This window comes from Cheilinus undulatus, linkage group 24 (assembly GCF_018320785.1).
Source record: "Cheilinus undulatus linkage group 24, ASM1832078v1, whole genome shotgun sequence".
NCBI classification, from domain to species: Eukaryota; Metazoa; Chordata; class Actinopteri; order Labriformes; family Labridae; genus Cheilinus; species Cheilinus undulatus.
This window is the reverse complement of record NC_054888.1, coordinates 6,203,180-6,267,263: the sequence shown is the minus strand read 5'-3', so window position 1 is coordinate 6,267,263 and position 64,084 is coordinate 6,203,180. Positions and strand designations below refer to the sequence as shown.

General features: G+C 38.7%; 2 protein-coding genes across 2 annotated transcripts; both read left to right on the top strand.

Moving 5' to 3' along the window:
- Nucleotides 1-7,512: 7,512 nt before the first annotated feature.
- On the top strand, nucleotides 7,513-19,769 carry cobll1a (cordon-bleu WH2 repeat protein-like 1a). The gene is made up of 9 exons (XM_041781552.1): nucleotides 7,513-7,909; nucleotides 10,510-10,672; nucleotides 10,933-11,134; nucleotides 11,256-11,517; nucleotides 13,577-13,618; nucleotides 13,701-13,783; nucleotides 13,862-14,044; nucleotides 16,787-16,886; nucleotides 19,156-19,769. Exons 2-9 carry the CDS (start codon nucleotides 10,581-10,583, stop codon nucleotides 19,182-19,184), a joined length of 993 nt encoding a protein of 330 aa, XP_041637486.1. The 5' UTR covers nucleotides 7,513-7,909; nucleotides 10,510-10,580; the 3' UTR covers nucleotides 19,185-19,769.
- A 1,201-nt stretch (nucleotides 19,770-20,970) lies between these two features.
- On the top strand, nucleotides 20,971-32,361 carry LOC121506064 (thioredoxin domain-containing protein 2-like). Its single transcript, XM_041781565.1, has 2 exons — nucleotides 20,971-22,667; nucleotides 30,316-32,361. The coding sequence occupies exons 1-2, from the start codon at nucleotides 21,575-21,577 to the stop codon at nucleotides 30,321-30,323; spliced, it is 1,101 nt and encodes a 366-aa protein (XP_041637499.1). The 5' UTR covers nucleotides 20,971-21,574; the 3' UTR covers nucleotides 30,324-32,361.
- The last annotated feature ends 31,723 nt before the right edge of the window (nucleotides 32,362-64,084 follow it).

The following is a 64,084-nucleotide window of genomic DNA, read 5'->3' as shown; positions in this document are numbered from 1 at the left end:
CAGGTGTAGGCTATCTCTCTCACTGATGTTAGATTTACAATAGCCTACCATGAATGGGTCTGAATGAGTCTGGGCGTGTCCTTGCCAGATGTGTCTATTGCTTGTAATCATTCCACCTACACAGACAGCAACAAAAAATAGAAATAGACCCTTTGTTTTCTCTGTCACCTCGGTGGTTCGCTTTTACAGGCAATGAGCGAACCCCCTCTTTATGTTTTTCCTTCCTACATGACTTATTAAGCATATAAGTGAGACATTTTCACGCTGAAGTGGACAGTAGCTACAGGGGCTTTCCGGCGGTTGCTTACATTCGAGGCATTTTTGTCACGAGCTGGGGTTAATTTCGTCCATTTTAAGCTGTTTTGATGGAAAATGGGAGGAAATTACACTTTGTTTTCAAAGAGCATGCTAATTCACGTCACCTTAAGGGAAATAATCGTCTCTTTAAAGTCTGCACTTAATTTTAGGCAGTTAAAATACTTTCGATGAGGAGAAAACCGTTGAAACAAACCGTTGACATGGAAGGTTTGGGTGTCTCGCGCGCAATTAGCGGAAGAATATCGAAATAATTGTTAAAACACATTCATTCTCCTTTGGACGTTAAACGGTTCTGTTACCTCCACTCATTAAATACGCGAATATTCGTTGACTTCTTAAAAAAAGAAGTGTTGTTTTTAAGCTAGCTCCTCTACAGCTACATCAACCTGTCACGTCAAAAAGGCAGAGACCCTCCTGTAAAGATCTACATACTCACCACCATTACGGTGCCCAGCAGGTGGGGACCCTGAAGGTAGATCCCATCTCCGAGAGAATAATCCTTAATTAAGAGGATAGCTTGTCAAATTCAGATTAAGAAGCACTGTTCTCCGTTTCTTTAAACCGTGAGATGATGGATTATCATTTAATAAGAGCCCCTTTGATTTTTTTTAGCCGCCCCTTGCTTGCCGTGGAGAAATCAATCCGCGCTTCCGGTTGGTTAGGCATCAGAGGATGGGAATGAATGTCCTTAAAGCTGTGACTGTCACAAGATGGCCTATATGTACACTTCGAGAACAATATCGAAGTCACTGGAACAACAACCTGTTGGTTTCTAGTGTAGAAAGACAGCCAAAAATTATAGGAAATTAAATTCAGTTACAGATACACAAAAAACTCGATTAACATTATTGGACTATTTTATTTCATATTTGGCCATTTTGCAGGATTTTTTTTTCGTTTGGCACTTGTTTTTAACGTAAAGGCGCCATAAAAACATTTCAAAGTAGGCTAACAGAATTAAAAACGTGCCTAACATCAAATAGACACTTAATATGGATGCGTTAAGCCGTTTTTTTATCACTGTTAAAAGTGCAAAAAAAAAAAAAAAATAAAAGAAACGTAATAATTTTATTACGGATTTCTTGTATTATTGTACTGCTCTATTATAAATACATTTTGGCCACATGCCAGCCTACTGTAAATGTTAAAGGGTAATTTACCCTTCATTATTAAAACAAATTTATGATCGTTTAGAAATCCTTAATTTTAAACTGTTTTGTTGTATTAGAGGGTTTAAAGTTGCAGTTACAGCTTTATTTTCATATTAAAAGTTTAATTTATTAACTATTCGAGATTCTGCTGAAACTGAGATGGAGACAGAGGTGTCAGAAAGGTGTCTAGCAACCTCACGTGGTACCCACATTGGGGTGCATGTACATTACTTGCAGTGTATTTCTCTTGTAAATTTATGCCACCTGCTGGACTGACACTTGCATTACACCCAAACTTGATTACATAATGTCTTCATAAAGGGCTAAAGTTTGTTTTCCTCTGTAGAGCTTATTATATGACTTGAATGAAATGGAAATGTTTGACACAGGTGGACAAACAGTAGCCTTAAATTAGAGTCTATTGTTGTGTGATTTGAATGGGTAGACTGTGTAAGGAAATGAAAAAGGGAAAACCCATCCCTCTGGGGTCAGTCAGCAGAGGGAGACACACCCTTCAGCTCACAGTGGCATGACAATCACACGTAGGTGCTTGCAGTTTCACTTCAGCATGTAAAAATAACTATTAAACCCTAAAAACAAGATAAAAGAATGTCTGAAGGTAATTTGTGCATTGTTTTTGAATGGGCATGCATCCTTGGTGCCTAAGATTTTACTTTTTCAGGTAGACTTCATCATAAAAACCTCTCTAAACACATTCATCAAGCTCTAAAGTTCCAAAAAAATCTATACAAGAGATTTTTTTAAATGTGCATTCAGTCATGTAATTCCAAAAAAGCTGGGACAGTGTTTAAAATGTGAACAGAATACAACTAAATACAGAAAAATAACAGAATTTGAAGTGGTACAGACATACATTAAAAGTGCAAAATAATAAATAACCATAGTCATGTAATAGTAACATAAAAGCCAGCTGTAAATGAAAAAAATGTGCATAAAATTTAAATATTTGTGTGGATGATGAAATTGTTTTAACCTTTTTATTTGTAAAATGCCCCAAAAAGAAAAAAAAAAACAATTTGATGTAACTGTGTTATTTTAAAAAATATTTTCTAATAATTAGTACATAAATTTATGATCAAATTTTTACATCTGGCCATATTTTGAAAGGTTTTGGTTGGTAAACATGACTAAATAATAAAAAATAAAAATGGAACAAAACATTTTTGTGGAGTAAATTGTCATTTGTAGTCATATAAATATTCAAATTTATTATTATTTTAAAAGTTTCACAAATGTATTATTTTAAGAGTCCACATGGGAATTTTGAAATCTTCCTGGATATTTTAAAAAACATTGCTAAACAGTCATTTTTAGTTGATTTAACATCAAGTCACAAGAAAGACTTTCTTGGATCAATAAGAATTTAAGAGAGGGAGAACAATGGATGCAGAGGGCCACATGCCTGTGTTCACCTAGGGCCCCAGAATTGCTAAATCCACCTCTGCCTGGTACCAGGTCACTCTTTTCCTGCTCTTGTCCCAACTTTTTTGGAACATGCTGCAAGCACCAAATTTGCATTCAATTGGATATAGGTTAAAAAAGATGTGCAAATCACTGTAATTACATTTTATTCAGATTTTAAAGAATGTCCCAACTTTTTTGGAATTGGGGTTTGTAGAGTGATCCTAAGTGAATGGGATGAAAGTAAATAGTGGGTTATTTAGCTTTGAGTGTTTTGTTCCTGGATTCCCTTCTCTGAATGTCTGACATAACTCACATGGTCCTAAAAAAGAATGGACGGACACACCCTTCAGCTGCATTTAGCACGTTCATCTTACACATGGGTGCACGCTTTCACTTCATCATGTGAACATAAAGGACAACTCCTCTAGACACACTTTTTTCATCTTTGTAAGGAAACTATTGCAACAAAGCCTTAAAACAAACTGATTTCAAAAACCAGTGGAATTGAAATCATGCACTCCCAACTATACTGTGAACATATAACTGCATCTGTAGGCAGTAAAAACTCACAGTATTGCAATAAAAACACCTCTTTCCTTTTTTCATAAGCAGAATTCAAAGAAGAAGAAAAACATAGAGAGCCTCTTGTACACAGGGGTTTCCCTGGTGTGAATGATGTTTCCAAAGCAGAGTTCACAGTTGTCACTCTTGGCAGCTCGTCAAGACTTTGCTGCTTGTTTCATTAGAGGCGGAGTGCTGAATGTGGAAGCTCGCATTCAAACAGGGGGATGTCAGGATGAGGTTGTAGCATGTCAACACTTGACTTTGTTGCTTTGTATACCACTCCAATCTAGGGCCCTGTTTTTAGATGATTGAAAAAAAAGAGATGTTTCAAAAAGTTTTTAGTGTGGCTGACATAAATATTAACACTAAAGTCAGTATTATCACATAAAAAGAAGAAGATTTGTCCAGGCCTGCTTCCATTTCACAACATAAGTGGTGATAAAAAAAAAAACAGACTGGATGATGTGGCCAGCAGGCTTTCTGTTCATCCATTAGTCATCAAAAGAAGTTTATTAGCCTAGACAGTCACACAGTGATTTGTTTACTGCAGAGGCCCATTCAGAGTCCACTGAAAGACTTCACAATGAGATTATAAGATTACAGTCCGCAGGGACATGTGTTCCCTCTCTTTAATTTGATTAAAACTCCCACTTAACTGAATGCTAACGCTAACCATTTGTATACAGATTAATCAAGAGCTTTGTATAATATAGCCTACAGCATTATGTGTCATAGCTAACCTAGTAGCTAATTTAGTGCAAGCTAAAGATGTTTGTATTCAGCTTTGTCAAACATGTTACCTTAGCCTTCTTGGGTAAAATAAGTGGAAATCCACTTAAATCCTCAGGGTATTTCAAAATAGTGCACAAGACACTTTATTTAGGCAAGTTAACTGGTGAAATACTTCCTATTTTGATCGAACTAGCTTAGCTGGGTAGTGTACTAATATTCACACAGTGGCACAATACATCAACCTAGCTAAACTAGTTATCATGCTGATATTCCCACAGTGATACATTAAAAGACCTAGCTTAGCTGGCTAGCATGCTAATATTCAAACAGTTAAACAACTAAGTTTTGTTAGCTAGCATACTAATATTCATACTGTAAACAATATTTGAATCTGGCTTAGCTGGCTATCATGCTAATATTCACACAGCAACCAGTATGACAACTAAGTTTAGCTGGCTAGCATACTTACCTTCAAATATCGACACAATATGCCAGCTAAGATTGGCTGGCTAGCATGCTCACAATAACAGTGACAAAATACACCAACTTAGCTTAGCTGGCTAGCCTGTAACGTTCTCACACAGGGACACAATATATCAACTTAGCTTAGCTGGCTAGCATGCTAACATTAACACAGTAACACTATCAACTTAGCATAGCTAGTTATGATGCTAGTATTTACACAGTGATATATACATCAACCTAGCTTTGCTGACTTGCATACTTACATTCAAACAGTGACAGATTAATAAACTTAGCTTAGCTGGCTAGCATGCTAATATTTATACTGTGAAACAATATTTACAATATATAGCCTATAATATTCACACATTCATTCAGAACAACAACTGAGCTTAGCTGGCTAGCATGCTAACATCCTCACACAGAAACACAATGTATCAACTTAGCTTAGCTGGCTAGCATGCCAACATTTACACAGTAACACAATACATCAACTTAGCTTAGCTGCTTATAATGCTAGTATTTACACAGTGGCTTAATACAAAGACCTAGCTTAGCTGGCTAGGATGGTAATATTCACAGTGGCGTATAACATCAACTAAGCCAAGCTGGCTAGCATGTTAGTAGTCACCATTCACAGGGGGCGACTGTGGGTTAGTTGCTAGAGTCGTTTGTCTTGTAATTGGAAGGTTTTGGGTGTGAATAAGTAGGTGTGACCAGTGTGTAAAAGTGCTTTGAGTAGTCAGATGACGAGAAAGTTCAAGACCATTCAAAATATATAAAATTAGTTTAGCTGGTTATCATGCTATATTCACATCTTGACACAAAACATCAACTTAGCTTAGCTGGCCAACATACTAACCTTCTCACACTGACATTGGAAACGTGTTGATGTTTAACAGGCGAAATACATGCCATCATTCATGACACACTTAGCCCAGCAAGTTAGCATGCTATCACTTGCTAGCGAGCAGCTTCCTCAAAATTCAGCTCTAGCAGATGCCACTTGCTAAACCATCAGTAGAGCTTTCAGTTTCACTTTTAAAACCATTAAAGCTTTGAATGTGCTGCTGGAGGTTTGGCAAATTTGATCCCAAAATGGTCACTATTGTTTATGCTGATGACTGTTGTGTATAAGAAGCAGTAGCATGAGAATATAGGCATACGTTTTTTAATTGTATATTGTTGATTTGCCGTTATTATTGTCTTTATCATGCTTTATATGCCCTTTTTGCATTAAAAAAAATTAAACTCCTCCCATCAATATTGTTTTCAGTTGCATCTAGGCCAGTAATTTAGCATGATTACCTGAAAACCTGGACAGCCAAAGACAACTGACATGAACTTGTTTTATTTGGCAGTGTTATGAAAGGAGGCCGAGAGAGAAACAGAGCAGGTGCAGTGGGGTTTTCCATTTCAATTCAGGATTGCTACCATGGAAAATGTACCTCATTTATGTTTTTTGTGTATAGGCCTTTTAACTGGAATAAGAAAAACACTATCAAGCACATTGCATTCTCTTTTTTAGATTAAAGGGTCATACAAAGGCGTGGATTAGATGACTGTATACTGTGGTATATTTTTTAAACACTGAAGTGGTAAGGGAAGAACTGCTTCACAATGTTACCATTTTCTTGCCATTGCATCCAGTATATCCCTCCTTTCACCACCACAACCTCCACCTCCCACAAAGCATACACACTGTTCACACATGCACAAACACAGACATGCAAAGTGTAGTCACATGACTGGGCAGGGCCTGTAGGTGTGGTAGACTAGTCTGCTAAACAGGGATTATTCAGGGGAAGGAACCCTGCTCTCTCTTCCTCAATTTCTCCCCTCCTATTACAATAACCACACACAAGAGAGCTTTGAAAGAGAATGGGAAGAATCTGTGCATGCAGGTAAGTGCAAATGGCAAAGGATGTGTTTATTATCTAAGTGTTTTGATTAAGGTAGCATGGTGAGACATGGCCTTTTAAGAGCACTAATCCCTCTTACAGGGGAAACAGTGTAAGCTTATTTAGAACTCAGTATTACTGCTTGAACAGCATGGCTGAAGTCAGACAGGAGCTGTGTGGATCTTGTGTAGGTTGTTAAGTTACACTATTAATGGATATAGGTTAGATTTTAGTGTGTCATTTCAATTTTAGTGAAAATTTTAAACTTAAAGCTTACATCAGGCCCTGCCTCACAGAAAAACAGAATTAGTATCAGCAGCAGTTGCTTGTGTTTTGCTTTTTTTTTTTTTTGCCAGGAAACAGAAAAAAGAGCAACTAAGGCAGGGTTATGTGCATTGAAAATGTTTTATATATTACTTTAATACTTGCATTTAGCAGAATAAGCTGAAACAAGCATAGAATAATGTTAGGAAATGTTTTCATTTTAAAAACGAGCTAGTGTTGTCAGTCAACAGCTAGCTTAATCAGTTATAATTAATATTTATGCCTGAATACAAGTATGACATAGCAATATTGGCATCTGTCATGATTATAACAGTGTTTATTTTTAAGTATATTTATATTGCACTTCTCTATCTATTTAGCTTATCTTATTTCTTCCTTGAACTCAATAAAGGGAACAAACAGAAAGGCTAAATGCTACTCTAAAAGCCATCTTTCCAATGCTCAGGCTTAACTACAAAAAACATACATTATTATTGCGAAATACCGAGATTTTAAAGTTTTTATTGAAGTGGGAGCACATTACATATGTTCCAAAATCTCCGAAATATGAAAACACTTAATTTTCTCTTGTTTTTTAACGTTAAATTTAGTATTTTGCCGTCTTCAAGCAGTAACCGCTGTGAACGCGCGCTGGTCTGTGCCCGCGCGCTGACTGAAGGGCACAGTGTTGACGCGCGCACGTGTTGATGAACAGATAGACACAGCTGTTTGTTCTGCTAGCACGCTCCGTTGAACTCCTAGCTTAAAAATACAACCAGGGCGTTGACTTTAATCAAACTTTATAAAGAGAGCGTGTTCGTGTGTGGTGGAGAAGAACCAGGCTGGGTCAAAAGCATAGAAAGTGGTTAAATTCCTGGAAAGAGGCGGAGAATAATTTTGAATCAAACTTAACTTCGCCTACAACGTTGGAAGTTGCCACTTAGTTTTTCGAATACGAAACAACGTCGACGTTACTTACCATCACTTCAATTCCAACGCCATTCTGGATACTTCCCGTCTTTTTCTGTTGAGAAACTTCCGTTTTTTTAATTTGGACTTTTATTTTTCTCATTGAAAGAAGAGGCTTTTCAGGTAACCGTTGGTATTTAACAGTTTTTGGGAATTTTAAAGGCTTTGAATATTGATATTCATGATTAAGCTTAGAGAAGTTAAATAGAAGTGCGTATTTGTGACAATATACAGTGCTTAAATTTATGAGACCACCTGTCATATTTGTCTCAGAGACCATCCAGCAGCATGAAGTGCTTTAATGCGGACTCTTTCATGTTCAGTCAGCTCTCCACGTTTTACCATTTTAAACAGGAAAGAGGAATTTCAAACTGAATTCACCCAAATTTTAGCCGGCTCACTGGGCTTCTCTGAGAAGTCAGAAATGAATCAAGCATAACATTCAACCACTAAAACTCATTTTTCTGTTCAGGAATGCAAGTAAATAACTATAATTTGACATATTAATCAAGAAATACTCATGTGCTTTACTATTTTTTCAGTTTTTTTGTAAATCAGTAAATGTGAAAATTCATGGATAACAATAATAATGATATTTTAGCATTAAAAATATAATTTGGGTTAAAGAGCTTCTACATATTGGTGTATTAACCATTGCAGAAACATAAGAAATGATTTTGGTAATCACCAGTGCTGTTAATTTAGGGCAGCTGTGGCATAAACTTTACTTCGGGTGGTGGTCTAATAAATTTGTTAAGCACTGTTTATACAAAAATACCTAAGTTACAGGCCATAGTGGCTCTAGAATAGAAGGTATACATCTCTTTCCACATTATTATGCAAATTATATTTTTCTCTTATTTTCCTAAATATTAATGCAAATGACAGAGTATTTTTCAAGGCATTAGCCGTTAGAGCATAATTCAGATGTTTTTGAACAAACTTTATAATGATAACCATTATTTTTTTTTTTAAATAAAAACCTCAAAATGCACTGTTCCACATTATTAAGCAGGCCACAGATTTCAGCAACATGGGAAAGCAGCATCTCTCTGCTGCTGAAAAGCCTCAAATAGTGTAATGCCTTGGAAAAGGAATGAAAACATTAGATATTCCATGAAAACTTAATCTTGATCATCGTACTGTGAAGAAATTTGTGTCTGATTCAGAGCACAGACGGGTTCGTGCACATAAAGGCATAATGAGGAAGGTTTCTGACGGACAAATTCATCAGATTGAGAGAGCAGATGCTAAAATGTCATTACAAAGCAGCAAACAGGTATTTGAAGCTGCTGGTGCGTCTGGAGTCCCACCAATCTCAAGGTGTAGGATCCTCCAGAGGCTTGCAGTCGTGTCTAAACCTACTATTCAGCCACCCCTAACCAATGCTCACAAGCAGAAATGCATGAAGACTCATTTTCAAACAGTCTTGTTGACTGATGAGTGCCGTGCAACCCTGGATGGTCCAGATGGAGGAGCAGTGGATGGTTGGTGGATGACCACCATGTCCCAACAAGGCTGTGATGTCAGCAAGGTGGTGGCGGAGTCATGTTTTGGGCCGGATTCATGAGGAGAGAGCTGGTAGGCCCCTTTAGGGGCCACTCCACTCCTTACAAAGACATTTTTAAACTTGCAATTAAAAGTGTGACCGTTTTCATGTTTTTCATCATCATGCAGGATTATTATCATTTTAACTATCTATTGGTCAAAACCAGTGCTGTCAGAATATTCGATCAATTCAGATTAATTAATCACAGGAATGAAAGTTCGACTGAAATGTGTGCTGATTAATCACACTTCGTAACTTCAATTGGAACCCAAAAAATCTCTGTGTGTTTAATTTTTATAATTTATGCCTAAAATCCATATTCCAGGGGCTAACAGCAACTTAGTAGGTGCATCAAAAGTGAATAGAAAGTTTTGATACCATTCAGAAGCATGTACTTTGTTTATTTTGCTAATGTTATCATCAAATTTACCAGTAACACAATCTTTCTTGAATTATTGACATATGCAATTAATTGCAATTAATTAATTAATTGATGCACAATTTTAGATTTTTGCTCATATTGACGCCAGTATGTAAATCTTTTTTTTAGACTGGAAAATTCAGTCATCTGAACAGACTTGAAGGTTTGACGATGAACAAAGTGACAAACTTTAATCCTTAAAAAACACTTAAAAGTTTAAAGAATGAGGCTGAATAAAGAAATAGACCTCAACTGACATTCCAGCCTAAAACTCCACTAATTTATTGGTATAAATGGACAAAATTTACAGTCAATATATTCTGATATTTACAGCCAAAATATCTGATGTAAATATTGGCAGAAATATTACATCAGGCCATAATATTGTGCGTCCCTTGTACAAAGCCTGTAATTAATTGACTTACTGCACTAGTCAAAACAAACAGTTTGACTCTTGGTGGAAATTATGTTGGCTATTATAGGATATTATATCAAACAAATAATCTCTCAGTATTACAAATATTCTAAGTTTTAAGATCCCATGGTGTGCTCATGGGAGTTTTCGGCCTTCAAATCATCTTGTAATCAGTATAGAGCAATTGTAAGACTACACACTGGCACTGGCTAGAGGGAAATCCTGTTGCTGTCTTCATTTCTGCTCCTGCTTCAACAACCTGAACTCTCTTTGACATCATCTGAGGTCATCAAGGTTGTGCAAATAATTTATAAACTGACATGTCTCTCGTCCTTCAGGAGGCTTACCTGACGTCAGGAGCAGCGTCAGATCTGGAGAGGCTTTCAAGGTCCATTGATGTTCCTGTGAGATGGAGGAGCAGGTGAATCCGCTTGACAGGGACCACAATCTGTCTGTGGTCCTGCCTGGTGGGCTGGAGAAGGATGCCACAGTGCATGGGAGGTAAGACATTTCAGGAGTCGTCAGTATTGCATGCTCACACCACTTGTTTATGCCCTTGCCATGTACAAAGCATGTGTAGACCTCTAAACTCTTAACTTAAATTGTTATTTTCTGCCAGTTATGGATTGATTTTCTCCTGGAAAGTTGTAGTTTTAGAGTCCACTTGTACCTGCTCAATAAGAACCCTTCAGGCATTACAAGAAGATAAGGAATAGGTCATTTATGGTCATTTGTTTTCTTTAATTCTTCTCTCTCCATAGTAAACCAGTGATGGACTTATTGGTGACCCTTTGTGCAAATTACCACCTGAATCCATCAGACTACACTGTTGAGTTTCTCTCGCCCAACAAGAACAACATCCGCTTCAAACCGAACTCACCTATCGGCTCACTGGAGGCGGAGAAGATTGTGCTGAAGCCTAAAGGGATGGAGGAAAAGATCAGGAGGCCGTACATGCCAGAGGTAGAAAGAAAAACACAAAAAACCTGTTTATACCTGACTTCACTTCTACTAGATTGCTAATTATACAAAGCAAACATGATATAAGTCGATGTAAAATGGGTCTTTGTGTTTCTTTTTCCAGCCATCAGTGCGTCTGCTGATCAACTACAACAAGTCCCACAAAGCAGTGGTGCGTGTGAATCCAAAAGTGCCCCTTGAGTTGCTGATGCCAGTAGTGTGTGGCAAGTGCGAGTTTCAAGTAGAAACGACCATTTTACTGAGAGACTCGCAGTCCAAGGAGCCGCTGGATCTGACTAAGAGCTTAGACGACTACAATTTGAGGGAGGTGTTCGCCAAAGACACAGCTATCGAGCACCAGCATCGAGCCAAGACACCTGAAATAGGTATGTAGGAGGATTCTTGCTCTTATGCCCTGAGGGGTTATTACACTACAACAGGGGTGTCCAAACTATGGCCCGGGGACCAAATGTGGCCCACAGCCCATTTTTGACTGGCCCCCCCAAAAAAATTCTTTAAATTAAATGAAATATGGCCCTCAATAGAGCATTAAGCTTGTACTAGACTGTATTATTCTTAGTTTCAGCACAAGGCAGTGCTACCATACTAGCACTGTAAACAAACATTTTGACAAGTTTTTTTTAAGGATTAAATTGGACAAAACTATAAACAATAAACATTGGCAACCAAAATAATTAAGATATCTTGATTTATAACCCCCTAATTGATTACAGCAGCAAATAGCCGTACCAATGATGTTTTCCAGGGGCGGAGCGAGTGGTAGCCAGAGCCAACCAGGGCCCTCTGAAATCTGATTGGCCTCCCCAAAATCATATTAAGCATATTTTAACCTACATTACATTGGTTTTACTTACTTTAATGTCAAAGTAAATTGTATGAAAGTGGCCTCACATCCTTATATATTTCTGTATGTGGCCTCAACGGAAAAAAGTTTTGGCACCCCGGCACTACAATAAGGTTATAATAAGTGAACTCTGAGATATGCATCGAAAATATGACCATCCCTTATTCTCAGGGAATCTGAGAAATTGTTATCATATTACTGCTTCTTGCTAATTGACTCTACTTTGGAGGAAGCTATTAAGGATGCACAGATGCATTGGTTTAACATCAGTATCAACCAATATCTGCCCATTTGACAAGCACAGGCCGTCAACAAATATGTGGGCATGAACAGATGTCAGTAGCAGATGTAATCTGTTGTGTTGTATCAATTTAATGCTGAAACAGAGAAGACAGTTTTTATTGGGCAGAAGATATGACCTGTGAACTCTTCATGGAAGGCTCTCCACAAGATTTTGGAGTGTTTTTGTTGGAATTTGAGCCCATTCATTCTGCAGAGCATCTATGAGGTCAGGCACTGATGTTGGACGAGAAGGTCTGGCTCACACTCCATTCCAGTTCATCCCATAGGGACTCGATGAGGTTCAGGTCAGGGCTCTGTGCAGGCCAGTCAAGTTCAAAAGTGAAGGCACCCTGAAATTGATTGGACATGATGTGTAAAGGCACACGCCTCTCTATAGAAGGCCTCACAGCTCACCAAGAGCACACTGCCATCCATAATTCTCAAATGGAAGAAGTTTGGCACAACCAAGACTTTTCCAAGTCACTTGGCAAAACTGAGCAATCGAGGGAGAAGGATCTTAGTAAGAGAGGTGACCAAGAACCTGATGGTCACTCTGACTGAGCTTCAGGGAAGCCAGTGCTGCTGAACTTTTTTGTAGCCTTCCTCAGATCTGCACCTTGCAAGAATCCTGTCTCTGAGCTCTGCAGGCAGTTCTTTTAACCTCATGGCTTGTTTTTTGCTCTGATATAGTTGTGAGGCCTTCCATAAGAGGTGTGTGCCTTTCCAAATCATGTTTATTCAGTTAATTTACCAAAATAAAATTGTTATAAAATATCTAGTTTTACTTCAAACATGACCCATTGTCTGGATTTTCATTGTGCTTATCCATCTGATTGACTGCAAGGCCTTGAAACATTGTCTTAAATTCTTTATGTAACTTGTAAAGGAAGAAAGTAAACAACAGTGTGATGTTATGAGAGCACAGAATGGAAGAGAGGTTTGTTTCCTTTAGCTCTGTAATACTGTAATAGAGCTGCTATGTGAGTTTAATTCTTGTGTACGTTTGTATTTCTATAGCAGCTCGACTCCTCTTGAAACTACATCTGTTCACTTCAACTCAAAGTACAGTGGCCTTCATCGGGCAGCACAGTGCACATGTAACAAACAACGCTTTCTCTGATTCTTAGTAAAACATACAGCATCACTATTTCTATAACAGGAACTCTTTCTGCTCCTTTTGTTTCCTTGAGACCAGCCGTGAGAACATTATGATCCTACTACATACTTGCTCCTTTGTATAAATGTGTTTATTCAGTGCAGTCTGGCCTGATAATTGCTTTGTTTTCTGTCTGAAACAGCTGTCACGCCAACAGAGGTCATCTCACCACCTCCACTACAAGGTAACACGTAAACACATCAATGCAAAGTGTCAGATTTTATTCCTCTGAACATTTCATAATCATGATTTTTCCCTTGGTGTAGAGCTGCCAAAGAAAGAGAAGAAGCAGAAGGAGAATAATGGTTTTCTCAGCTTATTCAGAAGGAGGAAGAAAAAGCCTCCAAAGGTGCAGCGTTTTATCAACATTTGATGGATATGGTGTGGTGTGGTGTTCTGTTTTAAATCAAATTCTCCTTTGTTGTAGGAAGGGACAGCGAGTGCCCCAGCGTCTCCTGGCCTCAAAGTGGGAGTGAGCGCGAATGTGCAGAGCGATTCCTCATCTAACACTGCAGACATGCCTAAAAAGAGACGAGCCCCTCAGCCTCCAATGGGAGCATCACAGAGCCTTCCTAACAACCTCACCACATGTCATCTAAGAGGAGCGCAGGTGGGTTTCTGAGGGGATGAGTCAATGTTTTCTTCTTCTTTCAGCCCAGCCACAAACTCATATCTTTGATTATCCTTTTTAAGTATCCATGCCTTTATTTTTATTTACTTATGTTGGGTTTCTGACAGTGGTTTTGAATAAAAGCAGCAAATAAGACTTCCTCGTTCAGTGACAGCAGGTACCAGAATTCAAGGATGGTATCATGGGTGTCTCAGATCCCATATAAGTTAAGGCAGTCAATATCTGTAAGAGTTTTTTCTGATGGAGTGAGACCTCCTGTCACACTTGCTATCATAGCCCACGCTGGCTAATCAGCATTACCTCTCTTCCTTGTATCCCACACCGTTGTGAGGAGATGTAGTAGACCTCCCAGGCAAACAGGACAGGAAAGGGAAAGCAGGTTGTGGAATCCTGAGTAATCCAGTGTATGGAAGGAGGAAACGAACTGCCACTGGGCTGGCCGAGGAGAGCACTGAGGCACTTCCAGATGCGCACTCCCCAGTAAGCTTGCGCTGTATATCTTTGGGTTTCCCTTGGGGGTGTGTTCATTACGCAGGGGAGCGCACAGGTATGGGTGCTCTTCACAGAGAAGAGCTCTGGTTGGGGGAAAGGAGGGAATTCTGCATGGAGAAGAGTTTTGGGCTGTTGGAAGAATGGTGACTGAAAAACTATTTTTGAGTCCCAGAAGTAGTGATACATGAAGGAAAAAAGTTTTAAAAAGCAGACAATCTCAAGCCTGGATGAACGGAGTCATATTAATGCTCTGATTTGGTCTGTTTCCGGCTTGTGGTCCTGTTTGGTTCTGTACAGTTTGGCATGGCTTGGCTCTGTAAATCCTGACTTTGCTTGTGTTTCCACAGCTGATTTCCTGCCCGGCCTTGCTTGTTATGATAGGAAATCCTTCTCTTTCTAGAGTTATTAAGCTCAGTAATAAGAGCTGGTCTTTTGGCTCCCAAACATCTCTTGATCTGGTCCCTGTTCAGCTTTTGACAAAAAACAGAAGAAAAATAACTGGCTCTCAAATGAGAGCAAGTCCCCGCGGCTCATTAAAAAACTTGTAGAACTTGTAGAATGGCTCATTCCTAAACAATACATCATTACTCCATGACTTACCCCACAAGGTTTAAATGTTTGAGCCCATTGAAATTGGCTGCAGATGTTTCATAAGTCGCTCATTCAGCTTAGTTCTACACATGCTGGGCATCATAGGTACAGCTAAGAAGAAAGCTATCCAAGCTTGAAGTGAGGCTGAAGAGAAAGCTAGAACCTTGGTTTCCCACACTATGGAGGGCACCCAAAATCTCAGTAGTATATTTATAGGTCTTTTGGTAAGAATAGCACATGCAGGCCTATTTCCTTTCAACCTAACCCACTAGCTAGACTGTTTCAGTATCTATTACAAGGATATATTTCACATTCATCAGGAAAAGCTTCCATAGAAAGTGTTTGGGAAGGGGCAGGACCTCAAAAAATTCCCAAAGATAAGAGGCGTTCTGTCACATTCATGACGGGCCAATCAGAGCGACAAGAGAAAATTATGTTATACCCATGCGCTACTCTTGAGCCGGCAGGTTTGGATTGTTAATGGCGGAGCACCTCTGCGGATAAAATTGATGCCAAGGCTGGTCGGGAGACGTGCATATACATCTTCTCTGCGGATTAAACTATTGCTTCCCTACAGCTACCTCTGAGCTAACAGCTACCGTGGCAGCAGCTATTGGATACACCGGCAAATGCCACTTGTAACGATCACAAACCCAACCCTCAGCAGACCAGGAGAGGAGCAGAAACATCTTTCCTGTCATGGGAAGCTGTCAGTTTTGCTCTCTGCCCTTGTTTTAGTAAAGAAATGTTGTCCAGTTCTGACAAAGTCACTGCTGTGGCTAAGTCAGAGCTAATCACTCCACTAGCAGCCAACTCGTGCAACAGCTAACCCTTTCCCCCGTAACTGATACAAACTCATGCTGAAGCAGGTCGGCAGAAGGGTTTCAAATGTGGTTCCATTCTGGTAAAACTAACGCTATACAAGAGCTGCATTCAAGCCAGTTACCACAGTGGTGGCAGCCATTGCAAACAGCTTCTAGTACAGCTATACCACGCCCATAGCTACCACTTCAGGTCAGAATAGCGTTCAGTTCGGCACAAACGTGGATTGTAGCTTTTCAAGAATGATTTGCCTGATGACAGAGATGGAGCCTGGCAAATCCATCTGCTTTAGGGTTAATTTCCTTTGGGTTGTGTTCACAAAACAGTTCAAATTTATGTTGTTTTGGACAGCATGGCACCTCTTTTTTCTTTCCTGTGGGTCATGGAGGGCTCAGCATTTCTTAGATATAGACAGGGGCTCCTAGAGAAAAAGGTTGGGAATCACAGAGCTAGACTGCTTAGGGCAGATTTATGGGCGAATACTGCTGGAACACAAGTTGGAGCTTGGGTGAGCTGCCTGGGTGAGGGTGTCTGATGTTGAAAGACCTGAAGACCCCAGGTTACCCTACTGATGATGCACATCCAGAGCCTGTATCTTGCACAGTTTATCACTGTTTCCATTAAAACAAGGGAGAAAAGCTGTTCAAAGGGTGTAGCTGGCCTCTTAGCTCTGAGGAAGACTCCTCAAGGGAGGTCGGCAGGACTGAGCGAAATCACTTTTTATAAAGTTTGGAAATCATAGCCACTAAGAGGAGAATCTTGGAGTGTTAGAAGTAAAGGTTAACATCCTCTGATAACATCTTTATCTCTCTGTAGAGGTCTGCAGAGTCCACATTAAGAAGCACCAAGAGGAGGGCCCCTCCCCCTCCCTGCACGAACAGCCACCTGGAGGTGCCAGCACACTCGGAGGTCAAAGGTAAAACCTTCATGATTGATAAATCTTGAGCTTTTAATGTGGTAAGAAATGGACTACCACATGCTGAACAAATCTAAGAAAAAAACATAATGGACAGTTTGACCTCTTAGAATAAGAAAGGAGTTTCATTTCCTCTTGTAAGTATATAAAATAAGGTCTGAGGCTGTTTATATCGCCATCTAGTGGTGATTATTGAGACAGCATCACTTAGAAAGCAGGGAAAAAAATGAAATCTGCTTGTACAAAATCCCAATTGACCTTTTTACAGTATTTTTGTAGCGATCAGGAGGCATTTAAAGTGAGGTGAATTCTCGTGTCCGCTAAATCCTCACGGCTTCAGTCAGTGCAGCGCGAGGTCAAGAGAGATTGAAGTTAAATCAAGATTAAAATGTCACAGCGAATACTGTCAAATGGCCGATTTAGCAGTTAAATCCGGCGCGAAAACTCTGCTTTTATCAGTCAGAACAATTTAACCCTGTTCAGGGCAATTAAAGTGACCCGCAGAGCCTCGTTCATGGAACATATTGGCTTCAGTCTGCTCAGAGATAAATCCCTCTATTGTCCAAGCTTTCATTCCTTGTGTTACTCTGTCTGATATGCTTTCACCACCTGGTGCACAGCTCCTTTTTTACTGAGCTGCTTTAATAGACGCACCGGGACAATGACCATTCTGTGATTAGACAAAGGTTATGACTTAGATTATTACTTTAAAAAGGAAAGAAAAGAGATTTAAGTGCTCTAATTATTAAACTAGAACGCCTCCTTGGTTCACTCCTTTGCTGCTTTAGCACAAAAATCTGCTGAGACCTAATCAGTCCTTGTGTGGGAAAACAACCCTCGTTCCTCCTCATCCTGCACTCCCACTTCATATAATCAGAGCCTCTAAGAGTACAAAAATTTAAAGCTCCTTTCACACATGCACTCCTGAACATTTCGGATAAAATTCTTATGACAGCCCGCCTTTCTTTTAAGACCAAAATCGGACGCCATGAAGGTAGAAAAAGCAACGTCTGATGTTACAACAGTTTTTTTTTTACTAATACCAGTGCAATTTTGAAGACACAGCAGCAACAAATGAGTAGAAAAGAATCAGTCAAATTTAATTACAAACCATAATTTCAAAAAAGTTGGGACACTGTATAAACATAATACAGTGATGATCAAGTCATTTTCAACATTCAAATGAAAACTCGACAAAGATAGTTAATGTTCAAATGGATGAATGTGATGCTTTTTTTTTTTTTTTTAAGAAAAGCACATTGTATGATGCCTGCAACACATTCCAAAAAAGTATTGATAGAATAGAGGTATTAAATGTGCCAGAAGTCAGCTAATTCAGGAGTTTATGACCAAAACATTCCTTTGCCCTATACATTAACATAAACAGTTTATTAAATTAGAAAATTCAACCCTGGTCCTGTGAATCCAGAAATCTCACATGCTTTGCATTTTTGCCGTGAAAAAAGTGGCAAGTTTTGTCTTTAAAAGTGTTAAATTTGTTTTTAAAAGTGTGTAGGAACCCTGATAACTATCTGGATGGTCTTTTCCTCTTTACATGACAGACATTTTTTTCTGAAAACAATGCGAAATGTGGACTCTACTGACCACAGCACAGGTGTTCACTTTCAGTCAGTCCATGTATGATGGATTTTACGTGGTGAAATCCTTAAATTCTGATTATATCTCATTGTGGAACGTCATATGGCCATACAGTCTTTCAAAAAGTGAGGAACATTAAGCCATCTTTGACTGTGAAAGCCAGAGCCTTTCAAGATTGTTTGTTTAGTTCTGAACTATCACATTTTACCAATTAACCTACTTATGGAGTGTTTCATGCGTTTTTTGAGCATTCTGCAACATTCTCAGTCTTTTCTTTCCCTTGTCCCAACTTTTATGGAATGTGTTGCAGGCATCAAATTCAGAATGTGTGAATACTTCCAGAAAAGCAATAAAGTTAATTAGTTTTTAAAATTACATATCTTGTCTGTGCAAATATTGGTTGAAAAGGACTGTTTTAGTTGTTATTTAGGTACATTTTACAAGGCGTCCCAACTTTTTTGGAGTAGAGGTTCTTACATTACACTCTTGAAGACCAACTCTCACTCCAGTTATTGTGGTGTGGGAATAACACTCAGATAACACATTTGTCTGCTCACACACTCTTAAATGCAGTTAAATTCCCAGGCTGAGCGGCATGTGTGAAAGGGACTCTTTGTTTTTATCACCTGTAGACTGAAAACTGCTGCTTCTCTCTCCTCCCTGCTTACAGACTCTGTGTTACCTGCAGCGGGTGATTGATTGAAGGGCTGCTGCTGCTGTCTCCTTTTCCTCTCCTCCTTCCTCGACTCCCCTCTTCCTCCTCTCCGCCCTCCTCCTGCATCGGCCTCTTCTTCCTCCTGTCCCATCTTAGTGGCTTTTTATGGATGTGTCCCTGCTGCACTTATTTATTTATCCTGTTTGCTCATTTTGCTGTTCTTTTGTACTGTAACTTGTTGTGTCTCAAGTTTTGATCCTGTTTGTGTGTTTTTCCTTTCAAATTATCAGATTTTTGAATGCTAATTGTTGTGCCTTTGATTTAAATAGAAACCAAATCAAATGTAACTTGTATTGTGATCAATGCATGAAAAACTTCCTTAAGCAAATAATCTTTTCCACATTCAAGCCCCTTTTCTTGATTCTTTCTTTTCAATATCCAATTTTATATCAGTGTTTTGCTGATTTTCATTTGATTAAGGAGCTTTTATCTTTCTTTTCCCTTGGTATTTCTTCTAGTCCTTTTAGACATTGTGCTGTAACATTTAAAAAAAAATACATGTATGCAAGTTTTTTTCATTTCTAAACAGTATTTTTCTCAATAAAACAAAATGTTGGATCATTTTTTAACTTGAATCTTCACTCTCCTTTCATTAAGTGTTTTCATTTTCCTGAAGAGTAAACAAAAAATTCTTTGTCTGCTTTTTTTGTACATTTCTTCATACATTGCTGTGAAAATATTTCCCCCCTTCCTGAGTTCTTATTTTTTGTATGTCTCCTAAATGTTTCAGAAAAAACAAAAAATTTAAGATTAGACAAAGATAACCTGAGTAAATACAAAATGCAGATTTTTTTTTGGGGGGGGGGGGCAACCGAACTTACCTGGCCTTGTATGGATAAATTAATCACCCCTAAACCTGAGAACTGCCACAGACCTTAACTGAGTGAAGTGAGGCCTGAAGGTCTTTGGATTTGGTTCTGGGTTCTTTTCTGACTCCCTGGATGGGTCCTCGATGTGTTCTTGCAGTTGTTTTGGTAGACTGGCCACTCTTGGGAAGTTTCACTACTATTCCAAGTTTTCTCCATTTGTGGGCAATGGCTCTCGCCGTGGTTCTCTGGAGTCCCAAAGCCTTGGAAATGGCTTCTTAACCCTTTCCAGACTGATGGATGTCATTGACTTTGTCTCCTCAACTGTTCTTGAATTTCTTTAGATGGCGCCATGATGTGTTGCTTTTTTTGAGATCTTTTAGCCCAGTGGTTCTCAACATGGGGGTCAGGGCCCCCTTGGGGGTCGCGTGACACAGACTGGTCTCCAGATGCCTTTAAAAACTAAATTGCACACTCACACCAATATTGTCTTATTTTAATCAGTCTTCAGCACTTTCTCACCAATTTTGCCAAATTTTAAATCACTTTTGCCACTTAAAACCCATTTTTGTCTATTTTAAACACTTTCCACCACTATTTTCTGCTTAGTTTTGCCATTTCTAAACCAGGTCTTGGCACTTTCCACTTATTGTTGCCATTATTAACCCATTATTGTCACTGTTAACCACGTTTAACACCCATTTTTTTCCCATTTTAACCACATTTTAATATATTATGCCCATTTTTTCCAGTTAACCCATTTCTGCAAGTTTCAACTAAATTTTTCTCCCATTTTTGCCACTTTAAAACCCATTTCAGCCACTTATTAATCCCCTTTTAGCACTTTTTATGCAGTTTTTTCCACTGTAACCCATTTTTACCATTTTTTGCCACTTTATTGTAATTTTTGCCAGTTTATCCCATTTCTGCTACTTGCAAAATCCCATTTCACCACCTTTTCTATCAGTTTTAGCCATTTAACCCATTATAATTCTGTTTCTAAGAAAAGGGATTTACATTTTTAAGAGGGCTATTTACTATTGAGCAAAAGAATTAAAACAAAAAACGTTTTTTTTTTTATAACAGTGGTTAATATTCAGGTTAGATATAATATAATATGATTTTGCTGACCTCCATGGTCCCCCAGTTCAGCTGGGCTCCAAAGCTCTCCCATGAAATTGGACTCAGCTTTACAAAAAGTACAGTTAATCAGTTAATTCAGGGTTTATAAAGAGGAGGTTTCCATATGGCCAGGTAGGTTTGGTAGGCGTTTCCCCTAAATAAATGAAGTCATCATTTTAAAGTGCATTTTGAATTTACTTGGGCCTTCTTCATCTAATATTGACAAAGTTTCTCTTGTTAAAGTTCATCGCCTCTTGGGTTCGCTCCACTGTCATTAAATCTTTCCTGTTTCTCCAGGGACTCTTGACTCCCTGCGCCCTCTGGTGGAGAATGGAGAAAGTGACGAATCCGACTCTGTAGCCCTCTCGTTCTCCTCATGCTCATCACCCCAACCATCACAATCACGCTCATCTTCATCCTTCTCACGCCCATCGCTTTCTCGCCAAATGGCCGAGCGTCTGCCTTCATTTCAAGGGAAAGACCTAACAGATGCTCGCTGTGCTCTCGCCAAAGTCTTGACGTCGTCTATCAGCAAAGGGGCGCTTGTGAAACGTTTGAGGAGTTCTGCCACTTTACCAAAATTACACAGTAGCTCCTCCTTTATTTCAATGCCATACAGGCGATCAGAGAATGGCGTCATCGATGTAGAGCTTGATCCCGTTCATACACCCAGCCTTCCTACTGAGCAGGAGTGGGAGGATCCCGTACAGAGAAGGGTTCTGACTACTTTTAAAGTGGTTCCATCTAAGACATATCATTCAACAGATGGAGAAATCACTCTGGAAGTACCAGAGCAGATACGAGTAGAAGAAACGCCAAAGGATGAAGCTTCCACCGAGGTTGATAAGGCTCAAACTGAGACAGAGGAAGATCCATGTTCACTGCATGAATCGAGAACTGAATCGCCTCTGTTGGGCTCGGATAATTCTCCACAAGAGGCATTGAGTTCTCCTCCGGATCTGCCTGGTTTAGACAAAAATCAGGATTGTCAAAGCTCATCTTCATCTGATGTTGGAGACACAGTTGAGAGAGATGAAGACGATGAACTTGAAGTGCAAGCCGAAGAAGAAGAACTTTCAAATGACTCTGAGATCAACCTCAAAAATGAGGATGAACATGTTCAAAGCCCCAGTTTAGAGCCTGTAGAGATGGATGGAGATGATTGGAGTTTGTATGTTAAAGATGAAGATGTTAAGGAGGAAGATGAGGACTGTTTCCCTCCCCCTCCTCCTCCTGTTTTCTTTGATGAAGACGAAGTAATAGAGGAGAAAGAAGATGCTCCTAACTCCTCTGTACAATCAAGTCCAGCCTCCAACGGGCAAATACAAACACCCACCGGGGAGTTTCTAAATGTGCCCTCTACATCCTGGCCTTACAAGTCTTCAGCTGCACAGGACAGTATCGCTGTAGCCCCGTCCAGGTTTGCACAGGCGGTGGCGTCGGCGGTGCAGAGGTCCCGCAGGAAAAGTTCAAGCTCTCAGGCTCCCAGCGGTCCACACAGCACACTTCCAACATCACCCAGGTCTATATACCAGTATGGTGAGTACCACTGATCATGTGTTTGTTGGGTTTTTTAGCATTTAAGGAAAGTGTAGTTAGGTAGTGGTTTAAGTTGACTCTTGCCAATGCTTCCAAAGAGAATTCAGTGTCTACAAAGAGTTTTTAAAAGAGCCTGAAAACTTTTCTCTTGCAGCTTTTTTCTTATGAAAGATTGGAAATGTTTATCACTGTTCAGTTGTCTCCTGACTTGTGTGAATTAACTGGGTCAATCTGTAAAAGAAGATGCCATCTTGAAGGGCAGATTCCCACTAGGATGACAAACTGTGGTGCTGCTTAGCTAGAGAAATGACAGAAAAGAGTTCAAATACGTCAACACCCTGAATACATTTGGTGTATGTCATATTCCGATTCAATGCAAAGTATTATTACGTTTGGTCGAGTAGTCTGGAGTTAGGAAAACACTCAAAACAGTAAAGTTAGCACTGCTTATTTAAGATTGGATAACAGGGACACTGGATAAGCTAATGTTAGCAACACTAGCTCTACCAGTTTGATCCTCTTTGCAGGCGAACGTCCACATTCCTGTGCTGAATATTGTCATTAAATATTTGGATTATCCTCCTGAGACCTGAGCTTTTGTTTGGAATGATTATTAGTTCCTTCCACTTACTTGAAATAATAGGATAAGTTTGGAATTGATTTTGGCAAAAATTAGTGTCCAATATCGACACAAATTCCCTAAAACAACAACCAAAAAAACCTACCAAAATTTCTGTGAAAAATTCTTAAACATTAAAAAAAATTCCCATAAAAAGAACCCAAAATTTCTTCAAGCATTCCTCAAACGTTTCAACTAAACTTATAAAGCCTACATTTTAATAAAAATTGTATTTAAAATACAGATTTTTTTAATCCCCAAAATGCCAAACTGAATTTCCCAAAACAAATACATTTCCAAGGTTCCATAAAAAATGACATGCCAACAAATTCTTCTGAATTCCATTACATTCTCGAAATATCAAAGGCTACCCCACCCCCCAATTCCCAATCAAATTCCCGAAATTAAAAGATAAATTTTCAAAGTTTCCTTGAGCATACCTAAAAATTTCTTAGCAAACGTTCCCAAAAAAATCCAAATTCAATTTCCCCAAAAATACAAATTCAATTTCCCAAATTAACATAAAAATGACAAACCCCCCCAAACATAAAAAAATCCAAAATTTTCATGCAAATTCTCAATAATAATACTTACAATTATACTTTCGAAAATATACAAAATTATGTACAAAATATACAAAGCATTTCAAAGAAGGAATCCCAAAATCATCCATTGAAATCCCTGAAATTTTTATTGCAAATTCTCCCAAATACACCAATGGACAGTCCAGAGAATCTTCTCAAAATTTTGATAGAGCCAGAATGTCACATCCTCATATGTGCACGCAGGGTCTTAGGAGGTTATGTACGACTGTAAACTGAACCAGCCTGCCCACAGCGTCATCCTGATTGTCTTGATCAAAATGGCGCTAACAGTACTGTCCCTTTGAGGTACTATCGCTGATATCAGTTCACTGTTGTTTACATTCAGCTTAAAGAGGATTGAATCAGCATGGCAGTCGCCGTAAACTGGAGTTATGGGTACTACATCCATTCTTGATGATGGATTTAACTGAACTCTGGAGGATGTTTAGTTCCTTGGAATATTATTTAAATCTCCTGACTTCTACTTTTCAATAACTTTTTCTCTGAGTTGCTCGGAGTGTTCTTTTGTCTTCATGGTACAATGGTAGCCAGGAATATTGATTAAACAGCGGCTGAACCTTCCAGACACAGGTGTCTTTATGCTACAATCACTTGAAGCACATTCACTGCACTCAGATGAGCCACTAATTGTGAGACTACTAGCACCAATTGACTGGACCTCTGTTGAATTAGATCAGTCCATTTAAAGGGGGTACATATTTATGAAATCCTTTAATGTGTGAATTCAAAAATGCATCACCGATGTGCCTCTGAGTACAAAGATTACACACCACAATCCTGCAGACCATTGAGTCACTGGGAGGCAGCATAAGAATGCTGGCTGGTCTAGTGTTGAAGTTACACGGTGAAATTCCCACTGGAGGTTCGATTCAGACGCCACCCCTCTCTGGAGTCAACCGTCTGCGGGCATCGCCATGAGCCAGCACAGAAATAAAATGCGGAAGTGCAGATTGTAGCTTGAAAAGCATCTGAAATTCAGCCTAGCAGAGTTTTTGTGCTACACAAGCAGGAAGTTTTCCTCACAGTTAACACTGAGGGCAGTGAAACGCTGCTCAATTCCATGTGATGTCAATATTCCAGAGGAAGCACAGACACAGAAAATCAGTAAATTTGCACTTTAATGCAAACGTGATGAGGGTTGTATGTTGCTTTACCCTCACAGTCAACTGAATGTGATGGGAAATACACCCACACACTCCTGATGATGCAGAGTAGCTGAGTTTTAAAGTGTTAACCCAGAACAAATAACGCTTCGGGATATTTTTATAAACTTTAACTTACTAAACAGTCACTTGAAATTTAAAACACAGTTTCAGACAGCTTTAAGAGACACTGGTGGAGTGATAGACCCTTGTTCCCTTGTTTTTAATCATTTATTCAGATCCCCAGCCACAACCAAAGCTTATAGGGTCCAGACAATCAAATATGTTCTTTTGGGGTTAATGCACCTTTATTTTAGAGGAGGAGACATGCAGGTAACATCAAACCTGGGCCGTCTGTGCCTCAGTTATTATCTGCCTTGTCTGTACTTTTTCATTTTTTAAAAGCCAAACAAGATTGTTTAAGTCATAGCTCTCAGTCATATGACTGGTGTTAATGCATGGATGGCAAAAAGAGTTTAGGCTACCGTTCACCACTACATAGCACAGTCTGCCAGAACTTCACTTCAGAGATGTTTATTATCATTTATATGTACAGTCTTAGGAGAAAGTCCACAAAAGTACAGACGGTTTGATGTGTCAGGGTCAATAAAGCTGCTGTTTAAGCTAACGTTAGCTAGCTAACGTTAGCATCAAGTTTGTCAGCTGTCACTTTCAGTCAGTGTTTGAGGGCAGTAATGTTGGGTAAAGGCAGTCATATGTTGATAATATTTTACGCCAGGATTAGGAGACGTTGTCCCTGTCTATTACAAATTATAGAGACAGCAGAGCATCCAACAACGTTGATCTAATCTAATTTCTTCTGCACTCTTTAGCAGTCGCTACACATAGGAACTTGAATTCTAGGGATGGTAAATATGGTGCATTTTCTAAAAACACAGCAAGTCATATTTTCATGTTAAGAATCTTGAAGAGTTTGGACTTCACAAAGTAATTGTTGACATTTTTTAAAGGTGTACTTTGGGGCTTTTTATGCCTTTTATTGATAGAGGACATTAGGGGACAGAGTTGGGATATGTGGGGAAGTAACCCCACAATAGATGGACTGTTAAACATTCCACTACAAGGGATATATTTTACATCCAGCTGGGCAAAAGTCTGTGTCTGGACAGGGCAGAACCTTTGAATAAATCTAAGAAGTCCAACCTATCAGCTTTGAAGGAAAAGGAGTCACAGGCCCGACTTGAACCCCGGTCCAGTAAATAGGGCATGACCTAATCGTGAGGCTATCTGAGCCCCATGATTATCGACATCTGAACTAGGACAGCCCTACTATTCTAATGAATGGAGTCATAATCGTCTTATTGATTTAATGAATTAATTACTTTGTATAGTGTGTCACCACAGCCTCCTAAGACCCTGCATGCATGCGTACAGTTGAAACCAGAAGTTTACATACACTATATAAAAAGGCACATAAACTTTTTTTTCTCACCATCTAACATTAAATCAGATTAAACTTTTCCTGTTTTTGGTCAATTAGGATTACCAAAATTATTTCTATTTGCTAAATGCCAGAATAATGACAAAAGGATTTTTTTTGACAATTTTTGTTATTTTCTTGAGAGTCAGAAGTTTACATACACTAAGATTACTATGCCTTTAAACAATTTGGGAAAGCCCAGATGATGATGTCATGTCTTTGGAAGCCTCTGATAGGTTTATTGACAACATTTGAGTTAATTAGAGGCACACCTGTGGATGTATTTTAAGGCACACCTGAAACACACTGCTTCTTTGTGTAACATCATGGGAAAATCAAAAGAAATCAACCAAGATATCAGGAAGAGAACTGTGGACTTGCACAAATCTGGTTCATCCTTGGGTGCAATTTCCAGATGCCTGAAGGTGCCACGTTCATCTGTTCAAACAATTATACGCAAGTATAAACACCATGGGAATGTCCAGCCATCATACCGCTCAGGAAGGAGACGGGTTTTATGTCCCAGAGATGAACGTGCATCTCAACCCAAGAACAAAAGCAAAAGACCTTGTGAAGATGCTGGCTGAAGCTGGTAAGAGTGCGTCATTATCAACAGTCAAACGAGTCCTGTACCGACATGGGCTGAAAGGCCACTCTCCCAGGAAGAAGCCATTACTCCAAAAGAAACATAAAAAAGCCAGATTACAGTTTGGAAATGCACACAGGGACAGAGACCTTAATTTCTGGAGACATGTTCTGTGGTCTGACGAAACTAAAATTGAACTTTTTGGCCATAATGACCATCGTTACATTTGGAGAAAAAAGGGGGACGCTTGCAAGCCTGAGAACACCATCCCAACTGTGAAACATGGAGGTGGCAGCATCATGTTGTGGGGTTGTTTTGCTGCAGGAGGGACTGGTGCACTTCACAAAATAGATGGCATCATGAGGAAAGAACATTATGTGGAAATACTGAAGCAACGTCTCAAGACACCAACCAGGAAGTAAAAGCTTGGGCGCAAATGGGTTTTCCAAATGGACAATGACCCTAAGCATACTGCCAAACTGGTTACAAAGTGGCTTAAGGATAACAAAGTCAGTGTTTTGGAGTGGCCATCACAAAGCCCTGATCTCAATCCCATTAAAAATTTATGGGCAGAGCTGAAAAGGCATGTGTGAGCAAGGCGGCCTACAAACTTGGCTCAGTTACACCAGTTCTGCCAGGAGGAATGGGCCAAAATTCCTGCAAACTATTGTGAGAAGCTTGTGGAAGCATATCCAAAACGTTTGACCCAAGTCATACAGTTTAAAGGTAATGCTACCAAATACTAATGAAATGTATGTAAACTTCTGACTCTCAAGAAAATGATTTTAAAAAATGGTCTAAAAAATGATCTCTCTCATTATTCTGGCATTTAGCAAATAGAAATTATTTTGGTAATCCTAATTGACCAAAAACAGGAAAAGTTTATTCTGATTTAATGTTAGACGGTGAGAAAAAAAAAGGTTATGTGACTTTTTATATAGTGTATGTAAACTTCTGGTTTCAACTGTATGTATGAGGACATCACATTTGGCTTTTCTACAACATAGTGATAGTTTCTGCTTGTTGAGATGATTGTCCAAAAATTACACTGAAGTTTGAGTAATTTGCTTGTAATGTTGGGAGAATTACCTTTGAAACTTTTAGAGATTTTCATGGAAATCTTAGGGAATTTGCTTGGATATTTGGGGGAATCTGCTTGGAAATTTTCATAGAAATTGTGGGATATGTTTGTATATTTTGGAGTGTTTCACTGGATGTTATGAGGAAATTTGCTTTAAATTTTTTTGGCACTTTCAAAGGAATTTTATGAAATTGGTTGGTTGGTTTATTGACTGATCGATATTTGGAATGTACTAATAAAACACAAAAACAAAATCTGACAACAAAATTAAAAGGAAAGGAAAACATAATTTAAAAAACAACAAAGCTAAAAATTATAACAAAATGATCTGTTTGTTTGGCATTTCCAATTTGGAATTAGGAATTAGGGAAATTTATTTCTAATTTCTGGGGATTTAATCTAGAAATTTGGGTGGTGTCCTTTGAAATTTTTTCAAGAATTTAAATGAAAAATTCAGGGAATTTGGATGAAATTTTACTGAAATGTTTGGGGAATTTTTAAAGAAATCTTGGGTTTTCTTTGTATTAGATACTTTAAAAAATACACCCTAAGAGTTTTCACAGGAATTTTGAGTAATTTGTGTGGATTTCAGAAAGGAAAATTCACAAGAAATTCTGAATTTTTCTCTGAAATTTTGCTCAAACTCAGCTTTAATCTGGCTGACTTCACCTCTCAGAGACCGACACTATATCTTACTGACTGAAGAAAAAATCTGTTTACAATGATGAATAACTTTAGAAAGCATGAAAATACTGATATATCTTAATTTTAGTGAGTACTTATCATAGGTATGTTTTGGTGAAACAGATTTTTTAGTTTGAAATTTATTCAAGCTGCTTTATTTTAGGAGTTTAGTGAAGATGGTCACTCTTGGGTGAGAGGAGTTTAGAGAAAATTAAGACACATGAGGGCGAGTGACGATGCTCTTAGCTCACTCAGCATCCAGCGGTGTCTCTGTGTCACATTTTAGTGTCAGCTCAGCTCAGCTGGAACCTTACCAGAGATACCCACTTTAAAGAGTACTAAGTATGCCTCATAATGGAAGGGAGACACTTAAATGTTAGGAATGTGTCAACAGAAATAAATAGAGTGTACAGTTATTCTATATAAACAACCTAATTATATACAACATTGAAAATAAACAATGCATCATCGTTGTTTTTTGTCATTAATCTAAAAAATACATCTTAGTTTGGTGTTTGCCCTGTGATGAATGCTGGCAAACTTTTTAAAAACATGATTATTGAATGCTGCAATAGAGAAATTCTACCCTCTAGATCAGGGGAGTCAAACTGAATCACAGCAGCTGAATTTAGGTCTGAACTGAAACCTAACAGTCAACAACCAACCAGAAACTGTTTTCACCAGTGAAGAAATACTAAGGAAAACAACTTACCACTGATAATTAATGATTTTCAGATTAGAACACATAAAAATTCAAACTTTAAAGGTTCAAAATCTGCGATAAAAAGTCAAACTTAGTTTAAAATGTTAAAAAATGAAACTAAAAGTCAGATTTATGTTTTAAAAAAGCAAATATATGAGATGTAAAGATTAAAGAATGAGTTTTGAATATCAAAACACAAGCTAAATTTCTAAATAATGAGATTAAAATGTCAAAATATGAGAGAATTCAAAATCACAAGTTTAAAATGTCAAATTATGATATTAATTTGAAAATGAGTTTAAAATGTCAGAATGTGAAATAAAAACCAAAATTAATTTATTTCCCACATTCCTTACTTTTTATTATCTAATTATTTTTACTTTTTTTAATTTTTATGACTTAATGGTATTTTAAATCATTATGGTTAAGTTTAATTTCTATACTGTAGGATATTTTAACCTTTATTTAGCCAGGTAAGTCCCACTGAGATCAAAGATCTCTTTTTCAAGGGAGACCTCTGCAGACCTGTACCAGTGGGCTAGTTATAATAAAGATATGTTATGATCCTGCCGGCCTTTTATAACGGTACCATGGGCCAGATTTGGCCCCCGGGCCGTGAGTTTGACAACCCTGATGTAGAAAGCAGAACCTGCATAAGTAGGACAGCCAGATATTTACAGAGACTCTGAATGCGTGATGATTTCTGACGTCTGCATGTTGATCACTTCCTATAGAGGAAAGATTTGATGTAAATATTCCTGTTTTCCTTCTCTCCTCTCTGCTGCAGGTGCCTGAGCGGCTTCCTCACACGGCTCTGAACAGAAGTTTGTGTTTGTCAGAGTCCATCAAGGACACCAGGCTGTCTATCAGTGACCTCCACACTGATTTAAAAAAGGGAAAGCAGGTTAATTCCTAAAAGGAGCTGCTTCAGATTTAACATGAAGGAACTAATTTTATTTTTTCTATCTTCTTACGATGTGTTCTGTCTCTTTTCTGTTTGATTTTCTGCTCACGAGTTGAACATAAACATTTTCTGTTTGTCAAAGACGCCAAATGCACAGGACATGAATTGTTGAACTGACAACGTCCTGTTTTCTCTTTACTTCCTTTTGACTTTTCATTTAAGACGTGCCAAGGCGGACATCATGCTGACGTGAGAGCCGCTTTTTGTGTTATTTGTGTGAACTGAAAGAACTGGAAAAATAAGTCTTATTCTATATTTGTGCCAGGATTTATTTCCCCTCTGGGAGTATTTTTTTTTTAAGCTTTAAGACGTGCAGATTGAAGTAAATCTCACAAACTAAGTTTTGCTTTTGTTTGCTTTTCAGCCACCAGGTGGCAGTAGAGTATTGTTTCTAAATGAAGACCCTTGTAAAACCATTTATGAGCTCTTTTTCTTCATGTAAAGTAGTTTGATTGATCACAAATGTCACATTTTGTACTACTTTAAAAGAAAATACCTGTAAATTATATTTTCTAATTATTCTACAGCCATAAATGAAGTAAAGTGAAAAATCAGTTTAATTTATTTGTTTTAAATAAATTCAGGAAGGCCACCCTAAGTCTGAAAATCCAAGTCCTAGAAACTACATGGTGATATTTAATGTAGACGTGAGAATTCCCTGAATTTGTAGCAGCAGAATAAATAAAAAACATCCTCATCGGAAGCATCAGTTTTATGCCAAGCATCTCAACACCTTCCTGAATAAACTCAGTCCACTTTGCTCACATGCACACACTGTTATGTCTTTAACGGACCCATACCTCAGGGCAATACTGCATAGCTATACTTGGGTGCCAAAAGAATCCGCACTACTATACGTATTGATCCAGCCCTGGCCTTGGAGGAACAGCAAGGAGCTAGAGACCTAGCCAGAACCGCCTGTGGCTAAAGCTCCACGTTTGCCAGGCCTGGACTGAGTGGGCTCGCTTTAAGACTTTCTTTCTCTCTCTCTTTCTCTCACTCTACCTGAGGAGAGATAGGAGAGAGAGAGAGAGAGAGAGAGGGGAGGACGGGTTGCTGGTGGATGATGGGAGGTGACCGTTGACCCTGTCGTGTTTCCGCGGCGCTCCCCCCAGAGGGGGCGCCCGGCCCTCAAGGGCACAGCCGTGTCACACTGCCGTTGTCATGGAGAATGCCATTACCGCCCCTAAGGGAGAGCCACGTCTAACGTTAAAAAAAAAAAAAACGTCTGTGGAAAAGGAAACATGCAGGAGAGGAGCTCTTTTCCTGCCCAAAGCAATGATATCCAATGTTAGTGACAACTCTGGCATTATCCTTTTTTAGCGATGAAAGGTTGAATTTCAACCTGAGCGGCCATGTTCGTCATTATACAGACAAAAGAACCGCCGGTCCGTAATACGCCATAGCATGAAATGCTAGTCTGTCATGTACATTTAGAATCCAGATGCTTTCAGCACACATGAACCTTTGAACAAAAATCTCCACGCAGAGGTTCAGTTGTCTCAGGAGATGAGGCGAACAAACACTTCAGTCACATGAGCACATCACGGTTTAAACAAACTAATGAGGAGGCCTCGGTTTGAATGTAGGATCAGCTGAACAAACGCGCACCGTTTAGCCACGGCTATTTTTATGCCATGTAAATATGTCAGACAAAGAGGTCTGTATTTGTTTTCTATATTTTTCTCCATCCATAGGAACATGATATCCATGCAACATGATGAGTACAGTATTCTGTAGCACGCCTAACCCCTGAGAGAATGTAAATAAGAAGAAAAAGAGCTCATGCATTAAGGCTGTCAGTGGTAATGCATTAACTGTGATGCATTTAACATTTTTGTATTTTAACCTCATGTGTTATTGCAGAGTCTTCCTGCAGTCACAGTCATGTGAAATAATAAACTTCACCTTAATGTCCCATTTAGCTTCCCTTATATCCTAAACAATCCATAACGACTTCCTTTTTCCATGGCGTGTTTAACGGCAATCTTCAAACAACCCAAAGTTTCTGGTCTGTATGCAAACAGGAAGTACTCAGGCTTTGTTAATTCCAAAATAAAACAAGCACTTTGAAAAAGAATTTCAAAATGAAACCAAAAGGAGATTAATCAAGATTAACTGTAGGAATTTTGAGATTAATCACAATAATTTGACAATCCCAGTTTATTTTATTTAAAGCCCATAGTGGTAGTAATGCAGTTAATGTCAGAATTCCTCTAATCAATCTCCTTTTTGATTTTATATTGAAATTCCACCGTTTTATTAAACTGTTTAAGTTTCATTTTGGGTTTTTCTACTATCTTAAACTTGGAAGTAAAACAGACCTGCTTTTATTTTTAAAGACAATAAGGAACTTCATGCAGATTGAAGACTTGAGCTTAACCGTGGAAAAAAAGAATTTAGTATGGATCGGAAAAGGAAGAGTGAGAAAGGTGTCCACTGAACCATCTGAGTATTGTTTTTTTAAAGCGAGGAGACGTTGAGGAGCAGTGTAGGATTATTACGTCACTTTAAAGTGTGCTGAACGGCTGACAATAAAGCAGACAATTAAAAAAAAAAAATTTGATGCTCTAATTGTAGACTTTAATCACAATGCATTAATACCTAAAGCCTATATGAGGTGATAGGGAGTATTTGATTGTTAATATTTAAAAAGATACACTAAAATCAAATATATTTGCCACAGCATTAACAGTTAAACCAACCAAAATTGACAATATTTAAGCATATTTAGAGCACAGTGCTTCCACAAATAATTTCCCCACTGTTGTATATTTCTCTCTTGCAGCTCCACATCATTTCTCATGAATCACAAATCACAGGCTCTATTTTTTGTCTTTGACTTTACCACTGGCTCAAGCAGTGATATTAAGCATGGAAACAAAGAAGGAGGCGGGTTATGAATGTAAATTAGCATAAGTGCACGCCAGTTAAATAAAGCTCATGTGGCTCACTTTAAAACTGTTTTTTTTTTTAACTTGGATTTGCCAAATTTAGAGAAAATTAAAGCCAAGAATTAAATTCTCTGAAAAGTAACACCCGTCCAAATAAGTTTTTCTCACATTGAACTCATAAAAAGTAAAACCAAGTTTCTTTGGCATACAAAAGTGACTGAACTCCCCTCTTATAAATAAAACTACATTGCAAAATATTAAAATTCTACACATTTTTACAGCACTTGTTCTCCTTGGCCCACATACTAAAACCTACTGTGAGTACACTCACAAAAAAATAACACACACCAGCTTAAATCAATAGCACAATGGGCCCACACAAATAGCGGTAATGCGCATTTATCATTTATTTATTCCTTCATCTCTTCATTCATCTCTATTTAGTTCTCCATCAGATGCATCCACCCGCTGGTTTGAAGATGCCCACGAGCTGGTGGAAGTCGGAATCTGATTATAAAACAGTGAGTAGGCCCGGGGCGTGCTTCACTGGATCCACCGTGTCTGCATGTGCGTTCAGGGCGCACATGTGCATTGTAGACTACTAATATATGTGTGTTTACATGGCACCTCCATGCTTGGGTAGAAATAATCAATAGATGAATCACCCAAAGCGGTGTAGCTCTCTCCAGGCGGTGTAGTGCAGCTTAATGCTATTCTTTCCATTCACCTTGGGAACGGCATCCATCAGGCCTCCCCCCAAAGTGAGGTACGCTTGCCTAAAACACCACCAGCGCTCCAGGGCTCTGCTTGGAAAGGGATGCAGGGAGAGCACAGTTGACCCCTTGGCCTCCTCCATGTTTGCGCTCGCTTCCCTCCTCTTTGGCGGAGCGGCAAATCACAGAGTTCCTGCCTCATTGGCATTGTCAGACGCTTACAGTAGTGTTTATCTGCATTGTGCTGGTGGTTAACTGGTTCAAATGTTATGGAAATGATATTTTACCTCTTCTTTGATCCTGTAAACGCCCAAACAGGCAGGCCTTTTTTTCCCCTGGTTGAGGGAAGACGGACTTAAAGAGGTGCTAAAAATACAAACACAAGGAAAAAATAGACGTCCAAAAAGTAGCTCTACTGCAACTTTTAAATGAAAATCTGCTGCTGCATAGCGAAACTACTCAACAGAAAATCTGCTACTTTGTTAATAGTTCTGTAAATAATCAATCTAAGTTTTTTTAAATGCTTAACAGTTGTAGAACATACTTATATGTCTTGTATTATATGAAACTACCAAACAACAATCCCCCAATAAACGACAAATTACCAATGGTGTAGCGAAAGCCTCTAAGAGAACCAGAATCATGGATGATAAAAGGCAGAAAACAAACAGATATTGACCTTTTTTGTAATCAAGCAGTCAAATATGCTCAACTAAACCCATGAGCCATGGTAGAAATCTGAGAAGGACCAGACAAATAGGTGTTGATGGGCAGAAACCTTAAACAAGACCGGATTTATAGACACTTTTAGGAACAAGACCCATGGGTGTTCACAGGCAGAGACCTTGAGCAGGACCAAATTACTATTGGTAAACACCTTGAACAAGACCAGATTCATAGGCATTTTAGGAACCAGACTCGCTATTAACAGGCAGAACCAGACTCATGAGTGTTCATAGGCTGAGATCTTGAGCAGGACCAACTAGTATTGGTAGAAACCATGAACAAGATCGGATATATGGGCATTACAGGAACCAGACTCACCATTGACTGACAGAAGCAGAACCAGACTCATGAGTGTTCATAGGCAGAGACCTTGAGCAGAACAAATAAGTATGGGCAGAAACCTTGAACAAGATCGTAGTCATAGACATTACAGGAACCAGACTCACTATTAACAGGCAGAACCAGACTCATGAGTATTCATAGGCAGAGACCTTGAGCAGGACCAAATTAGTATTGGTAGAAACCTTGAAAAAAACTGGATTCATAGGGATTACAGGAACTGGACTAACTAAACAGGCAGAACCAGACTCATGGGTTTACACAGGCAGAGGCCTTGAGAAGGACCAAATTAGTATGGGTGGAAACCTTGAACAAGACCGGATTCATAGGCATTACAGGAACCAGATTTGCTATTGACAGAGAGAAGCATAACCAGACTCATGGGTGGTCATAGGCAGAGACTTTGAGCAGGACTAAATTAGTAGGTGTTAATGGGCAGAAACCTTGAAGAACTATGTAGATTCATCGGTTTTAATGTGATGAAATCTTGAGCAGAATCAAACCCTTGGGACTTAAAGGCAGAGAACTCATGAGGGAACAGACTTGTATTTATTAAAAGACAGAAACCCTGAGCAGAACCAGACCCTGAGTGTTAACATGCCAAACCTTGAACAGATCCATAGGATCTCAAAGGCAGAAAAGTCAAGACAGAAAACCTGAACAACAACAGACTGATAGATGACACCGGGCAGAAACCTTGAACTGACCCAGACTAGTCTGTGTAAATGGCCAGAAACTGAGTACAGCCAGATCCATAGGTGTTAACTGGCAGAAACCCTTAGAAAATTCAGAATTGTACTTGTTATCAAGCTTCGGCCTCAAGCAGATTCAGGCTAATTGGGGTTAACTGGCAGAAATCCTGAGCAGAACCAGGTTCATCAAGTTAACAGGCAGAAACCTCAAGCAGGATGAGATTAATACTTGTTCGCAGACATACCTTGAGAAGAACCGGATTCAAAAGAATTAATGGACGGAAACCTTGGGCAGAACCAGACTCATAGGTATTAACAGGCAGAAACCTTGAGCAGAACCAGACTCATAGGTATTTATAGGTAAAACTCTCAAACATAACTATACACAGGGGTATTTATGGGTAGAAACCTAGAGCAGAAGGATACCAGGGGTTGACAGGCATGTACCTTCAGCTAGATCAGGCTCATAGTTGTTTGGGCAGAAACCATGAGCAGGTCCAGAATTTTAGGTTTAACAAGCAGAAATCTTGAGCAGAACCAGACTCTTGGAGTTAATGGGCACAAGCCTTGAGCAGAACCACATTCATAGGTATTAACATGCAGAAAGCTCTGGCAGAAGCAGACTCATTGGAATTAGCAGGCAACAACCTAGAGTAGAACCAGACTGGTAGTTGTTACAAGGAAGAAACCATAGGCTGAACCAGACATGTAGGACTTAACATGCATTACCAGACTAGTTAGTGCAAATGGGTAGAAACCTGAAGTCGAAGTAGGTATTAAGAGGCAGAAACCTTGGAAATGAACCATTCTCAAACATGTTAAAGCCAGATACCCAAAGTTCAACTCAACACATAGCTGTTAACAGACAGAAAACCCAAGCAGAACTAGACTCAGGCAAAAACAGGCAACAAACCCAGCAGAATTAGACTGAAAACCCAAGCTGAACCAGATTCCTACCAGTTTACAATGTCATTTGGCAGACGCTGGGCTGGTATTGCTGGTGTTAAGGATCTTGCCCAAGGGCCCACACTGGACAGTCCTGCCGCAGCTGGGATTTGAACCCCCATCCTCCAATACCACAGTCAGCAATGTAAACCATTGTTATCCAGTCACTACAGGATAGCTACAGGTAGAAAATTCAAGTGGAACCAGGCTATAAGCATCAACCTGCAGAAAACACAAGTAGAACCAGATTCATTGGTGTTAACAGGTAGAAAACTTGAGCAGAGCTGGAACTAGATTGGCTGGAAAAATAATAGCGGCAGGCATGTAAAGTCAGAATATACTGTACATTCTTTCTCAAAGTTTATAGAAAACTCCCATGTCTTTTATTTTTCATCTTTCATTCCTTTTCACAGAAGTCCTAAGGAGAATCTACAGCAGTGACAAACTGACACAGTCACCAGGGACTTTGTCACCAGCAGTTTGATCTGGACAGATGCTCCCTGATTCCTAACAATAAAATAAAAGACCTACTAAATATCAGAAACAATACATTTTTTCACGTCTGATCTATGTGACACTCTCAGTTTCTCTGAAACAGTCCCAGCTTCTCTAACCATCAAACCAGTCGGCTGTAATCTCACTGTGGAGCTTTGACTGACAATGCAGTGTGGATTTACAACCAAGAGGGGGCACAATAATCCCTGCTTCAGATCAGTGACACTACGACAGGCCTGAGAGATGTATTGACTTTGATGGTGATATTGAGATGTAAGCCCATTTGTCTGGAACTAAATAATCCAAACAGCTGGAATTAACTTGTTTTATGGGAAACTGTAGTTAAGGGCTTTGTGTGACTGCGGTGAACCCCTTATTTCTCCAACACAGGCCTCACAGTGTCAAATTGCATGTGGTTGCAGTTTATAACTAAAATCAGATGTATCTTATGTAATCCTATTGTCTGAATTAAATACTTCATACTATTTAACTTCAATAAAAGAGACTCAGACAATTGGGAAACATGAGCAGAAAAGTACAGAGCTCTTTCAGTAATTATATTTCACAGATATTAAAAAAACATGGACAAAAAGACAGAAAATAGAGGACACTTTAAAAGATCCTACAGAGACAAGACAAAATATTGATCAAGGAACAATTTTTAAATTCCAAAACGAATAAGTCAACAGGGGTAGAGCAATACACACTTAGGATGGAAAGAAAACCAATAGACAACAATATTTAGATAAAAAGTCACTTTTCAATTGTTAATATTTGATCTGATAATGCAGTAAAATCAGCATAGTAATATTAGACTCTTAAATTTTCCAAAACTTTTATTTAGTTGTCCAGCAAAGACCTTCTAATACCTTTTATCCCATTTATATGGCATTTAAAGTCACAGCAAAAAAACTGATTTCCACTGAAATTAGTTGGTTTTTATCAGCATCATATCAGTTCACAGACTAAAATCAGCGATTCAACACCTCAATCTTTAATTTTAGGCTGTTTGAAAGGCAAATCTGATACTTGCATTGTCAAGTCTGTACCAGTACTGGTACCAAATGGTACCCAGTACTAGCCTGGTACAGGTCCAGGAACCACTAGGAACTTACAGGTACTAAGGTTGTATGATACCACTATTCACTTAGGTATCTACAGCACTTTTTTTTTTCATTACAGCTTGTTGTTTTTTTAATTATTATTATTATTTATTACAGAATTTTAAAATGTCAAAATAAAGTTCTCTACAATTTTCAACAAATTGAACACATCTGCAGATACCGGCTTTTTTCCATGTTACAGTCCAAAGACTCTTTATAAGGTGCATACGAGATTAAAAAAAGCAGTGCATGGTCAGTGTAAAGACGAAAGAGCTTAAAAAAATAGCTGAACCGATGAATCAATAATCAAACATTTATTTGCAATATTTAAAGTGGAAGCAAAGAACTGATTTCCACTGAAATAAGTCGATTTCCAATTTAAAAAAAAAAATTGTTGTATTGCTTCACTGACTAAAATCCAATATTCTGCACCTGAATCAATAATTTTAAGTTGTGCAACAAGTATTTCTTACTCTGTGGAACTACTTTCTTTAACCTAGCAACACCCAGTACCTGTGGTAGAGTACTGGTACTAGTAGGAACTTGTGAATACTATGATACAAGAATTTAAAAAGGATGTGATACGAGTATAAATCAAACATTATTTATATGTTTTAATGCAATAGAAACAAAAAAATTACAGTCCTTGGTGCCCAATATTCCTTTTTTATAGCTGCATCAAAATGTTGGCAACATTTTTGTGCAATTTAGACAAGTTACAGGAGTTTGCCCTCACTTCTTGTTAGATTGAGCCCTCTCTGAAGCAGTTTATGAAATGGGTTAGTGTTAGTAAAGAAATTAATCTGAACAACTACTGGCTTTGTAGCCAATTAATTGCAATTAATTGCATGTTGCTGGTGTCAGGCCAAAACCTCATATCTCCATTTTTCTTGAATATATTATTTTTTTCATAAATCAGTGCCATTGGTCACTCTTTACATCTGTCAGTGGATTTGAACCAATTTTAAAGCAATACAAAAAGTTGACAAGATGCTTACCGTGGCCAAAATTCAGCTTTTTTTTCACTACCTGAAAAGTTGTGATTTTGGAGATGTGAGGTTTTGTTCCAACACCAGAATGTCAGAATTATGAAACAAAGTCAGAATTCCAAGATTAAAATCATAATTCCGAGATCAAAGTCAAAATTCAGAGATTAAAGTCATAAATCTGAGACTAGAGACAGAATTCAGAGAAAAAGTCATAATTCTGAGAAAAGTCATAGTTCTGAGATTAAAGTCAGAATTCTGAGATTAAAAATGGAATTTGGAGATCAAAGTAAGAAACCTGAGAGAAAGTTGGAATTCTGAGATTAATATGGAAATTTAAGATCAAAGTCAGGATTCTGAGTTTAAAGTTAGTATCCTAAGATTAAAGATGGAATTCAGAGATTAAAGTCAGAACTCTGAGAAGAGTCAGAATTTGGGGATCAATGTAAGAAACCTGAGAAAAAGTCTAAACATTAAGATGGAATTCTGAGATTAAAGTCGGAATTCTGATTTTATAATTCTTAGTTATTTTTCAGAATTTTGACTTTAATCTCCGAACTCTGACTTTAATCTCAGAATTCCATCTTAACCCCTTAAAGCCTACTGTATCATATGTGATACATACTCATATGATCTCAGAATTCTGGCTTAAATCTCAGGATTTTTGACTTTTTTCTCAGAATAAAAAACATTTGCAACTCAAAAAAGTTGTTTTTTTCCCCAGTGGCCCTAACCTTCTTCCAGTTCGAGTCTTTGACTTTTCTCTTTTGTAGATAAAGGATCTGAAAACAACAGACTCTATGTGCAAAGACCTTAAGTCCACCACTGTGCTGAGTACCTTTATTTCCTTAACAATCGGTAACAGGTTCCTTTTGCCGTGGTTAAGTTCAGACCCCAATCTTCAATCCCACCTTCAAAATAAAAGCAGGTCTGGATCCAAACAGGAAGTCAGGTACTCTCAGTTTAAGAGTTTGAAATGCAAGTAGAGGCCTTTCAAAATGAGACTAGAAAAGGTGGAGATTAATCACAATTAATTAGAGAATTAACGAGATTGATAGCAATTAAAAGTCCTCACAATATCAAGCGATCCGTATGTGATCTTCAGTTCCATCTTTGTCCATGTTTTAGTTCAAAGACTTCATTTGGAGTCATTAAAGACAACAACATTAATGCTCGCTTTAAAGACAGGTTATTAGGATATTTGTTGGTTAAATTTCTCCTAGTGGATGGACTGCTGGAGCTCTTTGCATTGATAGTATTCAGCTGTGTTGAAAGAGCTACACTCGTTCTCAGGCCTCTTGATGGAGCCGCAGCATTAAGCAGAATCCCTTTAAAAAAGAAAGAAAATACTAGTTATTTTTTTCACTCTGCACTTTCTTTTTTGTCTGTCATCATTAATAATTCATCTCTTTTTCTTGGATGCTAAAACAACAACAAACAGAACAACAGCTCAGATAATGTATTCAGTCAAAAGCTCATTGTCTGGGGGAGGAGGAGAGGGGACAGCGAAAATGTGCACTGGAGTGAGACAAGAGAGCACCCCGACAGGGAGAGGCTCAATGTCACTCCACAGCGTGGCGGGAAGGAAGAAAAACAAACGCCAGAGGGGAAAAAATAAAAAAAAAAGAAGAGGAAGATACAGTTTGTAAGTCATAAAAGCCCAATTAGAGGCATTAGGGTCCTCAAATGGAGGATTACAATGAATAATTTGTGACTGCAATTTTTTCTGGCTGATTGTGCCATTAATGTGGGCGACAAAAAAAAAAAAGGGATATTCTTGTGAAAAAGCTTTCAATGCGGGAAAAAACAACCAATAATTCAAGGTTACGTGAATATGCTGCCAGATCTACACCCGGGCCGTCCATTGACTCAGCTGCCTTACTTTAAATCTCTCCGCCCCCCCTCCTCCCTTCCGTCACCTCGTCATTTGGAGTGGCTCGACCTTGAATGTCTCCGGTGTGAACCAGTGGCCCAGGCTTTCACATTACGCCAGAATGGATCCTGACTCATTCAATTTAAACCCATCAAGAAAGCACAATACAAGGCAAATTAGCTGCCATTATTTAGACACTTTCATGCCCCCCAATTTGAGGTTATATGACAATTAGTTACATTTGTCTCCACCGTCTGCCGTCGTCCTGTTCTTGGCAGCGTGCACGGCCGTCTTCAACAGGATTTTGATGTTTCTATCTTTCATTCTTAAAGAGGAATTAGCTCATTAAACACTAATTACAACACGGATAATCCACTGTGTTCATTTTTTAAAGTTTTTTTCTAAAGGATAACAAGCTGAGCAGTTTAGTCTTTATCTGTCTGACAGCTCCTTCCACTTATCGGACTGTTGCAGCAACTATTCAGGAGGGTTTCTGAGGTTTCACTCACTGATTATACTGAAATTTAAAGCTCCTGTGACAGACACCTGGCACCTACCCCCTGGTGGCGGTATTAAAAGTGACTCTCCAGATCTTTCCAGCTTCTCTAACTTCTCACAAGACATCAGATTTAAGTTCACACCTCATTTTCACTCAGTACCTTTAAGTTGATTTAAAGCTGTCAGAAATTTCCACCTTAAAGCTCCTTTGAAGATTTTTTAGCCATCTGTGAAACAGACTTAAATTAATACTTTTGTCTCAGAACGGCCTAGAGCAGTGATGTCAAACTCAATCACAGCAGGGGCCGGATTCTGAATTCAGGTCTAGCCTGAGAGCCCAACAGGGTCGACAATTAACCACAAACTGTCAACCTCAGTTTCACCAGTATTGAAATATGGGGAATTTTTTTAAGAACTGATGATAAATTATTTTGAGGTTTTAAAAAGTCAAAATTATCATTTTAAAGGCTCAAAGTCTGAGAAAAAGTCAAGCTTATTTGTTCAAAAGCCTGAAATTAAAGTCAAAATAATGTTTTTAAAAGGTAAATATAGGAGATTAAGTCCAAATCTGGAGATTAAACAGTAAAAATGTGTCAAAAGTTGGAAATAATGCGTTTTAAAGGTCAAAATATGGTATAAAATTTGAAATCTTATGTTTAAATTAAGTCATACCTTTTTAATCCCTGAGGGAAAATTCATAGTTTACACTCTGTTGTTATACATGCTACACACACATAGGCTGAATTACATGCAAATACCCATGCACAAACAGGATCCCCATAGACATGCTCTAATAGAGAGATGTCAGATTGATGGCCTTGCCGTTCTCGTTAAAGCCCTGCCATGAGCTGTTGGGGGGTCAGTGCCTTGTTCAAGGGCACTTCGACAGTGCACAGGAAGTGACCTGTCACCTCTCCAGCTACCAGGCCAAAGTCCAGATGTGGTCTGACCGGGATGAGCTACTGCCGCCCCAAAAAGGTCAAAATATGAAATAAAATTAGATATCTTGAGTTTAAAAGGTCAAAACGTGAGATAAAATTGAAAATAATGAGGTTAAAAGGTCACAAATATGAAATAAATTGAAAATAATGAGTTTAAGAGGTCAAAAGTTGAAATAAAATTGGAAATCTTGAGTTATTAAGGTAAAAAATATGAGATAAAATTGGAAATAATGAGTTTAAAAGGCCACATATATGAAATAAAATTGGAAATCTGAGTTTTAATGGTCAAAATATGAGATAATATCGGAAACCTTAACTTTAAAAGGTCAAAAGAGAACTAAAAAAAGGAAATAATGAGTTAAAAAGCTTAAAATATGAGATAAAATTGGAAATCTTGAGTTTAAAAGGTTAAACATGAGATAAAATTGGAAATCATAACTTGAAAAGGTCAAAATATGAGACAAAATTTGAAATCAAGAGTTTAAAAGAACAAAATATGACATAAAATGAGAAATTTTGAGTTTTAAAGGTCACAAACATGACTTAATATTGGATGTCTTGCTTAAAAAAGGTCAAAATATGACATAAAATTGGAAATCATGAGTTTCAAAAGGAAAAATATGATATTCATTCAGAAATCATGAGTTTAAAAGGTAAAAATATGAGATAAAATTGGAAATCAAAAGGTCAAAATGTGTTAAAAGGCCAAAACATGATATAAATTATTTAACTGTATATCCAAAAGGTCAAATATGAGATAAAAAGTCAAAATCATAAGAGATACAAAATTGAAAAATATGAAATGAAATTGAAATTAATTTCTTTTTCCATATTCTTGATTTTTTAAATCTAATTATTTTTGCTTATTTACTCTTATTATTTACTCTTATTATTTACACTCTTTCACATTTTTATGACTTAACCAGGATATTTAAAATCATCAAGGTTAATTTCACATTTTTATACTGGAGGAAATCTGCAGACTTTATACCAGTGGGCCAGTTATACTAATATGATCTTGCAGACCAGGTTTAACTGTACCATGGCCTGGATTTGGCCCCCGGGCCTTGAGTTTGACACCTCTGACCTAGAGAAACAAACACAATCGTCACTGTGAGCATCACTGAAGTGCCCTCGCACCCCGGTGCACAGCAGAGAGACCATGTACATCCTGCTAGGACTGTCATTAAATCAAAAATAATGAGCAGGTTGCACTTTGTATATGAGGCAGTACTGGCTGTCAACAGTAGGTGGCAGTGTGGCGAAGCAAGATGCAAATATGTAGATGTGACCAATGGAGAACTGACGTTTTATGAACGATGTGTTACTGGGGGCTTTAATATATTCTCATTTTAAATATTAAAAACGTTAGTCTCACAAATGATGCCAACTTACTTCAGATGTCTTTGGGGATGCTTTCTAAAGGGATCATGACAAAAAAAACACTTAAATTCTTAAATGGAAATCTCTTTTTTCTTTTCCACTGTGTCCATATACAGAGTATGTAGGATACATAAAAGGTCAAAATCAGCACAGTAAAACCAAAAGCACCCTTGTTTCCATTCAGCTCAAGTCCATTTACCATTTACCATTATACAGGTTTGCAGTCAAGTTTAGCAGGACAATATGGCCGACAGCTCTCTGCCCAGACAGTCTCTGCCACTGCTGCCCTCCACAGTCAGGCACATTCGCTCTTGTGTCACAAACACTTGCACCAGAACCTGGACACGTGGAGGAACTCATCGCTGAACGTCTGAATACCACTGATGTAATGAGATATCTAAGCGATAAATACATAGAGCCTTCTCTCTTTATTCTCAACACTTTATCTCCTGGGATAAATTGATGCTGGTATATTTGCTGAGTGGACGCATTCCTCTCATTCATCTGATTAACATCTTTAAAATAGTAAAGCCTTAAAGACTTCCTCTCTCAAAGCTTTTGAGTTGTTTTTTTGCAAAGCTGTAATGTGAGCTCCAAAGAAAAGGATGCTCAGTTTTAATGACTTCACTTTCTTTGCTTGTTTCCATTTTTCTTTGACATTTTCCTGAGATCAGTAACAGGCGGGTTTGATTTCATTCCAGATAAGAAGGAAGTGATTACAGAGCTCCTCTCGGATTGGCTAAAGACAGAAGGCAGCAGGGTTTACAAGCAAAGGATAAATCTGAACCCTCGTTACCTTAACCTTTGACCTCCACAATCTTAACTGTTCATTCTTGAGTCAGAGTGGACATCTGTGGACAGTTTCAAAGAAAGCCTTCAAGTGTGGTTTTGAGTCAAAACAATTACAAGCAAAGGATGAACATGAGGAATAATAAACTTGATCTACAATCTACATGATCTAATCCATTTGTTCCCAAAGATATCACATTCAAAAGCAAGGGGTCAACATGAGTCCAGATGAACTTTACCAAAATCTACTGAGTCCCTCCTTAGGTCAGAGTGGACGTTTGTGGAAAGTTTGGAGAAAATCCCTCTGTATTTTTGAGAAATTGCATCCAGAAAAAAAAAAAAGGTACACATATATATCATGATTGGGCCATCTTCTAAAATGTACAAACAGCTAGGTGTTAAATTTTGGTGTTTTTTTTTTTTTTTTTTTTTTTTTTGGATGATTCGCAAGTTTCATATTTTTACGAACTACTCCAAGGGATTTCATCAGATTAACTCCAGAATCTTTTTGCTCATACTAGACAACCTAAAGATCAAAAGTGGTGCAAACAGTGACTTTTCACCATAGGGCAGGGCCATGACCGGAGCTCAAACTTAGATAATTTTTCTGTATATTTTTGCAGTAAAAATACACCAATAATGCCATAGAACTTTTTAGTGCTTATGCCAATCATTACCAAATTTCACAGGGATGATCACACCTTGATCCTAAATACACTCATAAATCAAAATTATTACTTTGTCACAGTGCCCCCTTCTGACAATTGAACACTTCTGGCTCTAATTTTTAAAAATTTCCCTTTAAATATTCAGCCCCAGCACACTTTTCAGCCTAGGCTTATGGGTCATTGTAAGACCCACAAAAAAGCCTCCTGAACCCATGCCAAAATCCCAACAGGAAGTCCACAAGCAAGGGATGAACATGAAGCTGAATCAGTGCTCTTTCATGTATGAGTCCCCAAATCTTAACAGTTTCATTCATAGGTCAGAATGAGTATTTATACAAAGTTTGAAGCATTCTTTAGATGTTGGGTTTGCAAAAAGACCTGGAAAGCAAGGGTGGAACATGAGTCTCAATTACCTTGATGTTTGACCTATGACCTCAGTTTATCTTTGAGTCAGAGGGTGCCCAGATGAAATGTATGTTTAACTACAGTTGTCATGTGAATATAAAACATAGCATTTGTTTGATTTCTTTGCTTAAACAGTCTATAAGTTGTTTTGGATGAAAAAAAAAAGTGAGCTAGTGAAAGGAAAGAAGGCATTGATAAAGAGCAGGCAGCAGTATATTGTAGGCCAGTGAAAGCACATGAGGTTTACTTCCACCGGGAGAAGATAAAAGAGAATCTGTGAATGCAGTAATGACTTCTCTCACCTGAAGTCTGTTTGTAACCATTTCCTCAGTTTACCTCATACAACCGAAGAACCAAACCTCTAAAGAATCAGCTCCTTCTCTCTCTAAAGCGCATAGTTTACTACTTTCCTCTCTCTTATCTCATGCTTTGCTGCACTGTGCTGCACAAACTTCACATCCATCTCTGCATTGAGTTTGAAGGTGGAAAGTTCAGGGCCTGAGAGTGATACACGAAGAATCACTGCTGCTTTCACATCCCGTTTTAAAGACTTTGTTGAAGAGAAATCGCCAGGGCAGCGCTATTAACAGGTGTTCGCGCCGCCCTCCAGCTTTGGCTTTTTGTGGAGCCTAAAGGTAGCTTTAACCTCGACGCCATCACATCAGGGTAAACACAATATGAACCACAGGAATCTCCTATTCACAAGCTGCTTCTGCGTGCAGGAAATAGTGATTGTGCCAGTATTGTGGACTTTCATGCAAATGGTCCACTTCAGTTGTTGATGTTTTTAAGGATTCTTCCAAATGTGGAGTGCTTTGTCTGCATGTATGCTAAGACTGGAAGGAAAACATCTAAAAATCTTGAAGAGACACTTAAATCGTGAAAAGGGTTTTGAAGAATAAAAACTGTTTCATAACATTGCACATCTGCTACTGCTTATCTCATCCTAAATCAGGTTCTTTCAATTTTTGCATCCAGATACAACACCCTTACATTGTCATGGGATCACGGGAGTTCATGCAGGATTTACAAATCATGCCAAAATAACCAAGTCCTGCCAGAGAGTTATATGCAAACAGCAGGTTATTTTTTTTCCTTGCTGTTGAATTCAATATTATTCTGTACATAGGGCCCAAGCACCGACCTAGGGTTGGTGAGGACCCTACTGAATCTGAATGTTGCATTTTTCAGGCAGAAGAGTTGCTAATTTGGGGGCTTTAACATGCTTAAAAACTCACCAAACTCTACAGAAAATTGTCCCCCAGTGGAAACTTTTGTATTTTTGTGGAATTGTTAAAGTCCATCCGGCAGGGGCCCTGCAGGGACCCTAAATGTGAGAAAGGAGACTGGGTAACAGCTATGTGTGTGAAAATTGGTACACATATGTATCATGATTATGCAAAAAAAAAAGTGTCTAGGGGCCCTCCTCTAAAATGTACAGGAAGAACACTACAAACAGCTAGATGTCACATTTTGGCGTTTTTGGGTGATTCGCAAGTTTCATATTTTTACGAACTACTCTGAGGGATTTCATCCAGTTGACTCAAGAATCTTTTTGCTCATACTAGACAATCCGGACGTCTAAAGATGTGCAAACTGCGAGTTTTCACCATAAGGACAGAGCCATGGCTGGAGCTGAAACCAAAAGTACTTTTTGGTACATTTTTGCAGCGAAATTACACCAATAACGCTGTTTAACTTTTTAGTGCTTGTGTCAATCATCACCAAATTTCCCAGGGATGATCACACGTTGTTCCTAAATACATTCATACACGATTATCATTACTTTGTCACAGTGCCCCCTTCTGGAAAGTAAACATTTCTGCCTCTATTTTTTAAATTTCGTTTAAATATTCAGCCCCCGCATCATATTCAGCCTAGGCTTAAGATTTTTGGTCTGCACATGGGTTATCGTAAAACCTAGAAAAAAGCTTTTGGACCCTTGTCAAAATCCCAACAGAAAGTCAGCAAGCTTAATTTGTATTTCAAAATAAGGCATTTTTGATGGTGCCAAATTATTTTAACCTATTATAACTTTGGTCAACAATATTTTGTGATCTTCTGCTCTTTTTTGACAAACAACAGTATCACACTGAACATGCTCACATGCAATTTTCCCATCATAGCGCCGCCTACTTGCAACAGGAAGTGACACAAATGGGTCATATCTTCATTCCTCTTATTGTGTTTAACCTACTGAGCTCTGATTTTCAAAGAAATGCCTCAATAATTGGCCGCAGCACAGACCCATTTCATTGAAGGATGTCTCACTGGCGATAGTGAGCATTTTTATATCTCGCCAATTTGACAGGAAGTATGTGCAACTCTCATACAAAACAGCTGATCGCTTTCAAATTTCACTTGTAGAATCAAGGTCTGCCCCTCTACCATAAAAGTTTAATTTCGATGTTTTGATGTAGCAACCCTTCTGGCAACAGGAAGTAACACAATTGGGCCATTTCTTTATTGGGGTGTGATTCATTCTAACGCCATTTTCCAGGAAGTCACTGTAACTCTTGTTAAAACAATGTTGGCTCAAATGTTTGCTCAATCAAACATTTTTTGAAGCATTTCATTTTTCACCCAGGAAACCTCTATGTGGCACTATTTTGCAATGCATCATTCGACTATGTGTTCTCTCACCAAAGCATACTGTCATTGGGCAGAAATTTTCTATAGAGCGTAAGCACCAACATTGTTTCTTAGCCCACTTTTACTCAAAACTTGCTAAATAATGCTGAGAAACTGTACCCCTCACTGTACAGGCTAGCTTCCTTGTAAGCATAGCCACTGAGTTCTTCTTAAAGGGGCAATGCTCACTGAAATCTCTGGCGGCCAGTGCCACTGCTATTGCCAAGAACCCAATGACCCAACTTCAAAATATACCTTTGCTCAACAGGCTGGCACTGCCATAGTTTATGAATGACTGAGCTTGTTGGTGGACAAAGCTCATGCCGAGGCTGGTCTGGAGAAGAGCAAAGAGCAAGATCTTCCTTGACAAGAAAAGCTTTCAATGTGTTTCTTTGCTCCTCTTTCAAAGACATGCTGTCCAGACAAGATACGATAAGATATTCCTTTATTAGTCCCACAAGGGGAAATTCCAATTTATAGCAGTAAAAAGTATCTTAGACAAAGCAGGCCATTGGCGACAGAAACACAATAGAAATAGAGTACAAATAAGAGTAGTGTTGCAAGAGCACTAATAAATACAAAAATATGGAATATAAGGACGTCAGCTTACAAATTATAAATAGTATTTACAAACAGTTATGTACAGGTTGAGTATATTACAGATTGGGTGTGGTGGAGATATTAATATGTACCCCTGTATACACACACATATATATATACAAACATGTGTACAGATTATACATATAAATCAGTTATTGCACAATTACTTGGAGCAGTTTCTGTTGTGGAGTCTAACAGCTGCAGGAAGGAAAGACCTGCGGTACCTCTCTTTCACACACTTGGGGTGTAGCATCCTGTCACTTATGGAGCTCCTTAGTGCAGTGAGTGTGTGTTGGAGGGGGTGGGGTGTCTTTGTCCATCATGGAGGACAGCTTGGCTGTCATCCTCCTCTCCCCCACCTCCTCCACAGGTTCTAGAGGGCATCCCAGGACAGAGCTGGCCTTTTTTATCAGTTTGTCCAGCCTCTTCCTGTCAGCTGCTGTGATGCTGCTCCTCCAGCAGACCACGCCGTAGAAAACGGCCGAGGCCACAACAGAGTCATAGAAGGTCTTCAGGAGTGCCCCCTGCACCCCAAAAGACCTCAGCCTCCTGAGCAGATAGAGTCTGCTCTGACCTTTTTTGTAAAGTGCAGTGGTGTTATCAGTCCAGTCCAGTTTATGGTTCAGATGAACACCCAGGTACTAGTAAGATGTCACCATCTCAATGTCCCTTCCCTGGATGTTCACTGCTGATGGGGGGGCGCCGACGGAAGTCCACAACCAGCTCCTTGGTCTTACCAGCGTTAATCTGGAGGTGGTTCTGCTGGCACTAGTCCACAAAGTCCTGGATGAGTCCTCTGTCTCCATCTGTGATGAGGCCTGGAGCTTGTACAGCACTTTTCTAGCCATCGGACCACTCAAAGCACTTTCACACCGCAGGTCACACCTACCCATTCATACCATTCGCTCCACATTCATACACTGATGGTTGAGGTTGCTATGGAGAACTGGCCATCTAGCTAATCCCATCCAAATGCATCCATACCTATTTACACACCACCGATGAAGCAGTGAGAGAAAATTAGGATTAATCGTCCTGCCCAAGGACATATCGACACGTGACTTCAGGAGACGGGGATTGAACCCACAACCTTCCAATGCAAGACGACCAATTCTACATACTCAGCCAGTCGCACTGGAGTCGGGCCAGTCCATCAGCTTGGCAAAGTTTGATTGTACTGGTGCGAAAGCCAGCTGTCAAACCCTTTAGCAGACCAAAAATTAGGCCAAGTTTGCTTGAAAAGGTGGGTCTCGGTCCACTTTTACTTGGACTCTCGGGCAGTTAGTTTGTACTGACCTCAATCTGACCTAACCGCAGGAAGTGCCATGCTTTTTTTTTTAACTTAAACCAGTCTCACAATATGTTCAAAACCACAGGCACACCTGAAGGATCTTCATCTTTTTTCCTTTCCCTCATAAGTTTGTGTGATATGTAAGGAAACATGTTTTCAGCCACGTTCAAAAAAATCTTCTTCCGTGTCCTTCATCTGTCATTGCCTGAGATGTATTTGTAGATAATTGCTTAATTTATGGGATTCGTATATAAAAAGCAGTTTAAAGGTAACCAATCTGTTTTCTATGTTAAGTTCTGCATGGTCTAAAGTGCTGTGAACTTCCCTCTAATTATATGTTTTGAAGATATTGTAAAGAGGGTAGATACGGCAGAAAAGCTGTCCCTTTCTGTCTCAAATGTAATATGAATTCATGGTATGATACCTGAGGTTTATTAATTCAGGGCCACAGAGACAGCTGAATAATGAAATTTAATGAAAATTTTAGATGGACTAAAAGTCAGAGTGCTTCAGTCATTAATTTTAAAAGCACACATACCATCAGGCTTCGCACTCAGAAATGATAAATTCCTCCATTGGGCTTTATGCCATATGGTAACTGTGTCAAACACTGAGGAAAGAACTTCAGCTTTTTCTCCATCCAGTCAAACCCAAGGTCTTATTAAAATGTGCACAATTATAAAACTTATTAGCATTAGGGAATGTATGAAAATTAGTTGTGATTTGGAGGGCAGCTGATTGTTGTCAGCCAGCTTTAGAAAGTTTTCAATGAGGTCTTCACTCAAATGCAGCCTTGAAGCTCTATTTTTTTAATGGGTAGCACTCATGGAGTCATAAAATCATGCCCAAAGAATTCATGTGTTGGTGTCACTTGAATACCATTTAACTCCAGATTCGTAATTAAAAGTTTAAGAGGAATTTTCTGCCATTTTCGTCACGTTCCGGTGCCTTTGAATATGTAATTTTTTGTGCATTCAGAAGGAATAATGCCCTTAAATTTACAACATAGACTGTTCTGATTGAAGCTGCTTTTCAGATTACACTTAATAACGTTTTGACGTTTAACATCTCTTATCAATAAGGGAAGAACTATTTTCAAAGACAGCACACGATGTAAACGCAAAGCAGACGTCTCTACAGGAAAACAGCTGTGTTTAAAAATGGTGAATGGAAAACAGACCCTGAAAGTGGCGAACACCAAAAGAATTTGATCATTTCAAAAACAATGATAGATTTACATTTCAACATTTTGGCTTAGATTCTTAATATTTTAGGTTAATAGCCTTATTAGACATTTATATCCAAATTCCAAAATAAGTTGGGACATTGTATAGAAAGTAAATAAAAACAATACGGCGATATTTCGAATCCTTTTCAGCATATTCAGCTGAATACAGCACAAAGACAAGATATTGATAGTCAAACTGATCAACTGTAAAAAATACACTTAGTCTGAATTTGATGACAGCAAAATGTTTACTTTTTTTCGATTAGTGTCTTCAGTTCCCAGATGGTGTAACGGTGGTAAACATGCTCCTATCCTAACTTTTTTGGAACATTTTGCAGGCATTAAATTCAGAATGAATATATATTTTAAAAAAGAATACATTTTATCACTCTGAACATTAAATAGCTTGTCTTTATGCTGTATTCAGTTGAATTAAAAGCATCTGAAAAACATTGTATTCAAGTTTATTCACATTTTACAGCATGTCCCAACTTTTTTGGAAATTGGTAGTTATTAGATAAAGTTTACGGATTTATTTGTTGTTGCAAAGCATCACCACTCAGGTGAACTTTCACAGGTCACAATAATAGTTTGGGCAACGTTGATATTCCTTCACATTTGTTTTCTTTTGAAGTCGCGTTTTATCACGCCAGTTTCTGTGAGATCTCGTATCTGTGAAATCTATACTTAGTTTGGTCACGCAGTCCGGCCAACTTGTCTGGTGCCTTGGTTTTTAACCGGTGGGATCCGAGGGGGGCTGAAAACCATTTTCAGCTGGTCACGGTTGTTTACCTGGGGAAAACGTGGTAAAAAGTCTGTAATGTACGGAGCCAGGGAGGTGACATGAACGTGCTTATTGTTTTAGTACGCACATGGGTTTTATTCGTAGCTCATGCACGCAATTTCTCCATATCTCACGTGTGCGTTATATTCATATCTCGTGTGCAAAATAGTATATACAAATACATGCGAGATACTGAGAAATCGCGAGCACGAGATACGAATGAAACGCACAGGCGAGATACTAAAACGCGTGTGTATTTAAAAAATAAACACGTTCATGTCCCCTCCCAGGCTCCGTACTGATGTGCTTTTATTTTGAAGGGAATGTCAAAATCGTTTTGTTCTGTTACATCTTTAGTTCCATCTCAAGTCCAATTTGGCCCATTTTTTATTGAAAAAATAAATCAGAAATTTGTCTCGCGGTTTGTCATGGAATTGTTGGTGGTTCCTGAGACAAAACTTTGGATTTGGAGTATTAAAATGACAAATGAGTTTAAAAAATGTGTGAAGATCAACAGGTTACACAGTTAATTGTGTTACACTGCTGACAAAACTATAAATCCAAGTCTAAACAGCAGAATTTAACAATACTGACTCAGAAAAAACACCTTCAAATAGTTCAAATAGTTAGGGTCCTGTCACTATTGAGCACTTTCTCTTAAAACTTTTGGCATCATAATGCATCAACTTTTCAAAGCAGTTTCTTCAAGGAAACATTTTTATATCTTCTCGTGACCCTTTCCTCTTTTATTTCATCAAAAATTCTGAAAGACTAAGGTCTAAAGGAGGGTTTGTCACACGATAAATTATCACTAATTCAGTGCTTTATTTTGGAACTTCGTTTTTGGTCAGGAGAGTATGAATTATTGTTGGAGAATTGTGTTCTTGGAGGAACAGCCTTCAACATTTTTATCTTAAATGAATCTATTTAAAAGAAGTCCACTTTCTCTCCATTGCAAACTTCTTCAAAATTAATTGGATTATCAACTTCTTTTCACGTATGTTAAATTAAGTTCAAGCTCCACAAGCTGAACAAGAACTTAAAAATCTCCGCCTCAAGTGTTGATAATTTTTCTGCCTGATGACCTTCAGTTCTTTTACTCTTGGGGGTTTAATTTTTTCTGTATCAAAGAGACCCAATTTAACAAAATAAACAAAAAAAAGTGTCCTTGTTACACTACATTTAAAGAACCATCCCCTTCCTGCCTTATTTTCTGCCTCCCTTAGCCCGCTCTTTATCTCTGTGTTTCTTCTAACATATTGAGTCCACACAATGGCTCCACTGCCGGCTAAAAAGGATGCTAGCAGGAGAGTAAATCCACTCGGATCCCTGCGGTTTACTCATCCTCGCTCACGTCCCGTGGACTTGCAACTATACCTCGGTCCCAGCATGGGCTGCACTCAACCAGGCATGGTGCTATTGGACCGGCCACGGAGGCCCTGTGTACTTTGACCCCAGAGGAGATTGGATCCTCGGTCATGGGGGAACATAACGGCGGCTGTCTCCGTGGCACTGTGGTGCGACTTCGAGCAGTGGGATAATGTGTTTGCTGCAGAGTGATAAAACTCCAACCTGCAATAAATCAGTCTTTAATGCATAACACAAAAGATGATTTGTTTGATTTTTTTTTATATGTGCAGAGGTTATTACTTCCTGGTGATTAAGTGAAAGTACAATGTTGGGTCAAAAAGAAGGGGATTTCTGGGATCGTGTGATTCATAGAAATTGTATGAGCAATGAATGAGCATGAGGCCCAGCCACACTGACCTTTGACCTCCAAGATCCAATCAGTTTTTCCTTGAGGAAGACTGGACATTCATATAAAGTTTGAAGAAAATTTTTCAGTGTTCTTGAGATATTGCATCCACAACAAAGGGATGAACATGAGGCTCACTGATCTTCATTGTCAACCTGCAGACTTGAAGCATTTTATCCTTGAATCAGAGTGGGCATTTTTATGCAAAGAACATGAGGCCCAGTGATCCTAACCAGCAACCTATGACCTCCAAAGTCCTAACATGTCGTCCTTAAGACAGAGTGGATGTTTGTGGAAACTGTTAAAAACAAACCTTCAAATTGTTAATGGGATATGGCATCCAAAACCAAGGGATGAACATGAGGCCCTTTTATCTTAATCTTTAACCACCAAAATCAAATCAGATCATATTTTTGAGTCAGAGTAGATGTTTTTGCAAAGTGTGAGGAAAATCAAAGTGTTGTTGAGATACCGCGTACACAAGCCTTAACATGAACATGAGGCCTAATCATCTTTACCAGTGACCTATGACCTCCAAAGTCCAAACATCATCCTTGAGTCAGAGTGGAAATTTGTGCAAAAGAAATCCTTGAAGCATTTTGACATCTCGTCAACAAGAAAGTTATAAGCAAGAGTCCTAAGGAATTTCACCTTTGACTACAAAAGTCTTATCAGATAATCCTAAAGTCAGAGTGGACGTTTGTAGTTTGAAGGGAATCTTTGAGATCTTGTTCACAAGACAGGTATGGACTTTGAGGCCTAAAGGCCTGCAACTTTGACTATGAAAATCTTACCAAATAATCCTCGAGTCAGTCGGCATTATCACAAAATGTTCCACAAATTCCACCATCGTATGAATTCCTAAATCAAATGAGTGTATCCTGGAGTCAGAGTGGACTTTTGTGCCAAGTTTGAAGATGATACCTTGAAGTTGTCTTGAGATATACTCACCAGAATGGCCCAGACATACAGGTGTACATATCAAAGGGTAAGCTGAAAACAATAGCCTAATAGTTCGCAGAGCTCAAAACTCACACCCTAAGCTACACCATCCCCACTGATAAAACGTATCTTTAATATAGTAAATAAGGGCAGCAGAGTTCTAACAAAAACCCTATCCTGGTGCCTTATATACCAGCCAACAACCATGTTAGAAAACAGATATTAAATTGCCCATTTTTTTCATTTGATTGCTTTCATCTGTTTCTCTGTGCCATGTTATTTCAAATGACCAAGGCAATTTGTGTGATGTATGAAAAAAAAATGCTCTGTTGACTAGAAAAGTTGCACATAGTTTTTCAATTTATATTGACTGTGATTTAAAAATGTACAGGGCTACATTCATAGAATGTTATTCCTCGTGTAGGCCTTTATATTTACCATATCAGGATCGATCAAAATTAAAGTCAAGGTCTAGGGACGGTAGCACTTAATTTTTGTGGAACCTTATTGCCCAGTAATACTATAAAATATACTATATTTTATAGTATAAAGTGCTAGTTATCTAGTAATTTCTCAAGAATAAGGTGGTAATTACCTTGTCATAAGTTTGCAATTTACCAAGTAATAACTCAGAAGGAAGTATACCTAGTTATAATGTATAAATTATCAGGTATTCTTTGTAATATTGTGGCAATTCTCTGGTTTTTAGGGAATGTTGTAACCTATCTCCAACCCCCTAACCCTACCCTTACCCCCCCCCCCCATACCCCCTAACCCCCTAACCTTACCCTACTCTGAACTCCATAACCCTACCCTAACCCCCATCTTATTAGGGTTTTTACAAAACTGTCACCAAGACAGAAAGACTGAACATCTCTAAAACTCCAGGCAACCCTAGGGGTAGCGTCAAAGATCCGGGGGGATCTGTCAAAATAGCATGAACATGTTTTTAGAAATCATAATTAGAAGCATAATGTACAGCAGTGTGTTGGGCTTATCTTTGGGGGATTTACAAGAAAACAAACTCAGAATTTCAGAGTATAAAAAGTTATACATTTTGACTTTAGAAAGTCAAAGATTTCATGTTTTTTTTGACATGATAAATTTACAACAGTGTAAAGTAAAAAAAATTACAAAAAACTAAACTTAAAATAGTTAAGATCAGTTGCCTTTACAATGTTCTTGTCTGATAAATTAACTACTTTTTAAACTTGAAAATTTTAAGATTTTTCCTGAAAATCAACAGTTCTTTTTTTCCCAGGCTGGCCCTAATTCGCTGGCATAATAACAGATAGTTTGTACATGAATCTTTTGTATAGAATAGATTGTGTAGGCATATTATGGGATGTTCTCACTGAAAACAATTAAAACTGATTTTACTTTTACCAAGTGGGTCCTAGGGGGTCTTAGCTTTTTTTCCTAAGGTTGGGAACCACTGCCCTTCCTAACCCCCTAACCCTAAAAATTACTTGAAAATTATTCAGGAAGAACCCACTTTTGTTTAGTAGGCCAAAATAAAGAAATTACATGGGAATTATAAAGCAACTTATATAGAAAATTATCATCTTATTTCTAAGAAATTACCAGAGACTTGCCACAACATTACAAGGAATTACTTGATAATTTGTACATTTTACAAGATAAACACTTCCTTAATATAACCAAGTTATAACTTGATAAAATGCTAACTTATTAAACAGTAATTATAGCCTTATTCTTGAGAAATTACAAGATAATTACACTTATTACAATAAAACTACTACGTACTAAAATAAAGTACCATGAACAAAGAGTCCATCCTATGGATCCCGTAACTCTAAAGGTTAGTGTTAAACTCTTACTAGTCTACTTTTAGTGCTCAGATTTTTACAAAACACCTTGTTTAAAAACTTCTGCTAAATGAACCTCTTATGTAACTCATTAATTAACATCCTAAGTCCTAAGCTTTTTTAATACTAACGATAGTTTATCCCACTATTTGGAATAAGTAGGACCTATTAAGTTTAAAAGCTCAGCCTTATCTTGAACAGGAATTAATTCTGACCAAAAATGAAGTCCAGTATTAACAGAAATTCCCCAAAATTTCTAAGAAACTGCCTAAAATAACTACAAAAAATTCTTGAACACTTTATTGATGTTTTTCACAGAAGTACCCCATCATTTCTTCAAATCCTCCTCAAATGTATCATTGAAACTTTATCATATTGTCTAAATTTTATTACAAATTACCCCCAAGATCCTACTTAAATTCCTGAAGATGTTCAAATAATTCCCCCAAATCTCATAGCAAATTCCCCAAAACATACAGATATATTCATGGTTCCATGAAAAACTCGAGAAGCACTCAGAGAGCGCAGACTCCGCCAAAAACATTCCTGGATCCAGACGGTGATCCCGATTACTCCCAAAATCTAATTCGCTGATTACTCCCTCCCCGGTGGGGCGGAGACATGGCGAGGCAAAGCATTGGCTTCGCTACGTGTGAAAGTCATGGCAGAGGGTGAATATTCCTCTATTCCTCCCAGCATTGAGAGTTTTCTCACTACAATTCGCCATCTTTCTCTCTGTTACGCTCCAACTCGTCTCCTCAACCAGGCGTGCGTCTTTCAAACTCTATAAGCTCCAAAACTTTGGATAAGTTACTCATGTCCACCATCTCCTGGTGAAAAGTGGTAACAGCGCAGCCCTATCTCCCAATAGTACAGAATCCTTTAAAAAATTCCTGGATCCAGATGGTGATCCGGATAATAAAATTCTCCAAAAATCCCAAATACATTTCCCAAATTAACATAAAATGACAAAAAAAAAAAAAACAATCCCCCAAACTAAAAACAAAATAAATAAATAAATAAATTTTAATGCAAATACTCTGTAAAAATAACTTCTAATGAAACTCTCTAAAATGTATGGAAGTATACCAGAATTCCCATAAAATGTCCAACATATAACCAAAAAAAATACCAACAAAAATGACTTGAAAATGATTTCATAGTAAATTCTCCCAGTATTTGATGAATTTATGTAAACTTCAATTGACAGGCCAAACAATTTCTCAAAATTTCTAATAGTTAAAATTCTTGCTATGTGGTAGGAAAGCCAGAATGGGATGTTCTCGTGTGTGCATACAGGGTCCTAAGAGGTTAAAGCTCCTGTAAGGAACTTTGTGTTGATTTTGGCGCCCCCTGCTGACAAAAGGGTTAAATACGTGTAAATCATATTTTCTAATCTAATTTTGCTCCCTGTCTTCATTCAAATACATAACTTTCTTAACATGGTAATCGAATACACTGTCTTGGCAGTGAATTTTTAACACCTACCCTGTGGCAGCAGTTTAAAACTCTATAAATTATTTGTTTTCGAAAAGCCAGTCATGTTTCTTTATATTTCTGTTTGCTTTTGTGAGTTAAAAAGAGTCGCTGACATTGATTTCAGTCTGTTTCAGAACCGCTCAAAAACTCATGACAGGAGCTTTAATTTTTCGTTTCTTATGCCTTCACTGCTTTTTGGGGGATGCTTTTTAAAGCCAAATACTACAGCTTTATGAAATAGTACAAATAAAAAAAATTCCAGAACAGACAAATATGCATCCTACTTGCTGATCTTAGTTGTCAATATGTCGACTTTTTATTAGTGAGATTTTGCTCTGAGCTGCGTCTTCCAGCAGTCAGTCAAACAGCATTACAAGTGCCAACCTAATCTTGTTTGAAAGAGCCCTAAATCTGTTAAAACATAAAACTAGCTCATCAACGCGGTGTACATTTGGCAGCAGAAAGATATCCCTATATTTTTGAGTGGGTATACAGCCGCCTCTTTTTGATGCTGTTTGTCTATGGTGTGTCAAAGCTGTCAAATGATGTTGTCACATAAACATGTCAGCGCAAGATCCAATATCTAGCCCCCCGTCCACTCGCTGACAGAACGCCGCTTTCCTCTGTTAAATCCTCTCCTTGCCTGCACAGTATGACTCTTCATAAACAAACAAACAAGAGACAAAAGACGGAGACGAAAGCCGAATATCTTAAATCAAACTCTTTGAAAACCCAAAAAAGGAGGAAGTGTTTCCAAAGAGCGGGGTGTAACATCCAGAAACTGTCTCCCACTTAACTAGCCATAGCTTTTGAATAGCATTAGAATACATGAGGACTCCTAGACAGCGAGGTGCGCTCCCCTGGTTCCTAATGTATGACTATTTCATATGGACAGGAGCGGGAGGCGCGAAGGGGAGGGGGCTGTCTGTGGGGGTGATTGACACAGGCCCACATTAGGAGCAGCTTTTGGAAATAGGTCCGTGGAGACTTGGCGGATTGGGTCTGCCGAAGGAACGGTGTCTCCGCGAGGAGCCGTGCCTTCTTAACCCCACTCATTGGTATGCCGATGCTCGGGTAAGCGAGCCGTGCTCCTAACGGCACAGCCTTCCAGACTGCACCCCCCTCAACACACCGCTACGCAGACACAATCCCACCGAGGGCCCGTGACGATGCGCGGCACGGAATACTGAATCAAAATAGACCCCAATTAATAATCACACAGTTAGTTCATTTTTAGGTGGCATGCTGGAGCTTGTGGAAGTTTCTGCAGGGAAAAGTTTCCAGGAGGCGTCAAACATGTCAAGTGTGTGGAAATAAAAAAGCGCAGGCCCTCGAGTCGGTCCCTCCCACATGTGACAAAACACAGGCAAAATAAAATGTTTAAATTCGGTTTTAGATCTCCCTTCTGGTCTCTAGAATGAGAGGAATAACATGTCAGCATGGAGACATACTCCGCTGTCAGCTAAGAAGACAGAATATCACTTTACCCTATTGTGACTTTGAACTATATGACGGTAAGCAGACAGATTGTTTTTGTCACAGAACTAAGTGACCTTGAACCCAGCCGTTCTCTTTTCAAACTCTTCCTCCGTACATCTAAAAATATTCCCATCAGAAGCAAACTGATAGGATTTACAAGACCTAATGTCATTGCAAAGAAATATTACCACAAACATACAGTACATATTTTTGTCTTTATCATTCGGAGGGAGTTATCATTTAGCAAGCACCGGGGTCCAAGGTGAGACAGGAATATTTGAGTACGCCTAATGAAAGGCAATATAAAAGGTGCCTCTTGTGTTGTTTGAAATCAGCTTGTTTTGTTTTTTGGGCTAATGTTACATGTGCTGGCACTAATTATACAAGCTAGGTAGTCCTCGCACATTCAAAAAAGAATACTCGACCATTTTTGACATGTTCATTTAAAGTTACTAATCAGATGTAAATATGCAAAGCAGGTCCCGATGGGATTTCTTTGATATGCAAATTGAAAGTGCAAACAAAGGTGGGGGAGATGAAGGGGTTTTTTCCTCCCAAATAAGAAAAAAAAATCAGACGGTATTGTCACGCCACTCTGCTGGGGGAGAAAAATGTGAGATACCACCTTTTAACGCCGTCCTGTCAAATGAAGGCCGCAGCTTGGAGAATCCTGCTTGGACTTCGCCAAATTTTTGACGTGGATTCATCCATCAAAGGCGGCGTCTGATACCAATCTCATATTTGCCAGCATTGGAAAACATGTAAACAGGCATGATAGCACCCCCCATCCCTCCTCCTCCTATCATAACACCAACTTACTGGCCAGTTATCTGTTTGATGGGATGTAAAGGGAAGGTCAGTGTTTCCATAATTCACTCCAACACCATAAATCACATTATATGATCTCTGCAGAGAAGTGGCGAATGCTAAATGCAGCTACAGCGCTTTAAAAGACATTGTTTTCCTTCTTTCCGCCACTTGTGTCGATTCGTGTGTGCAGTTAAAATCTAACTGGCGAATTTTTTAGCGAGACTCTTGGCTGCAGCTGACAAAAGTCCCTTTGTGGTCAGCGGAGGGAAGCAATGGAGGGAAACTGACTTTTATTGACACGAGGCTGTCAGAATGGAGACGGCACCGCTGTTCATTTCCAATTTCAGCCCGGCAGATTGGAATCCGCCGCTGGGCTCTCCAGTGTCTCAAGCACCATTTTCTGAACCTATGGTGTGGAAAACATGATTTAATTCCTGTTCAATGCTTTTCATCAGGTTCTCCATCGCTCCAAATCGTCTTTGTGTGGCATCATATTGAAGGAGTAATTGTGCATCGCTGTGGATGGTGGAGTGCAGCATCCTCTGGTAAAGAAGAGGTAAAAGTCCACCAGACAGCTGAATGGCAAAATATTTCATTGTAGCTTAAGGCTTGATTGCTTATTCCTGTGGAGCCTTAAGTAAAAATCATCCTCTTTTTTACCTCATAGCTGTTAACAAAAATGTTATTTTTCAATGAATGTGACTCAATGACTGCAGCCACAGCAGTGAAAACAACTGCAACTAATGGAAAGTGACTGCAAACCAATACCAGGCTGTATGATCAATATTTTAATTACACCTTTACTAAGAGTAACACAATAGTGCTCTTTCACTCCAGAGGTGGAAGGTAGAAATGTTTCCCCATGCACTGGATAATACTGACTTAACCAAAGGGCCATACAAGCAAAGACAATCAGCGTCAGTTTGCAATTTTACCTCTCTGCCAAACTGTTCAAGCTCCGTCAGGTTGTACAGGGATCTGACTGAATAAGATTGTCCTCCAGGATTTTACCCTCTACCTTTTAAAGCTTTCCAGGGCCGGCTGCCAAGAAGCATCACCACAGCATGATGCTGCCACCACCACCAGTCCTCACAGTAGTGATGTGTGGTGTTTGGAGTCTTGTCTGATGGCCAAAAAGCACCGTTTTGGTCCCATCAGACCAAAGAACTTTCTTCCACTTGACCATGGTGTTTCCCACATACCTTTAGGCCAGCCTTTGACCCCAAAATAAAGGTGCCAGAGACCGGGTCCCCCACTGTACCTTAAGGTGGTTGAACACAGCCGTGCACAATCAAGAATAGTCATGTGCATACAAGGCCATCCATGAGAGGGGACAGATGGGAGTGCCTTCTGGGGCCCAGCCAAACTGGGCGCCTATGGAGGTCAGCAGAAGTATGGTCCATTGTAAAGTTAAGCTGTGATATCCACATTTTATATTTAACCTGAATAATAAACACCCCTATCAAAGAAACACATATCAGTTTTTATTCATTTGAGTAGTAAACAGCTTTCTTAAATATGTAAATCCCTTTTGTTAAAAACTGAATTAAAATGGGCTAAAATTGCTAAAATGGGTTAATAATGGCAAAAATGGTGGAAAAAGTGGTGAAACTGGATTTTAAAAGTAGCAGAAATGGGTAAGATGTGTCAAAACATTAGACAATAGTGGCAAAAAATGACCAATAAAAGACAAAAATGGATAAAAGTGGCAATAACAGGCATAAATAATCGTTTAAGGGGATTAACAAGTGGCTAAAATGGCTTTAAAGTGGCAAAAATGGGTGGAAAATCTGGTAAAATTGGTAAAAACATTGATATATACTGGCAGAAAGGGTTAAGTAGGGCAGAAAAACAGGTAGAAATTGGTTGAACTGGCAAAAACAGGCATATCAAATAGTAAAATGTGGTTAAACGGGCAAAAATGTAAAAAGTTGTTAGTGGCAATAATGGGTCAACAGAAGCAGCAATAGGAAGAAAGTGGCAAAAATTGGTTTGGAAGTGGAAAAAAACAGGCAAAAAAAGTGGTGGAAAGGGTTTAAATTTAACAAAATATGATTTTAAGTGTTGATAATGTGTTGAAATTGGTGGGAAAAAAATTATGAAAACAGGTAAAATTTTGACAAAATTGGTATGAAGTGGCAAAAGTGTAATTTCAAAAATATTCTTTGTTTTTTTAAAGGCACCTGGAAACCCTCTCTCAGTGTCTTGCAACCCCCACTTGGTCCCGACCCCAATGTTGAGAACCACTGCTTTAGGCAAAGATTGAATCTGAGTTTTCTTCAACAGTGTCTTTCTCTTTGCTGCTCTCCCGTAAAGCTTTGACTGGTGAAGAACCTGGACAACAGTTGAGTCTTCCCCCACAATTTCCACATACATCAGTTGCGCCACGCTCTGCAGCACTGCAAGTTCACGCAGGAATAGCACTTCAACAGCTGATAATTCTACCTTTTTTTAGGGTTGATTTATCATCCATTCCAGCATGAGTCCATGATAGTGCTGCCACCACCATTGGGTGAGTACATTAGGAAGTTAAAAGGTTAATGTTTGTTTAAAGGATCCATGGTTTTATGTAAAATTCTTTGGCTAAATTTCCTTGTCAATGGCGCCGTTGTACCTCTGTAGTTGAAAAACACTTGGTGTGTGATTGGATGAACGTTCTGTCTGTCACATCTTTATGGGCCAATCAGAGCAACAAAACACGTGACGTAGCCGCTATCAAGCTGCGCATGTGCAGCTACCGAGGAATAACGTGATACATGGCGACTATAGACATGTTAGTACTCGACTTTTGTCGTCTTTGAAAAGAAAACAACTCACTGCTGTTCTTTGTTCTTCTTTAAACGAAGATGAAATGTCATCAGGTTCTGATAAAACTGGCGCCTTAGCAGCATTCACGCTAGGCTCTTCTGCCATGATTGTATGGGCCTCTTGCTGCTGCTTGTTTAAGTCACGACTCTTCTGCGCCTGAAAGTACTGCCCCTTGTCGCTGATTGATCCAGTCACACTTTCTAACCAGACCTAAACAGTTGAGACAGGAGCTTTGCAAGATGGATTCGCCAGTGAGAAACAAGGAAACGGGCGTATCCATCTGCTTTGCAAGGTTAACCATTATCAATAAATTCATATCAACTTCCTACCAAATGTGGGGTTTGCAGATGGCCGAGAGGTCTAAGGAGAAATCCACGTACGTAGGCGGCCCGGCTTCAAATCTGGCCCATGGCCCTTTGCCACAGGTCTCACCCCGCCCTCTCGTCCTGCTTCTGAATCTATCCACTGTCCTCCACTGTCAAATAAAGGAATGAAAAGCCCAAAA

What these genes read in the sequence shown, in the direction of transcription:
- cobll1a (XM_041781552.1), top strand. Translation starts at nt 10,581, where the DNA reads ATGGAGGAGCAGGTGAATCCGCTTGACAGGGACCACAATCTGTCTGTG. An exon ending in GGAGGCCGTACATGCCAGAG is followed by an intron (nt 11,135 to 11,255) that starts GTAGAAAGAAAA and finishes TTCTTTTTCCAG; the next exon opens with CCATCAGTGCGTCTGCTGAT. An exon ending in GTCATCTAAGAGGAGCGCAG is followed by an intron (nt 14,045 to 16,786) that starts GTGGGTTTCTGA and finishes ATCTCTCTGTAG; the next exon opens with AGGTCTGCAGAGTCCACATT.
- LOC121506064 (XM_041781565.1), top strand. Translation starts at nt 21,575, where the DNA reads ATGGCCGAGCGTCTGCCTTCATTTCAAGGGAAAGACCTAACAGATGCT.